Source organism: Medicago sativa, chromosome 8 (genome assembly GCF_051527215.1).
Source record: "Medicago sativa cultivar Bolivia chromosome 8, Bolivia_mono, whole genome shotgun sequence".
Lineage (NCBI taxonomy): Eukaryota > Viridiplantae > Streptophyta > Magnoliopsida > Fabales > Fabaceae > Medicago > Medicago sativa.
Window position 1 is genome coordinate 62,756,974 of NC_140756.1, and position 67,080 is coordinate 62,824,053.

Genomic DNA, 67,080 nt, shown 5'->3' on the forward strand with positions numbered 1-67,080 from the left:
TAACTCAATCAAGTGAGTTTGGCATCTCCCAATAGGTAAGCAAACAATTTTAAACCAGCGGCGAAGCTAACATTATTTTTATGAGGTAGCCATATATAAAGAAAAATAAAATACTTTTTAAAAACTAATGGTAAATTTAATCATAAGAAAAAAAATTCACAATAACTACTACGTATATAAAATGTACTTTATGAAATACACTTACCGCAACAATAACGGATTATAAAGAATTATAATTTACTAATTACTTATTTTTTAGTTGAAAAAGTGTTAATAAAAGGTTTGTTTTTTACAATAATAAAGAATTAATAGAGTGTGTTAAATCTCTTTGGGCCAATGGTGATAAAAAAATTGATAGGAAGTCATATTTTCATTGTCAATCAAAGAATACATTGTGTTCATCCTCCGGTTCCTAAAGGACTGGATTAGATAATCATGAGCTTGAAAAGTAAATAAAACCAAACAAAAAAATTATTTCACCTAAATCAAATTTAGGGTAGCCAAATTTATATTATTAGGGGTAGCAATATACCTACTCGTTCAATATTTTTTTTTCCTTTTGAGGTAGCCATAGCTACCCCTTGTGTATGAGAGGAATCGCCCGTGTTTTAAACACTTTTTTTTTAAAAAGAAGACCAATAGTTCTCCTCAACCCCCCCCCCCCCCCCCCCCCCCCCCCCCCCCCATGAATCGAATCCACTACCCTTTTGGTTGAAGGTAAACATAACAGAAGAACAAATAATATAATAAGTAATACAATTTTTTAATTGATCACGCGTTTCAATTGAACATTTTCTTTCGGTTATAATACTCCTAAATAAACATATTTTTCTCTCATCTAAATAAACAAAACTTCCTTCGCTTTCGTAAAAAGTTTTCTTCTTAAAACTCATTAGCTTCTTGTTCTTCTTTTTCATATTTATTTGAGGGTCCAATGTGATTTCACTTTGATTCATTATAAACAACGAGTATTTTTCTTTGACAAATATAGAAGTTTTTTTTAATAGAAAAATAAATAATTTACAATTTAAAAAAAAATTGTAAATAGAAACATTTGTAGGTCTACATATCATAATTCCTTTTGGAGAATAATTTTGCAAATATTTATTTATTACATCCACATTGTATGTTTTTTCTTTATAGAATGACATGTGGCAGTATTAATATGAAATCGTTAGTAGAATTGTTTCCTAAAATGTTCTTTAATGGATTCCGATATATATTGATGAAAACTTTAACTTCTTAACCCCTTTAGACCCTTAACTCAATCAAGTGAGTTTGATATCTCCCAATAGGTAAGCAAACAAATATTTTTTTTAAAAGAAGATCAATAGTGTTCTCCTCAACTTCCCCCCTTCCTGAATCAAATCCACTACCCTTTTGCCTGAAGGTAAAAATAACAAAAGAACAAATAGTAATAACTAATACAATTTTTTAATTAATCATGTGTTTCAATTGAACATTTTCTTTCGGTTATCATACTCCTAAATAAACATATTTTTCTCTCATCTAAATAAAAAAAATAATTCCGTCACTTTCACAAAAAGTTTTCTTCTTAAAACTCGTTAGCTTCTTATTCTTCTTTTTCATAAATAGTTATTTGTGGGTCCAATGTAATTTCACTTTGATTCTTTATAAGCAACGAGTATTTATCTTTTGCAAATATACAAGTTTTTTTTAATAGAAAAATAAATAAATTACAATTTTTAAAAATTGTAAATAGGAACATTTGTAGGTCTCCATATCATAATTCCTTTTAGAGAATAATTTTGAAAATATTAATTTATTACATCCACATTGTATTTTTTTTTATTTTTTTTTTATAAATTGGGATGTGGCAGTATTAATATGAAATCGTTAGTAGAATGAAATTTGTATATGTTTCCTAAAATGTTCTTAAAAATGGATTCTGCTATCTAATATATATATATATATATATATATATATATATATATATGTATATATATATATATATATATATAAATGAAAACTTTAACTTCTAACTCCTTTAGTCCCTTAACTCAATCAAGTGAGTTTGATATCTCCCAATAGGTAAGGAAACAATTGTAAACATTTTTTCAAAAAGAAGACCAATAGTGTTCTCCTCAACCTCCCCCTTTCATGAATCGAATCCACTACCCTTTTGGTTGAAGGTAAACATAACATAAGAACAAATAATAATAAGTAATATAATTTTTTAATTGATCACGCGTTTCAATTGCACATTTTCTTTCGATTATATAACTCCTAAGTAAACATATTTATCTCTCATCTAAATAAAATAAAAAACTTCCTTCACTTTCATAAAAAGTTTCCTTCTTGAAACTCATTAGCTTCTTATTCTTCTTTTTTTATAAATAGTTATTTGAGGGTCCAATGTGATTTCACTTTGATTCATCATAAGCAATGAGTAGTTTTCTTTTACTAGAAAAATAATTAAATTACAATTTTAAAAAAAATTGTAAATAGGAACATTTGCAAATACTCTCAATTACTACCAGTGTCATATTCGTATAAAATAAAATAAATGTTTTTTTTCAATTATATGTATTTTCTATTAGTATTTTTTGTTGTTGGTGTGAACCGGATATTTTACGCATAACTATAGAGTTTAATCTCTGGAACCGATTGAGACCACAAGATGATAAACTATTCCTCATAAAATTTAACATTGTTGTATGTTTATAGCTGGATTTGAACCAGACCTCTCCCGATTAAGTCCTTTCAACGTCTTTTAGCTCATCAACCGACCGAGGAACTAACATTCATTGACATAAATAAAGTAAAATTGATAAAAGAAAAATGTTATTTTATAATTTATGAAAGAATAAGAGGCTTATTTAATGGCAATGGTAGCTTGACATATTTCACACCGTAATTGCAGTTGCAGTTTCAAACATAAACCCAATGACCAATCTTGATAAAATTAGACTTGCAGCTGAAGCAGGTAACATTTTAGACCTCTATACTGTAATTGAAGATGACCCATCTATTTTGACGCATATAGATTCAAAACAATTTGCTGAAACTCCTTTGCATATCGCCGCATTTAACGGGCATCTCCCGTTTGCCATCGAGGTTATGAATTTGAAACCTTCATTTGCTTTCAAGCTAAATAAGCAAGGATTCAGCCCTATCCACCTTGCCATGCAAAAGAAAGAAAAGACAATGGTGTTGTGTTTTGTTGACATGAACAAGGACCTTGTCAAAGTTAAAGGGAAGGAAGGCTCGACTCCTCTTCATTATGCAAGCCAAATTGGAGAGATTGACCTTTTAGCTTATTTTCTCATGGCATGTCCTGAATCTATTGAATACTTGACGGTGAGGTGCGAGACTGCACTCCATATTGCTATTAATAATGCGCAGTTCGACGCCCTAAAAGTACTAGTTGGCTGGCTGGAAAAAGATTACAGGACAGGTGCTATAGAGCTGGAAAATAAAATACTGAACCAGAAGGATGTAGCAGGCAACACTATTTTGCACATTTCAGCTTCAAGAAGTGATCAACATGAGGTAATGATCTCTAACAATTCTTCTGAAGCAGATTGGTGATTACTAGTACATTCTTCTGAATATTTTAGTAGCTAACATGAATGATCTCTAACAATTGTATTGTTCATTGATTATTAATCGGTATGCCAGGTAGTTAGACTGTTGGTAAATACTAAAATAAATTTGAAGACAAAGAACTTTGAGGACAAAACAGCATTAGACATAGCAACTAGGGAGAGCAAGAAAATATTATGCAGTGCTGGAGCAAAATCTGGCACCGAAGTCACCGATGCTCGCACACCTGCATATAAACTAAGTTCAAAGACCACTATTATTGATAAACTGTCAATTTATATGCTTCGCATATCACGAAATATAAAAGATGAGCAACGTAACACTATGTTGATAGTTGCAGCCCTTGTTGCGACTGCCACCTATCAATCAGTACTAAGTCCCCCTGGTGGAGTTTATCAGGTTAATGCTAGTGACAAAAATTTGAACATCACTTCCTCGAATTCTACTATTTCGACCCTAGGAAATGCTGGAAAATCGGTCATGTCAGAAGTTGATTTCTTTCGGGTTTCATATTGGAATATAGTTTCCTTTTTGATGTCAATTGCAGTAATATTTATTTTAACTCCAACTGGAAAAGAGGGCAGTCCAATGTACATCCTAGTGACTTGGTTTGCCATTAGTTATCTATATTCTATGCTGGTGATATCCCCTACACATTTCAATGCCGTGTTTGTTGAGATGATTTTTAATTTAATTACGTTTTCCAGTATCATTGTCTTGATTATTGCGGGGTACTTTAGTGTCCAGAAGTGGATAAAAGCTAAGAAACTAAGAAGATCAGTGTTAAGGCATCGGAATATAGCAGAAACAACAACCATGGTTGTGGTAAAGGACCTAGAAAATATGGATTCACAGATTTAAACAACATGGAATGTTGCAAATTTCAATGTTCTTTTTCAGTATTGGCATCATTGTATTAAGGCTAGGTGGTGGATGGTGGAGGGTTTTCCTTCTTTGTTGTTGTGACCGGAGTCTTTTATAGCTCGATGGGGTTGGGTTCTGTTGGTTGTTCTCAACCTCTGCGGGTGTTTTCTGTGTATTTGATGTCTGGAATGTTCCTGCCTTTTCTGTTGCACTGCTTGTGCTGGGGTCTAGTTGTAATAAAGTTAAGCTCTTTAATTGTATTAACTGTTTTTTGAGAGGATGTGTATTAACTGAATTGGACACTACAACATAATTGAGATTTAGTAACAATTGAAAATTGTAACTAAATCAAGAAAAATGTTACTAATTAAATTTAATAGCATTTGAGCAATTGTTAGGTAAAGGCCGTGTTACTAAAAAGCTTCAGTAACATTTTGTTGCGTTGTTACCCGTGTTACTAAAAAGCTTCAGTAACATTTTATTGCATTATTAGTAACAGTCAAAAATCTCTATATTAGTTACAAATAAATAAATGTTGCAAGGTGAGTGTTACTAAAACATGGAAATGTAGTAGTGTGGAAGTGGATTAATACATTGTCCAATTTAATAAATAAGTAAGTAATTATTCTTTGGAAGAAAATTGATTTCTCAACTTGATCTGTGATGGACTTTTGCAAAGACTAATTCCAACTCCAGAGAGAAAACTACATGAGAAACATTGTTTCTGTATTGATGAGTCAAATAAATGTTTATGTATTGATAAATGTATTTATGATTTATAATTTAAAGGTATTATGGTGCAGTTTTAACACATCAAAAGTAAATATAGAGTTATATTCTATATATAAGAACTCATGCGATATCAATGTATTTCAGTAACTAATATCGTTTTAGGTAGACATTGAGGTTTGTTTGGTTTGCACATAAAGTGATCAAAACATTAAATGGAAAATACACTAACAAAGAGGTATTGTTGCTGGAATTGGATTTCATTAGCTATACCTCTAATATATCATCTTGTCGTCCATCATATGTTTCCATGTCTTGCAAATGATGAGAGACATATTTGAGCTATTAAATTCCAATGTCTCTCTCAGTTAATCGATACAATAACATTAAGCTCCAAGACTGGGTTGTGATTGTAAATCTAACTATATGTTTAGCAACAAACATCTACAAATGAAATTATTCAAGATTCCTAAACTAAAAAGTCTATTTCTAACACTTTCTAAATCAAAAGTTCAATTTTGAAGTTTCACATATGAAAAACTTTAAGAACATATACAACTTCATTGATATAACGAACAAAGATCATAATAACTAGGAAGATCAAGAGTTTACATCAATTTCATAACTTATTTTTTAAAGAAAAGCATAACAACAATTTTATAACCAAATCATGCTTTCTCCTTTGGATTTGGAATCAAACTCAATAAGCACCCTTTCCTTTTGCTTCGAACTCGTGCATATTGACTTAATTATAACCTACTGCGTCTAACAAGCATTTCAAATTCAGCATATAATTGGCTTTGTCCTCTCCCCTTAAGACTTCACACACGTCATGATCACAATGATTTTGATATTTGTGTCCCTGGTTGAGAAGCAGATGCTAAGCGAAGAGACCAACTTTAAGAGACCTTGATCCGCAAAATATTAGAGTAAGTTAATAGCACGATTTATTCGTATGTAATTAAAATATCATTTATGTTGTGTAAATATATATGCAATTCCAAAATTGGTAAGATCTTACTGTCCATGTTACAATCGCACGATTTACGATCATGTGAACCTTCCCCGATCTTGCTTAGGATCTAGACTCTTACTACCTTGACTTGTACCATATCATGAGAGAAGAATTTGAGAGAGAAATTCTGTAACCACGAATAAAAGTGTGTGACAATTCCCTTGAATCATTTACTCAGATGTATTTATATAAGTGTGTAGTTTCCCTATAAGCTAAGCTAAGCTATACACATAAAGCACTATTACTTACATAGCAAGAAACTGCTTTTCTAACTACCCGTTCATTTGACCAATACCAGTCTTTGATTTTATGCTCACCTCGTGCACCTTGCCATCATTCCCTCAACCACATCAAAATATTTGAGAATACAATTTATCAATTTATATTCAATGAATGTGTATAGCTACGATTTGTACATGTTTGTTTACTCTTCAAATAAGTGTGTAGTTTCCCTATAAGCTAAGCTAAGCTATACACATAAAGCACTATTACTTACATAGCAAGAAACTGCTTTTCTAACTACCCGTTCATTTGACCAATACCAGTCTTTGATTTTATGCTCACCTTGTGCACCTTGCCATCATTCCCTCAACCACATCAAAATATTTGAGAATACAATTTATCAATTTATATTCAATGAATGTGTATAGCTACGATTTGTACATGTTTGTTTACTCTTCAATGGAACAAAACCTCAAGACAGAAAAACGAGACCTCCTCTCATAACTCAGTTTTAATTCTCAGTGACGGTATTCGTCAGCAATACAAATAAAATTCAATTCGTCTTTCATAATTTCGTTCTTTTAAGAATTGCACTAACAAACATCAGAATCACAATTAAAATTCGACGAAATTTCTACAATATAAATAGTGCTTCTTAATCATTTCAACAAACAAACCATGGCCAGTATCAACAATGATGAAATATATTTACATATAGTATTGAAAGATAATATATATGGACAAGCGAACCAAACAAACACACAACCAAAGTAGTAATCATAACACTGATAATAGCATACACACAAATAAATTATATAATCACCACACAAACTTTAGTAATCTTGATAATCCTGATCATCCGGACTATCTAATATAATTCTACTGCGACAATTCTCTCCCTGATACTCAACATGATAAAATTGCACGATAAACTTTGGTATCCAAATAATTTAGTTTGTTTGGATACAACAATATAAAAAAGATTTTTTGTTACAAAATCATCTCAATTTTTTTGACACATTCTCTCTCTCTCTCTCTCTCTCTCTCTCATTTGAAGCTAATTTTAGATTTTTTTCAGATTCTGATTTGTTTTAAAAAAAACGGTAACAAACAGATGCAATCGTTGAAAGTGATTATTTTTTTAAAGAGTTATAACAAATGATGTAATATCCCGCTTATTAGTGATACGAGGTTTTACCTGATAACGTTAAAATGCGCGCGTTAAGGCTAAGGGTATTATTGGAATTTCACGCCAAGGGAGTATATAAGGACCATAAGTCAAAAATTCTTCTTAATTTTCCCTTCTTTCTCTCACTAGGGTTTGGCATAAGTTTTTGCTCTTTCTTCTCTCTAGAAATCGGTCCACTCTCTTCCTCTCCACACTCAATCTTTACTTAATCCTTCTTCTAGTTAGAATCAAGCAAGTTGTGAGTAATACTAAGGGTGTTTGGCAAGGAAGTTTTGAAGCAAGCCTCTCCAACAAAGTTCTTCTCACCTAGAGTTTTCTTTCTAGGGTTTTGCTGTCAAAGTCTAGAGATTTTGAGCTTATCTTTAGCTTAATCAAGGTGAGTTCTTAGTTAGATTCCACCTATGGGATTATGTGTTTACTCTTGCAAGGAAATCATAATTTTTTTAGGGTTTATTCATAGAGTTTGTTACCCCTTTCATACCACGCTTGCTATACTATGAAATACTTGTCATGTGATTGTTTTTCAGGTTTTCTATGATCAATAGAGTCATAATATGCTTGGAGATAATTGGTTTTGAGGTTTTTGGGCTAAAAATACCAATTTTACAAGTTCTGGACTGTCACGACTCGCCGGGGCGAGCAAGTACGCGCTGTGGCTAGCAAACAGCACAGCAAGCATGTTTTGCTCGCCACCAACTCGCCATGGCGAGCAGTTACTCGCCTCCCACACACCACCAACTCGCCTAGGCGTGTAGACAGTGAGGAAACTCATTGTTTTGCTCGCTTTAGGCAGTTCTGGCGTTTTGCAGGGCGGTTTTCTCCGTGATGTCTTTTTATGAAAGTAAACCCCTTAAACCAAGGCCCCATTGGATAAATATTGAAATGATTTTCTTGAAAGTGAAGCAAGTATTTAACTAATTTAGTAATGCATGGTATGCGAGAGAAATTGTAGGTTTATAATCGGGTAGCGAACTATACTTTAAGAAAGGGATTGAAACTAGAGCCTCAATATAGTTTATCGAGAATTAGAACGTTAAGCATGAATATATATATATATATATATATATATATGTTAAGATGTGAGACGATTAGTTTAATCTTTTCACTAAGAAAGTATAAGCAAGATGTAGGTGTCGTGCCACTTGTGATTCACACTAGGTTGAATCTCAGGGGGTTTCCGTTAGGTGAAACGGGATAAGCTTCGCATGAGGGGCCCGTAAGACACAGAGGGAGTACCGATGTTACCTTAGATAGGTTTCCATCGGTTAGATAGGGATTGTGCTCGGGTTTACTCCACCCCGGGGCTCTCCGTAAAAATTAAACTCAGATAATGTATTGTTCAACGCTAACCTCTAACTTAATGAATACGATTATGCATGTTATGATGTTAGACTTGAGTAAGTTATGAAGATTACCGACAACGTTCTTAGGTTTTTCCTATTCGTCCGGTTTAGAAACGTGTCATGTAAAAGTTTAATATTAGGCCTTGATGCACTAGCGTATCTCGGTTTAGCGATCTTAGTTCCCCTCGATCGCCTTGACACGTAAGATGTAAGCTAAACCTTTGTTTTATACGAAGTAACTATGACGGTTCTAGCATGCACTACCGTCAAGGCAAGCATAACCACACACGTATAATCAACTGTCAGGTTGTATTGTAGACATGTGGTAACTGTAGGTTTCCCCCGAGGTTACCTATAGCTTAGGATTAGGTAGAGCTCACTGAGACATTATGTCTCATCCCTCTTCTTATTTGTTCAGGTTCACAGGTCTCTCATGGCAAAGGTAAAGAGAAAGCTTTGGATTGATCGTGCTTCCGTGGATCCAACGTTGAGTCTTTCTAGTTGATGCATATGTTATATTATGAGATGTGTTGTAATGAACTTTGTACTTAAGTTTCGTTCGACTATCCTTGAGAAATAATGTAACATGAGACTCATGTTGGCTTTGTATCTAAACTCTCGACTGATGTCGTTTCTGTATTGTATAATTAATGTATCCAATATCAGTTTTAACGCACTTATTGAAAATTTTAGACACTTTCAATTTGGGCGTTACAAATGACCTCAGAGATGAATTTTGATCTAAAAAGATAAGTTTTAGTTGTAGTTGTGATCATAAAAGAATTATCCCTGAAAAATTTTGCAAATCAAATATTTAACCCTAAAAATTAGGAAAAAAAATATCAACATATCTAGTGTTGTACTCTGAATTATGAAAAGTTGGTTTAATCCATATTTGATTTTTCTACAATTTATGATAAAGCGTGGAAGAAAAAATCCCAAACAAAAATAATAACTGAACTCTATTTTAGGGAAATAATAACTTAACTTGAATATAAACACATTGAACCAAGAAAATAGAAATCAACTAAACTTCAAATTTTGAGTTTCTACAATACTAACCTCGAACCTAAAAGAGAGAAATAAAAAGCAACTTTAAACTAGAAACTAAGCCATGTTTTTTAGGCTTTTTCCTATTCTCATGGTAACTATTGCTTGTACATTTCAGTTTTCATAGTTACACCTAAAACATCTTACAAAATAAACTCAATTCATGGATTCCGTCGCAGTATTTGCAAACACCAACACCATCATGATCAAATTCAACAGTAAACCATGTTGAGTGTTTCTTCACCACCTTCTCTGCCTTAGGGTTGTGGCATGTATTGGAAGAACACAAAGACAATCCTTGATTTTGAGCCGCCATAACATTTTTCACCCACATGCTTTGAATAAAAGATTTCAACCTCTTTCTACACCCCAAAATACTAATGCACGTGGAATTTTTCAACTCACCAAAGAGATCAAACCCAAGTTTTCTTCCTTCTTCATCATCATTGCAATTAGCCATCAAAAGCATAACATAAACATATTTGGCTTCATGATGACCCTGTAATGCAGCCTTCTTCAAATTCTCAAAACCCAAATTCAACATTAAAGTACTAAAATATTGCACCATTCCTTCACGATAAATAATCTCCAAGTTACCACTTTCTCTGCAACGACTCAAGAACGTGGCTTCTTTTTCATCAGTAAACCATGGAAGTATGGAATCAAAGTAAACTTATCAGTAACTGCATGTTGATAAATGTAACCGTCTTCTGAAGCATTGTGAAACTTTTTGCAGCTTAGTTTAATTTTGCAAAGATCAGCCATGGAACGTGAAGCAACCTTCCCCACGATATTAACCAATAAATCATTTGGAAGAGCTTTTACGATGCTTATGGGTGTTTAGTTTCCGCGGCTTTTAGGTTTATTGATTTCTTTCTTGACTCTTAAGGAAGCCATGAATCAACCCTAGCTAGGAAACATGTTGAGACAACGAATGGAAGAGAGAGAACAAGAAAGAGTTAAGTGTGATTGAAACAAATTAACATTGGTTTCATATCTATATATAGCGAAATTATGAACCTAAGGAAGTTTGGGGTATAAAACAAATTAACAACCTATCCTTGATACGAGTGAAAAATAAAGTTGGAGATTCCTTAAAAAGTAACTCATGTGTTATTTCGATTTCAAGGGAAAGTGGAGCCCAATTGAGCAATTTTGCAAAATGCTCCTCTGGATTCTTGGTCCATTCATTCTTTGCATTCAGTATCTTTTGATTTCACTCAGCTGGACATCTACAGTAAATGAGTATCTTAGGAGTATTTTTTGACCATAGATATATTTAGATTTGATCTCAATAAGGATTGTACTAGGTCACCTTGGATGAATTAAGAACTCATTGTGCGTTCATCTCTCTATGCCTATTATTTACTGTGTCTTATTATTTATTTTTTGGTTACAAAAGAAAAAAGGGAAAAAGCTAAGGTCTCACAAACTGAGTACCATTAGCATCAGCGATTAAAAGGGGACCTAAATCTGTAGGGGAGTTTCTAAAAACTGTCAAGTCGATATTGTTTCTAGCACCCGTTATCGCAAATCAGTCCGCACAAGAATTACCTTCACGGTAAATGTGAGATATATACACCTGCCAATTTACCGTGTCTTATTATTACCACTTACTATAGGCACTAGTAATTTCTTTCATTAAGACATCAAGTCCGTTTTAATGTATTAACCTTGATTCTTTAATACTTTCAATCAACGAATAAATAATTTTTCTTATCATTGTTGTATTATTTGTGCACCAAAATTTGTCATCATCGAATACTATTATTGTTATCTTGGGTTTTTCCCCTAGTGTGTCATTGAGACTATATAAAACAAACAGTAAGAGTTTTGGTAGAAAAATATAATGAGCTCTTATAACCATCAAAAGTTTTATGTGATATCACAACTAATTTCAAGTGATCCATTGAGTGAATTAAGGAGACAAATATGATACATTGATATAGACATTCAATAACTATTCTAATATAATCCCTCCAAAAAAAAAATTATTCTAATATAAGGAAAGATATATTGCAAATTTTTGTACGTTACAGTATAAAATAATCAAACTATTTATTTATTTCATGCTAAAAGTAAGACTAAAATTCCTAAACGGGTTAGGCCGGTATGACTCCGACAACATGACCATTCAGGTTTGAATCCAAACTGAGGATTGCCTCTTGTAGAAATAATATATATGAAACCAAAAAAATATAAAGACTAAAATTCTCAAGTTGATTTATACGTTAATATTTAATTATACGATACTTTTAAATTTAATATTTTAAAAGACATATAATAATTAGAAAGAATTTCTTACAAGTAAACATTACACAAAATTTCCTATTTAATAAAGTGATCAAATGATTTTCTATCGGTTACATTGGAAGGAGGAGAATCATGACTAAAACTATCATGTTTGTTTATATAATGATCCTATTTATTTTCCCATTTTATGTTGTATCAGAATTTGTTTGTAAGTCTTTTATCATATTTTTCAATAACAAAATTATTTTCCATTTTATTTTAAAATCCGTATACACAATATTTCATTTCATTTAATTAACATTCTTTTTTTCTTAACTTACATCACAGCTTTTCATATTTGTAAATTTGACATAAACTGTCCATGGCAAAGTTGTTCTCCTGGAAATATTCCGGCATGCATTTTTGGAGTGTGCTACTGCGTTCAGAGTTAAGTTATCCATCATAACATTTTTATTCTTATGATTTTTTCTCATGCTTGATGTATATTTCTTCTATCTTTCAATTCTTATTGCATTAGAAATGGATTAATTAATTGTATTATGCAAGTGTTATTACCTTCAATGGCTAGTGATTATATACAAATATTAAAGGATAAGTAAGATCTAGGTGGTTAATACATCATCTAAGAAGCTTAAAATTGAGGTTTAAACCATAGAAACTTTATTGAATAAGCGATAAAGATATAGAACCAGTGTGGTGTTGCAATTCACATGCGATATAAATCGTGTCTTTTTAATCGGTCTTTCATTGAGTTAGTTTAACACCGCATATATGTGAAATAGTGCATGTTGATCATTTCATTGTCGTTTGGTATAGCATGTGATTTTATACATCTATTATTGTTTGTACATCTATATACGTTAATTTTGTGCATGACTAGGTTCATCTACTTAGACCTCATACCATGATGTAAGTTGCCTCTGAAAAAATTAGAAATTCAAATAGACACAATTACAATCCTAAATTGCAAGATGAACAAATCAACATTTTTAGTTATAGAGATCATAGGATTATGATTACCTTAATATGTAATGACGATTGTTCCTCCTTCAATATCTATCAATTTGATTTGGTGTGTTTGTATGGAGAGAGATACCAGTCTCTATTATACTCTGCAAAATTTGGCGTGCAGTCACAATGTATGCAACAACATTGTAAACTTGCTAGAAATAGGGTGTTTTTCTTATGTGAAACATATGAGCTCACATATTTGTCATACATTATTCTAATAAAATAATTTTTTTCAATAATAATTCCAACAAACAAAATATGATGAAATCATATAATATGATGAAATCATATAAATGATATTAAAAATATATTTCAATATTTTAACATCTAAGTAGTACAAAATAAAAACTAATTGTGCTAGTCTACATTATAAAACTGACAACCTCTCACTTGGACAAGATAAGTTAAATAAATTTATACCTCAAATTACTTACATAATATGTAATCACACCAAAAAAATCATTATTGAACAAGAATTTCCGACAATTAATTAAAATATGAGTGTCATAGTGATATAGAAATCATTTCGATAGGGGTTTTGATATCATTTACACCATAGACTTATATCTTAGTGACCCAACAATAATATGAGATGTGAAATATGAAACAACATAAGAAAAATTTAACTATGAAATTCAAGAATTAAAATGGACCTAACACCCTTAAGATGTTTACCAACATTTAAGAATACACACACAAAAATAATTTGGCTTGATTGTCATGATCGGTTTGCACCTCCTTGATCTGATCTTTGATTGGAGCAATTTCTTTAGAGTTAGAATCACCTGAGGAAGCCATTTCAAATGAGTGTTGAAAACAAAGTTGAGATTTTAATTATAAGTGTTGTGCTACCATATACTACTTGCAACTCTATTTATACTAGTTATAAATATCATCTCTCTCACACACTTCTAACCTCTTTTTTCATAAACAACAACAGTCTCAATAGTTTGTTAGTCTCAAACAAATTGTACACTTGGTCAAATTGTTTTTGTGTACTACCAAAATCTCAACAATTTGTTCAGACGACTCAACAAAATGGTATCTTGGTCATTCAAACTAAGACTCAACCACTATACCATGTTCAATCACAAACAAAATCAGTTTTGAAATTGATTTTTTCATGCTTTGATGTATATTTCTTCTATCTTTCAATTCTTATTGCATTAGAAATGGATTAATTAATTGTATTATGCAAGTGTTATTACCTTCAAATTCTCAAAACCCAGCTTCACCATTAAAGTACTAAAATATTGCACCATTCCTTCACGATAAATAATCTCCAAGTTACCACTTTCTCTGCAACAACTCAAGAACGCGGCTTCTTTTTCATCACTAAACCATGGAAGTGGAATCAAAGCAAACTTATCCATAGTTGCATGTTGAGCATTAAGAAACTCTTTGCAGCTTAGTTTGGTTTTGCAAAGATCAACCATGGAACGTGAAACAACCTTCCCCACGATATTAACCAATAAATTATTTGGAAGAGCTTTTACGATGCTTATGGGTGTTTAGTTTCTGCGGCTTTTAGGTTTATTGATTTCTTTCTTGACTCTTAAGGAAGCCATGAATCAACCCTAGCTAGGAAACGTGTTGAGATAACGAAGGGAAGAGAGAGAACAAGAAAGAGTTAAGAAATATTATTCGGTTTGATGATGACCCTCTAATGCAGCCTTCTTCAAATTCTCAAAACCCAGCTTCACCATTAAAGTACTAAAATATTGCACCATTCCTTCACGATAAATAATCTCCAAGTTACCACTTTCTCTGCAACAACTCAAGAATGCGGCTTCTTTTTCATCACTAAACCATGGAAGTGGAATCAAAGCAAACTTATCCATAGCTGCATGTTGAGCATTAAGAAACTCTTTGCAGCTTAGTTTGGTTTTGCAAAGATCAGCCATGGAACGTGAAGCAACCTTCCCCACGATATTAACCAAAAAAATCATTTGGAAGAGCTTTTATGATGTTTATGGGTGTTTGGTTTCCGCGGCTTTTAGGTTTATTGATTTCTTTCTTGACTCTTAAGGAAGCCATGAATCAACCCTAGCTAGGAAACGTGTTGAGATAATGAAGGGAAGAGAGATAACAAGAAAGAGTTAAGTGACAAATTAATTAATTGTATTATGCAAGTGTTATTATTTTCAAATTCTCAAAACTCATAAGCATCGTAAGTAAGATCTAGGTGGTTAATACATCATCTAAGAAGCTTAAAATTGAGGTTTAAACCATAGAAACATTATTGAATAAGTGCAAAAGATATATAACCCAGTGTGGTGTTGCAATTCACATGCGATATAAATCGTGTCTTTTTAATCGGTCTTTTATTGAGTTAGTTTAACACCGCATATATGTGAAATAGTGCATGTTGATCATTTCATTGTCGTTTGGTATATCATGTGATTTTATACATCTATTATTGTTTGTGCATCTATATACGTTAATTTTGTGCATGACTAGGTTCATCTACTTAGACCTTATACCATGATATAAGATGCCTCTTAAAAAATTATAAATTCAAATAGACAAAATTACAATCCTAAATTGCAAGATGAACAAATCAACATTTTTAGTTTTAGAGATCATAGGATTGTGATTACCTTAATATGTAATGACGAATGTTCCTCCTTCAATATCTATCAATTTGATTTGGTGTGTTTGTATGGAGAGAGATACCAGTCTCTGTTCTTTTCTGCAAAATTTGGTGTGAAGTCACAATGTATGCAACAACATTGTAAACTGGCTAGAAATAGAGTGTTTTTCTTATGTGAAACATATGTGCTCACATATTTGTCATACATTATTCTAATAAAATAATTTTTTTCAATAATAATTCCAACAAACAAAATATGATGAAATCATATAAATGATATTAAAAATATATTTCAATATTTTAACATATATAGTACAAAATAAAAACTAATTGTGCTAGTCCACATTATAAAACCGACAACCTCTCACTTGGACAAGATAAGTTAAATAAATTTATACCTCAAATTACTTACATAATATGTAATCACACCAAAAAAGTCATTATTGAACAAGAATTTCCGACAATTAATGAGTGTCATAGTGATATACAAATCATTTCGATAGGGGTTTTGATATCATTTACACCATAGACTTATATCATAGTGACCCAACAATAATATGAGATGTGAAATATGAAACATAAGAAAAATTTAACCATGAAATTCAAGAATTAAAATTGACCTAACACCCTTAAGATGTTTACCAACATTTAAGAATACACACACAAAAATAATTTGGCTTGATTGTCATGATCGGTTTGCACCTCCTTGATCTAATCTTCGATTGCAGCAATTTCTTTGGAGTTAGAATCACCTGAGGAAGCCATTTCAAATGAGTGTTGAAAACAAAGTTGGGATTTTAATTATAAGTGTTGTGCTGCCATATACTACTTGTAACTCTATTTATACTAGATCTAAATTTCATCTCTCTCACACACTTCTAACCTCTTTTTTCATAAACAACAACAGTCTCAATAGTTTGTTAGTCTCAAACGAATTGTACACTTGGTCAAATTGCTTTTGTGGACAACCAAAATCTCAACAATTTGTTCAAACGACTCAACAAAATAGTACCTTGGTCATTCAAACTATGACCCAACCACTATACCATGTGCAATCACAAACAAAATCGGTTTTGAAATTGATTTTTACATGCTTTGATGTATGTTCTTCTATCTTTCAACTCTTATTGCATTAGAAATGGATTAATTGTATTATGCAAGTGTTATTACCTTCAATGGCTAGTGATTATATACATATATTAAAGGATAAGTAAGATCTAGGTGGTTAATACATCATCTAAGAAGCTTAAAATTGAGGTTTAAACCATAGAAACTTTATTGAATAAGTGCTAAAGATATATAACCCAATGTGGTGTTGCAATTCACATGCGATATAAATTGTGTCTTTTTAATCGGTCTTTTATTGAGTTAGTTTAACACCGCATATATGTGAAATAGTGCATGTTGATCATTTCATTGACGTTTGGTATATCATGTGATTTTATACATCTATTATTGTTTGTACATCTATATATGTTAATATTGTGTATGACTAGGTTCATCTACTTAGACCTTATACCATGATGTAAGATGCCTCTTAAAAAATTAGAAATTCAAATAGACACAATTACAATCCTAAATTGCAAGATGAACAAATCAACATTTTTATATTTAGAGATCATAGGCTTATGATTACCTTAATATGTAATGACGATTGTTCCTCCTTTAATATCTATCAATTTGATTTGGTGTGTTTGTATGGAGAGAGATACAAGTCTCTATTCTACTCTGCAAAATTTGGTGTGAAGTCACAATGTATGCAACAACATTGTAAACTTGCTAGAAATAGGGTGTTTTTCTTATGTGAAACATATGAGCTCACATATTTGTCATACATTATTCTAATAAAATAATTTTTTTCAATAATAATTCCAACAAACAAAATATGATGAAATCATATAAATGATATTAAAAATATATTTCAATATTTTAACATCTAAGTAGTACAAAATAAAAACTAATTGTGCTAGTCTACTGATGTAAGATTTTTCCTACATGTCGTATAACTATGTACACGTGAGTATATATAGGATCGTTTCCACAGGGAGTTACGTTAATCATAAGCATTTTCACAATCGTTCAAGTTAAGGGTTTGGATATAATTTGTTTGTTTGTAACACTATATCCATATATGACACTAAAGTAAAAACGAGAGGGGATCGAACTATTTCGCTTGCGGTATAAGATAACGAGCAAGCATAACAGCAGCAATCTCTCGATCGATTAACAGACTCTAGCTTTATAACCATTATTATTACAATCATTTCTACAATATCCTTCGTGTCCAAAGCGACATCGTTATTTCCAAGTTAGCGTTTAAACATTCGTGTCCAAATTCCTTAAACGATAACAAAGTCGATCGGATAACTTAATCGACCGTGTCCAGCCTGATTAAGTATCCGAAAGCATTAAAATCTTGATTAAAAGTAATTATCAAAGGTTTACAAACTTGTCAAGAGTGATATAACATAAGATAGATTGTTATTCTAGTTCTAGATTCAAGAGTTTGTGTCCAAATCATCTTGAATCTCTTTGAAAGCATTAAAAGCAAGAATAACAACAATATTGAATCATTAAGCTAGAACCTTATATATTAAAAGATCAAAAGATTACATAATAGCTTGGTTGTTACCTCAATACTACATAGAAGGTGATAGTTACATATAGACATGTAAACTAATGCAAGGAATGAAGGAAAGATGAAGATTCCATGCCAAGATCCTTGATGTCTCAATGAATCTAGGGTTGAATCTACTCCTTAATCACTTGCTTTGTGTTTCTCTCTTTGAAATAGCTCTAACCTCTCTCTAGAAATGTATAAAATGTTTCAATAGAATAGTGAATACCTAAAAGAGAGGTAAAAATGCTATTTAAATGGCCTGTGTTTTTGCACCTGCGCTAATAGCGCAACTCACGCTAATAGCGTGGTAAGGCGGCCTATAATCTGGCCAATAGGAGTGTGCCACGTTGGCCTTGCCCTGCTGCTACGCTCCAGCCACGCCATTAGCATAGCTCTCTGGAGTATTTACGCTGATAGCGTAGATTACGCCAATAGCGTAGTTCTTCATGGTCTGCTACGCTCCAGGTACGCATATGGCGTAGCTCTCTGGACAATGTACGCTAATAGCTCAGTATACGCTAATAGCGTAGTCTTCAAGAGTGCTCCAGATCCTACGCCCCAGGTACGCTAATGGCGTATCTCTCTGACCTTGGCCATTTCTTCATCACGCTAATAGCGTAGGACACGCTAATAGCGTGGGACCTTGAACTTTGACGTTTCTTGCTCCTTGCTTGTATTTTCCTGCACAAAAAGGGTATAATAAGGCTCAAAAGCATAAATGACATATTTACACAATAATTGGAGTTTTCCATAAAGAATCTTGCAAAACAAGTCACTAAAATGCCTAAACTCCCATATGAAATATATCACTTTTAAACACTTATCAAACTCTCCCCAACTTGGCTTTTTGTTTGTCCTCAAACAAATCAATTAAAAAGGAAACTAACAAGGCTTTGGACAAGGTTTTCAACATGGTGTCAAACAATTCAAAACAAAAATAAACAATGGTGATTCAAATATGATCGCGTGGACAAGCATGAAGTCCTCCGCTACTCTAGGTTCAAACTAAGAATGCGAAAAATGTCCTAAGCACAAACTATACATCATAAACTTCAAAACATAAACATATCTATCTATGAACCACACCTAACACACTTCTTTGAAAGTAAATGCAATATAATGATAACAATGAATGAGGTAATGAACACACATCCAACAATCATGCTAACATCCTATTTAAGTTAGGTGTCCATCCAAATATCGTCTCGAAAAGCATAAAAGCATGGATCAAAAGGTCTTGCACGGGTTATAACTTGGCCGGGCTACAAAAGAAATGTCATATGTGGGGCAATTGATCAGAAAGCCTATCAAAGAGGAACATTTTTTTTTTTTGTATCACAACTTGAAATCCATATACTTCCCTACCAAGAATTAAAACCTTTGGTGATTAACAATCAAACTTATAACCTTGACAACTTATTCTATTTTTGATTTTTCTCTTTCTTTTTCTTTTCTTTTCTTTTCTTTTTCAAATGTACAATTTTTTCTTTGATTCAATGTTGTCAGGTTATTTTACAACTTCACCAGAACTTAACATATAATGCCTCCTTTTTCTCCCCAACTTGAATACAACAAAACTCTAATTGAATGTTCCCCTATCCTAAGGCAAGGGACAAAGTACAAAAAGGTTAAGGGTTCAACAAAGTAACATTATCAAAGTCCTATAAGATTCAACCATGAACTGGATTTTTGAAAAATTTCAGGCAAATTCAACAAGCATTGTGCTTATGAATATTGACAGTTCATGTTTGAGGACTTGATTCATTTGGCTCAGATTGGGGTATCAGATACTCGCTCTTCTCACAGGTAGGCTTTATGTGGTCAAGTAAGTTACTCTCAATTGAAAAAGTGCCTTGATCCTTTCCATGCTTTCAAACAATTCAAAATGATTATCAGATTTAACATAACTAAAACAAGTTAGACGGTGATTATCGGTCTCCAGCATATATACAACAGATTGAAGCTACCTCACATTTAGGTTAAGTACTAAGTGGTTCAAAGATATTTATGTTTATCAAAAGACTTAAATGATATATATTTTGTGCAAAGTACAAGTTTCAAATTCTTATTAAAAACCTAGAATAACAGGAAACCAATACCTTGGCCTTACGCTTTCTCACAAGTAATATCATTATCACTCACCTGCTTTTGCTCAAACATGGCTCCATGGAGCACTTTATAATTTATTGTTCATGAGCAATTTTCTTTTGAGAGACACAAGCAAGATGTAAACAAAAATTTCATCCAAAGCATAATTTAAAAACCAAAAAGCTAAGTTATTAAACCAAATATAAAGTAACAAAGTAGCAAATCAAGCACTAAAAACCACAGTGCTTGAAGAGTACAAAATACAACCAAAAAAACACTGTTCCAACATGAAATAAAAACATAGAGTTAGAAAGCAAAAAAGAAAAAAAAAACATCACTAAAAACCCAAACTATCACTGATCATCCTCTCCAGCATCATCCATATCAAAATCCTGGTACACATCATCATCACCCACAACTCCAGCATCATCAGGTGTCGCCTCATCATCAACAGCATCAGCCACCCCCACATAAGGACTTGGCCTGCCCTCAGGCCAATGAACATAGCTCTGGTACTGGTCAGGTGTCATCACCGGGTAATCAGCATTTCCCGGATACATGTGAACATTGTAGAGGTCCTGGTGTATGCCCATGTTGCTCCTCCAAATTGCCTCATTCTGATCCATTAAGAAGCTATTCTGGTCCCTCACGTACTGGTTATGCATCTGCTGCTCCAGCATAAAGGTCTGCAAACCTGAAAAGTCAAAAGAACCAGCACCCTCAGATGGGCCACCTTCATCATCCGAGAAATGGTATTGGGCTGCCCTCTGCTCTGATTTCTCCCAGGTGCGAATAGAAGTGTCAGTAATGGCCCCTTCAATATCTTCATCAAAGGGTCCAGTAATGGCCACTCCATTGGCCTTAAGCAATCCCATAATCAAACCCGGGTAGAACAATGCCACCTTCTTAGCACCTGTGGCAACTTTCAAAGCCACAGCCTTCATCTCATTGGCTATGATGCGAGCAATATCAACAGGCACTTCTTTTATAATGCACCAGATGAGTGGTAGAACGGCTTTTGGGGCATCGGATGTATGGGCTCTAGGAAGGGCATTGTGGACAAGAAATTGGAAAACTAAGCGGGCAGTAGCGGTCATCTCTTTGGTAAGTGCATGCCTAATCTCTCCCTTGTCATTCTTTACAAAGTGCCTATCCTTGTTCATGATATCACGCTCAATTTGCTGAAATTTCCAATTTCCTTGAGCGTTTCTCTTAGCATAGGTACACAAGGTGGGCATTGTGGGGTCAGGTGATGGCTCAAGGTTTAAGGCATTTTCAAGGAAATCATTGATTGCATCCCTATCAAATGGGATTTGCTTTCCTCGGACATAAGAAGTCCAAGAGAAAGTCTCAGCAAGGGTAGTGGGTGAGGCATCAGGGACAGCATTACAATAGAACTCCCTGATTAGGTCGGTGTTAATCTCAGTTGCGGGCACAAGGAGGTTGGTCCATTTGCGACCAGTAAAAATATGGAGCATATCAGCATGCTCACCACTAGGGTGAATGTCAAAGGTTTTCTCGTGCCAGATTTTGTACTGTGCCATCTTCTTAAACCTGGCAGAGTGGGCAGGGGTGGGGAAACGGTTTGGGATTGCAGGTGCAGCAGAGGTAGAGACACCTTTGCCTCTAGGACGTTTAGTCCCGGTAGTTTTTTCAACATTTTTCGGTGCCATCTGCATCAAAACCAGGAAACACCAACATATTGCATAGAAAATATTAGCACAAAGTAGAATTGGTTATTTAAAAACATCAAAAATTTTGAAAATCTGGGCAAGTATGAAGATCTACGCTATTAGCGCCTGCCACGCTAATAGCGAAATTTTCTGGAAAAATTTCGCTATTAGCGTAGATTTCGCTATTAGCGTAGTTCTTCGTACCTGCAATTTTCAAATTTTCAAAATCTTTGTTCCTGCAATTTCACAACACCAACCAGCAAATTTCAACCCTAGGTTTCATCCTATGTCTCTAAAACACAATAGAATCATGAAAAGGAATCAGAATCACAACATTGGTACACAAATCATTCAAAACCCTTATTTTTCAAATTTACAAAATGGGTCAAAATCAAAAGATGAATGTTTGTTGCATGTGGGTTATGATTATTGTTCCTTTTCCAACTATTATCAATGAAGAACAATCTCTATTCACAAATTAAAACTCTAACCCTAACCTAACCATCTCTAATCATGTAAAAAACATGGATTTTTTTCAAATTTAAGAACAAAGATAGGAAGAGAAGATCAAACCTTGTTAATGCAGAGAGAAGCAACACAAATGCAAGAAGAAATGATGCAAAAATGGATGCTTGAAACCAAATGAAAAGTGGGTTTGATTTCTAGGGTTAGTGAGTGGGAGAGAAGTTTATGTGTGTGGTTATGAGAAAATGAACAAATGAAACCGTAAAGAAGGAAAAATGAGGGGTTGTGGGAAGTTAAGGGGAGTTAATCCCCTGGGCCCACAAAATTTTTTTCTCCCACGCCAAAATCACGCTAATAGCGTGGCTCTCTGGAGCTCTCACGCTAATAGCGAAAAATACGCTAATAGCGTGAAGCTTCAGGATCAGTTTTTTTCAAAGTTTTTCATTTCTGCTTGTAAATGTATATGTACTACTACTATATGCAATAAACATAAAAATACTTACAAAACTGGGTGTGCCTCCCAGCAAGAGCTTGTTTTACGTCCTTAGCTTGACGCATTTTGAAGAAATCATGGCTCGATTAGTGAAATCGTCGTCAAACACCGATCAATTTCACCACCGAAGTAGGGCTTAAGCCTTTGCCCATTAACAGTCCAGTTGGCTTTGGTGACTGGGTCCTCAAGTTCAACAGCTCCGTACGGTTTGACCTCTTTAACCATGAAAGGTCCGGACCACTTAGACTTCAATTTGCCCGGAAACAACCTCAGTCTTGAATTGAAAAGTAATACCATTTGTCCCGGCATGAATTGTCTCAGAATGATCTTCTTGTCATGATACTTCTTGGTCCTTTCTTTGTAGAGCTTTGAAGATTCATAAGCTTGATTTCGCAATTCTTCAAGCTCATGCATTTGAACTTTTCTTCTTTCACCGGCCTTCTCTTGATCAAAGTTTTGGAACTTCAACGCCCAAAAGGCTTTATGTTCGAGCTCGACCGGTAAATGACAAGATTTGCCATAGACCATTTGGAAAGGAGTGAGGCCTATAGGAGACTTATATGCAGTCCTATATGCCCACAAAGCTTCATCAAGTTTAGCCGACCAATCCTTCCGAGATGTAGAGACCGTCTTCTCAAGTATGCGTTTGACCTCCCGGTTAGAAACTTCGGCTTGTCCATTCGTTTGTGGATGATACGGTGATGCTACTTTGTGCTTGACTCCATAATGATCTAGGGCCTTGGCAAGTTGTGCGTTGCAAAAGTGTGATCCTCCATCACTAATAAGAACTCTTGGTGTACCAAACCGGGTGAAAATATTCTTCTTTAGGAACTTCACTACCGTCTTGCTATCGGCTTTAGGCGATGCTACGGCTTCCACCCACTTTGACACATAATCAACAGCGACCAAGATGTACTCATTTGAAAATGATGAAGGAAAAGGGCCAACAAAATCTATACCCCAACAATCAAACACTTCCACTTCAAGGATGAGTTGTAAAGGCATCTCATTTCTTTTTGACATTGATCCGGTTCTTTGGCATTCATCGCAATGCTTGCAATGTGTATTGGCATCTTTGAAAAGAGTTGGCCAATAGAACCCGGATTGAAGTACCTTTGTGGCGGTTCTCTCCCCGTTGAAGTGACCTCCATAGGGGGAATTGTGACATTGCCATAGGATCTTCTTTGCCTCTTCATCATCCACACACCTACGCAAGAGATTGTCCGCTCCAATTTTGAACAAGTAAGGCTCATCCCACACATAGTGGTTAGCATCATGGAGGAACTTCTTGCGTTGTTGCCATTCAAAATCTTCCGGAATGAACCCGGTTGCTTTGTAGTTTACCAAGTCGGCAAACCACGGTCTCACATTGATAGCTAGCAACCGTTCATCTGGAAATTCTTCACGAACCTCCGGTTCATTCTTGGTTACCTCATTGTTTGTCAACCTTGAAAGGTGATCAGCTACAAGATTCTCCGTGCCTTTCTTATCCTTGATCTCTAAGTCAAACTCTTGAAGCAACAACATCCACCGGATGAGTCTAGGCTTTGAGTCGGACTTAGTGAGGAGATACTTGATAGCTGCATGGTCAGTAAAGACAACAATTTTGGAACCAACAAGGTAAGAACGAAATTTCTCCATTGCATAAACTATTGCAAGTAACTCTTTTTCAGTTGTGGCATAATTGATTTGTGCCTCATTTAAAACCTTACTTGCATAGTGAATAGCATGAAAAATTTTGTCCTTACGTTGACCCAAGACCGCACCAACAGCATAATCACTTGCATCACACATTAATTCAAAATTTAAATCCCAATTAGGAGCAATGATTATTGGTGCGGTGGTCAACTTTTCTTTTAAAGATTCAAATGCATCAAGACATTCATTATCAAAAACAAAAGACTTATCTTTGTTGAGCAAGTTGCTCATAGGCTTTGCAATCTTTGAGAAGTCTTTGATGAACCTCCGGTAGAACCCGGCATGACCAAGAAAACTCCGCACACCTTTGACATTTACCGGTGGAGGAAGCTTTCCTATGACATCGACCTTTGTTTGGTCTACCTCGATACCCTTTGAAGAAATCTTATGACCAAGGACAATACCCTCGGTAACCATGAAGTGACATTTCTCCCAATTGAGCACCAAACTAGTTTCAATACACCGCTTCAGCACGGTATCCAAGCTCTTCAAACACGTATCAAATGATGAACCAAAAACTGAGAAATCATCCATGAACACCTCCATGCATTTACCAATTAAGTTGGAGAAGATTGCTTGTACACACCGTTGGAAAGTTGCGGGTGCATTACACAAGCCGAATGGCATTCTTCGATAAGCAAAAATTCCAAAGGGACAAGTGAAGGCCGTCTTCTCATGATCATCTGGGTTCATGGCGATTTGATTGTAACCGGAGTAACCATCTAGGAAGCAATAAAAGGATTGACCGGAGAGTCTTTCAAGCATTTGATCCATGAAGGGCAAGGGGAAGTGATCCTTCCTTGTTGCTTGATTGAGTCTTCTATAATCTAAACACATCCTCCATCCGGTGACGGTTCTAGTTGGGATCAACTCATCTTTATCATTAGTGATCACCGTCATTCCTCCTTTCTTAGGAACTACTTGAACCGGGCTTACCCAAGCACTATCCGAGATAGGATAGATCATGCCGGCTTCAAGCAACTTCACTACTTCCTTTCGCACCACCTCTTTCATGTTTGGATTCAAGCGGCGTTGCGGTTGTGCTACCGGTTTGAAGTTTTCTTCCATCATAATCTTGTGCATACAATAAGATGGACTTATCCCTTTCAAGTCGGATAACTTCCACCCTATTGCTTCCTTGTTGGCCTTGAGAACCTCTACCAACTTGGTTTCATCATTGATGGACAAGGAGCTACTAATGATCACCGGTTTTGTACCATCTTTCTCAAGAAAAACATACTTCAAATTAGATGGTAAAACATTTAATTCTACCTTGGTGTCATCAACTTTGGCTTCTTCCTTGGATTCTTCTTTCAAATCTTCAAGTATGGCTTGATTAGGAAGAACCTCCTTCAAGGAATCTAGCTCCTTCAAACACTCTTCAATGGCACTTGCTTCGTCTTCATCAATAGCATTGAGTGCGTCCACCAAAGCACTCTCAAGGGGTGTTCTATTGTGCACTTGCTTCCGAGTAGTCAAGATGACTTCTTCGGTTGCATCCATTTTGAAACATGCACCCTTGTCTTTCGAGTACTTCAAAGCTTCTCGGATGTTGAAGGTAACCTCTTCATCATTTACCTTGACCTTCATGATATTATCATCAAGATCAATCATCATCCGAGCCGTTTGCATGAAATTCCTTCCCATTAAGATAGGCACATCCTCATCTTCTTCGACATCCATAACCACAAAATCAGCCGGAAAAATAAATTTGTCCACTTTTACAAGAACATCTTCGGCCATACCTAGTGGTTTTGCAAAGGATTTGTCGGCCAATTGCAACATCATCCTAGTCCGCTTTATACAAAGGTCACCAACTCTTTTGGCAACGGACAAAGGCATGAGATTGATGCTTGATCCAAGATCAAGTAGTGCTTTACCTACATGTGTTGTGCCAATTGCTACCGGTAGAGTGACTCTTCCCGGATCTTGCTCTTTCTTAGGCAACGTTCTTTGAATAATAGCACTACAATTGGCATCGATTTGGATCGTCTCTTCATCGTTGATTCTTCTTTTCTTGGAAAGGATATCTTTCATGAACTTCGCATAGACCGGCATTTGCTCCAAGGCTTCTGAGAATGGTATATCAATTTGCAACTTCTTGTTCAAGAAACCTTGCGTATTGCCGCTCTTTGTCTTTCTTCGATGGAGCATGTGGGTATGGTAAGCGTTGAGCCACCACTTGCTTCTCAACTTCTTGTTTCTTCCCTTTATCTTTCCCCACATCTTTCATCTTCCTCTCCATCTCCTCTTGTTCTACTAGATCTCTTTTTTGATTTTTTTCTTTTTCAACTAATTCTTCTTTATTCTTTATATACACTTCCTCCTCTATCTCTACACTATCTGTAACACCCCGTTTTCCCAACATAAAAATTTCATTTAAAATCAGAGTATTTTGATCACAACGGAATGTCACATACTTCATTTAAATCATAAAATGGATAATAATAATTATCCTTCAATTCAACATCATGAAAAATCTTAAACTATTGCAGCGGAAAATAGTTCAACATTTAAAAGTCTTGGCACGCAGGCCTTATTGAAAAATCTCATAAATTAGTTCATAAAAGAGACACGTAAGGAATAGAAGTAAAAGCAAGCCCCCATCCTGTTACGTATCAGAGCACCTAGACACCAACTGAGAGTCCACTCATGAACGCCTCTAATCTTTATTACCTGCACATTACCCACGGTCGAGGCAACATATACGCAGAAGGGGTGAGATTTCATAATCAATACATTAAGCATATAATCCAATAAAATGCATTTTAACAACTTAAACATTAATAACATGTCAACAATTAACAATCAGTATATTTTTCATTTCATAACAAATACAATCATCAAATATCATTACTAATTTTCATCACAAATCATAATCAACTTAACACTCAACTTGACGACACAACTCATCTTTGACCATGCAACTCTATCAACTCAACAACAACTTGACAACACAACTCATCTAGACCATGCAACTCTATCAACTCAACAACAACTTGACAACTTAAACATCATGAAACTTCTTGATATGCAAATGCATGTGGTACCAATCAACAACAAATGAGCATAATAGGCTCTTCAACGTGTGAGCACAAAGGCTGCCGGGCCTAAAGCCCCCAACTTTAATGAGCACAAAGGCTGCCGGGCCTAAAGCCCCCAACTTTAATGAGCACAAAGGCTGCCGGGCCTAAAGCCCCCAACTTTAATGAGCACAAAGGCTGCCGGGCCTAAAGCCCCCAACTTTAATGAGCATGCAATGAACTCAAACTTCCAACGACTTAGACGACGACGTGAACAACTCATACGACTCATAATCATGGACAACTTCTTAAAATTCCAACAACATAGACCGACTCATGCAACTTCAAGACACTAACAGTCAACAGCAGCAACCAGCAACATTTACATCGTAAAACAGTGTTTAAATAACATAACAACATTAAAGGGAATGAATCATAACCACTTATCATCATAAAGCATCTTAAATAATTCTTATACAACACCACTACTAATCTCAGTCACCTAAACAGACTTCTGGGACTTCTGAAAGCATCCTAAACAACCCTCTTTCTTACTTCTAAGATCAACTCATGACTACACGTGCGAAAGGATCGCATCAGAACAATTTTGGGCAACTAACGGCCTAACTCGCAGTTGCGAGTAACTGTGCTCGCAATGGCGAGCAAAGCGTGCATTCTGGGTTCCTAAGTCTTTGCTCGCAGTGGCGAGTTATTCTGCTCGCAGTTGCGAGCTTACAGGTCACTCGCAGTTGCGAGTTGCATTGCTCGCAGTTGCGAGTTCTGGGTCCTAGCTCGCAGATGCGAGTGTTCTTGCTCGCAGATGCGAGCGATGAATGTCAGTACGGCCAGAAACCTAAAAATCACAACTTTTCACCTATATTCATGATTCCTTCATCCAAATAGCATCTAATTATCATCTTAAGTCATATCTAAGGTCTGTACACTAATTTTGCATCAATCTAACATCTGTTCTTGATTCATTCATCAAAATTGATCCTAAACCTAATTCTCAATTCTCACCAAAACTTAACCTAATCATGCTAAATTCATCCTATAGAATTATACCCTTAATAATATTGAAAATTAGTCTCACCCTTACCTGATAATAGCAGAATCGCAGCCCTCCTTGGTTCTTCTCTCTTTCTGACTTTTCTCCCTTTTTCTCCAAAAACGTACGTACTACTTTTCCTAACTTATGTCTGTCTATTTATCTCTCCTTTTTACTCTTCTCACTACTAATTGCTCATCTCACCACGCAGCCCAATCTTTAATATTTTTATTTTATTTCTCATATCTTATTTTATTTAATAATAAAATAAGTCATAACAACATAGCAACTTCACCACAACAAAATACTCCACATTATGCAGTTATAAATCATATAACCCACTCAACTTCATGAATCATAAAATTCACACATATCAATCATGAAAATCACGTAAATCATATATATAAATATATTTTTAAATAATCGAATAATTAAGACGGGCGTTACACTATCCTCCTCGAACTTCTTTTTGTCCTCCTCATTGACAACTTCATCATCCTTCTCTTCAACAACAATATCATCACCTACCCCTTTACCTACTACTCTCCCACTCCTTGTAGCTATAGCTTTTGACTGATATGCCTTGTGGTGCTCCTTAGGATTTGGTTGAGTGTTAGCGGTGAAAGCTCCCAATTGCGGAGGACCTTGAGCCATTTGTTGTGCTAACTGACCAACTTACGTTTCAAGGCCTTTGATGGACGCGTCGGTGTTTTTCTGGTTAGCCATGGACACTTGCATGAATTGTTTCAAGACCTCCTCGGTGCTTTGGGAATTATTCGGTTGTTGGGGGTTATTTGGTGGTGGATTTTGGTATTGATTATTGAATGGTTGTTGGAATTGAGGGTAAGGTTGTTGGTAGAAGTTTGATGGTGGATATTGATAGTTATTGTTGTACGGTGTTCTCCAAGGTCTTTGTTGGTTTTGGTTGGCCGGATACCTTCCTTGGAAGTTGGAAGTACCCGGATTTTGTTGTGAGGTTCCGGCTTGTTGTGGTTGGTTAGGCCTTTGTTGGTTTCCCACATAGTTGACCTCTTCCCCTTCAAAAGAACCGGGTTCGGGACAATAGCCGGTGGGATGATCCCCCGTACAAAGTCCACAAGTATTGACTTGAGCGGTTCCTCCTTCTTGCTTGAGAGATTCAAGAATTTGTTTTGGCATAGCTCTCATCTCCTTTTGCATAGCTTCTATTTGTTGAGTGAGGAGCTTATTTTGAGCTAAGACCGCATCATTTGCTTCTAGTTCAAGAATACCGACTTTCCTTTGATTAGGATTCCGGTTGTGAGAGGATTTTCTTGTGTTGAGAGCCATTTGGTTAATGATTTTGACAGCATCAGCTGGATTTTTCATAGCAATAGAACCTCCAGCACTTGCATCTAGCATCGTCTTGGACATATCTTGAAGCCCTTGACGAAAAAGATATAGTTGCATTTGGCTATCAAAACCATGCTTTGGACAATTCCTTAGCAATGATTTATAACGCTCCCAAGCTTCACAAAGAGTCTCACTTTGGCCTTGAGCAAAAGTTGTAATTGAAGTTTTAGCCTCAAGATGCCTATCCTCCGGAAAGAACCTTTCTTGAAATGCTTTCTCTAGCTCACCCCAATTTTCCATCAAAGAAGTTGGTTGATCAAGATACCACTCCTTAGCCTTCCCGATCAAAGAATGAGGAAACAATTGCACAAACACACCCTCTTCCTCATCTTCCTTCATACCAAGTGTACCGGCGGTAACATATAAGTTGGTAAGATGTCTATATGGATCCTCATGATCCATACCGGTAAACTGGTTATGAGTTATCAAGTTTATCAACCCCGACTTCAGCTCAATTGATTTGGCATTACGATTGCCAAGATTAGCTAGCCTCCTCGGACTAACCCACATAGGTAGAGCATTCTCATCTTCATTAGCCATGTCTACTTCTGGTTCACTCCTCGGAGATGAATGTGCAGAAGAATGTGAAGAATCACCTAGTGATATAGTATGCACCGAACCTGACGGAGAAGGAATAAAAAGTAAAGATTCCGGCTGAGCCAGCCTGGCTAATCTCCTAGCTTCCTTTGCTTGCTTTCTAAGTAACCTAGCAGTTTTCTCAATCTCTGGATCAAATTGTAGGTCTTCGTTAGCAACGGTACCTCGCATAAACAAAGTTCACCAAGACTATACCAAGTGGTTAGCATAAAAAAAAATAATGAATGATATATGTGTATATGTATATGCATGAAAGAATTTTGTGCAAAATTGACTTAACATGACAAAATTGTTTCAATACTTATGACAAAAATTTCCGTTACTCCCCGGCAACGGCGCCATTTTGATGTAAGATTTTTCCTACATGTCATATAACTATGTACACGTGAGTATATATAGGATCGTTTCCACAGGGAGTTACGTTAATCATAAGCATTTTCACAATCGTTCAAGTTAAGGGTTTGGATATAATTTGTTTGTTTGTAACACTATATCCATATATGACACTAAAGTAAAAACGAGAGGGGATCGAACTATTTCGCTTGCGGTATAAGATAACGAGCAAGCATAACAGCAGCAATCTCTAGATCGATTAACAGACTCTAGCTTTATAACCAATATTATTACAATCATTTCTACAATATCCTTCGTGTCCAAAGCGACATCGTTATTTCCAAGTTAGCGTTTAAACATTCGTGTCCAAATTCCTTAAACGATAACAAAGTCGATCGGATAACTTAATCGACCGTGTCCAGCCTGATTAAGTATCCGAAAGCATTAAAATCTTGATTAAAAGTAATTATCAAAGGTTTACAAACTTGTCAAGAGTGATATAACATAAGATAGATTGTTATTCTAGTTCTAGATTCAAGAGTTTGTGTCCAAATCATCTTGAATCTCTTTGAAAGCATTAAAAGCAAGAATAACAACAATATTGAATCATTAAGCTAGAACCTTATATATTAAAAGATCAAAAGATTACATAATAGCTTGGTTGTTACCTCAATACTACATAGAAGGTGATAGTTACATATAGACATGTAAACTAATGCAAGGAATGAAGGAAAGATGAAGATTCCATGCCAAGATCCTTGATGTCTCAATGAATCTAGGGTTGAATCTACTCCTTAATCACTTGCTTTGTGTTTCTCTCTTTGAAATAGCTCTAACCTCTCTCTAGAAATGTATAAAATGTTTCAATAGAATAGTGAATACCTAAAAGAGAGGTAAAAATGCTATTTAAATGGCCTGTGTTTTTGCACCTGCGCTAATAGCGCAACTCACGCTAATAGCGTGGTAAGGCGGCCTATAATCTGGCCAATAGGAGTGTGCCACGTTGGCCTTGCCCTGCTGCTACGCTCCAGCCACGCCATTAGCGTAGCTCTCTGGAGTATTTACGCTAATAGCGTAGATTACGCCAATAGCGTAGTTCTTCATGGTCTGCTACGCTCCAGGTACGCATATGGCGTAGCTCTCTGGACAATGTACGCTAATAGCTCAGTATACGCTAATAGCGTAGTCTTCAAGAGTGCTCCAGATCCTACGCCCCAGGTACGCTAATGGCGTATCTCTCTGACCTTGGCCATTTCTTCATCACGCTAATAGCGTAGGACACGCTAATAGCGTGGGACCTTGAACTTTGACGTTTCTTGCTCCTTGCTTGTATTTTCCTGCACAAAAAGGGTAGAATAAGGCTCAAAAGCATAAATGACATATTTACACAATAATTGGAGTTTTCCATAAAGAATCTTGCAAAACAAGTCACTAAAATGCCTAAACTCCCATATGAAATATATCACTTTTAAACACTTATCATCTACATTAAAAAACCGACAATCTCTCACTTGGACAAGATAAGTTAAATAAATTTATACCCCAAATTAATTACAGAATATGTAATCACACCAAAGAAGTCATTATTGAACAATAATTTCCGACAATTAATTAAAATATGTGTCATAGTGATGTAGAAATCATTTCGATAGGGGTTTTGATATCATTTATACCATAGATTTATATCTTAGTGAACCAACAATAATATGAGATGTGAAATATGAAACAACATAAGAAAAATTTAACCATGAAATTCAACGATTAAAATGGACCTAACATCCTTAAGATGTTTACCAAGATTTAAGAATACACATACAAAAATAGTGTGAGCTCAAAATTTCTAATGGTAGTGCACCAAATATTATATAATAATCATAATGTCATGTTAAAACGACATTGATAGAAATAGTAGTTGTGATTTATTTGAAAACCTCAAAATATATAACAAACATAATGTTACTACAAATAAGAATATATAATTTCCCACTAACTCAAGGTATCAAAGATCTTAGAAAACCTATGAGTTATATGATCTTCTACCACATAAGAAAGAATAAATAATCAACTATATTCTTTATCACAGAATGATCATGTCAACTATTTCACTCATTATTTGTATGTTATATTCTTGTACTCATGTACGAATTCAGGTTATTTTCTTCAAATTAATTGATGGAGCTTCACATTTGAGATCAAAGTATGGCCTATACACAACTTTATTTTTTATTTTTTTAGTATCTTTTGTTTAATTGTATCTTTTATTGGGATATTTGTATAATAGTAATAGAGTGATATTGGAGTGGTCATGATCTTTTACTCTTATTTGTTTAATTCTTGAGTTTGCAAACTTTTGAGTTATGCCATTATGTTTTAGAAATGTGAAAACACAATGTGTATAAAATTTTGAACAGTGACATTATGTTTTGGAAATGTGAAAAGTCAATGTGTATCAAATTTTAATTTTAATGTTTTTAAAACCCAGTGTTTTTATTCAACTGAAAAAACTTTTAACATATTATTTAATTAATACACATACTTTTGTTAAAGATGAGACATGATATTGTATGGTTAAAGATACCATGAAAGAATTTATTAGAGAACCATTCATATAAAAGATATTTTAATTCTTTATAATAGTACATGATAAACGAACTTCATAGTCACACATTTTACATTTTATGCACTTTTAAGCCACATGACCTTTATAGAAATTATCTTGTATGCATGTTAGTGAAAACAAAACACACCAAAATGATATGTATGAAGTAAAAATAAGAGTCACATGTTTGAATTGTGATCTTTCGAGATTTTGGTTACTTCTGAAACTTGAGAGATGTTTAGATCTAATGATCTAAAGCATGTATCAAAATGAATTGGTACGTGATAAGATTGGATGATTGTGGTTTTTTTTTTTAACTATAAAATAAAGAAGATAAAAGATAGAGAAGATGACACAATGAAGTTATCCTATATGCATGGGCTAGTCCAGTCTCACAACTTGTGAGATTATCCGATAATTTTGCATGAGATACCCTCTTAGATACTGTAAACTTTATCTTATTTTATGATCTATCTTACCTTACAAGTTTGGAAAGCCTCTTCGAATTTTAGCCTCCACATAATCTACATTTAGACCATAAAAAGGATTAGTGAAGCTTCTTCTAACCAGTTACACAATTGTTTGTGATCAATTTGATCTGACAATGACCTTTCTCTCAAAGTTCGATCAGATCACACTGTGAATATGTACTTTTCAATTACACTGAAAGATGTACCAAAGATATAGTGGAAGATTGACTGTATTTGTGATTGTTATCTAAAGTTTGAGAAAGAATCTCAAGTTTGAAGAAGATTTTGATCTTTTTCATGCAATCTTGATTTTTTTTTTTGCTTTCGATCTTTTTGGGATCTGATTCTGATGTAGAATGAGAAATCTTGGGTATGAGAGAGATTTTTTCTCTTTATTTGAATGATGATTCCCTTTATAAAGCTTCAATCGTTTGGAGCAAGCAATATTAATGTTATTTATGCGACTTCCAATTACAAAATTTATGTGTTTTTATGTTATTTAAGCGCCTGATTTTGAATTATGAAAGGGATGGAAAGACGAGTTAATGGCAGTTAAGATCAATATTAATTTGATCAATCATCCAAATACAAGCAATTAAAATGTTTAGCATATGAATGAAATATTTTCCATTAATTTTATCCTTTATGACCTTAAATTCATGGTAATGAAGAGAGAAAATAATGCAAACAATTTTGAGTTCTAAATGAAAGGGATATATGAGTTAATGGCAGTTAAGATCAATAATAATTTCATCAATCATCCAATTATGAACTGTTAGAATGTTTAGCATATAAAAGAAATGTTTCTATTAAATGTATAATTTATTCCCTTTAAATTTCTGGTCATCAAAAGCGAAATTCATTTGAACGATTTTGAATCCTGAATGGGAGGGAAAGATGAGTTAATGGTAGTTATGATCAATATTAATTTCATCCAAATATTAGTGGTTACAATGTTGAGCATATGATGATAGAAATCCATTAAGTGCATCCTTTATGGTCTTAAATTTGTGGCACTCAAGTGGGAAATTCACTTGAATGATTTTAAATTTGGGTCGTGTTAACTTGTGTCCATAGGGCACATGTTAAGAAATTCAAAAGTAGAAATTAATTATTTCTTAAATTTTGTGCATTCAATTAATTAAAAGTAAAAAATTAAATACAAATGCATTAATTACAACAAAAAATTTCTACTCTTGTCAAAGAAAGAAACAAAAAAATTCTATTTTTGACTCATTAACTGGTGCCTTAAAGGCACAAGTTAACGTTTCCATTTAAATTTTGAATGGTATTATGGTAGGGAAAGTCGATTTAATGATAGTTAAGATCGATATTAATTTGGTCAATCATCCAATTATGAGTAATTAGAGTGAATGACATATGTAAGAAATGTTTCCATAAAAGGCCCCTAAGTGACAATGTGGAAGTGAATGTGCGAGCTTAAATGAAATACAGTGAGAAAGAATTTTAAATTCGAAATTAAATGTATATGGGCGCTCTAGGATGTTTTAAGAGGAAATTTGTTCATTATACAAATAGATCATCAACCATAACATTGTGGATTTATGACATTGACATGATAATTTCAATTGAGATTTCAGATAAAGATATAAATCTTAAGTTGTTCAATATCTTTACTTTAGTCATGATTTCTTTACTTTAGTCATGATTTATTGTCCATGTGGTACACAAAATCAAAAATCTCCTTGCATGCTGTAACACCCCGTTTTCCCAACATAAAATTTCTTAATAAAATCAGAGTTTTTCATCTTAAAACGGAATGTCACATTTCTTGAAAATCGTAAATGGAATAATAATTTATCCTTCAAAATATAACAACATAATCTTTAAAACTTCGCAGCGGAATAGTTTGACAACTTAAATAATCTTTGGCACAAGGGCCTCAATATAAAATCTCATAAAACTTAGTTCAACATCAATTCTTGAAAGATTCATAAAGTAATATGTAAGGAACAGAAAGTAAAGACATAATCCCATCCCGTTACGTATCAGAGCGGTGCTTTTCCCCAAAATAACCGACGACACAAGACAAGTCCTCACGAAAGTCATGTGCTTGACTCCAAGACTCATAACCTATATAACTACGGTTTCGCAACCGCAGGGCCAAACCAGCAAACACAAACAACGATGGGGTGAGTTCCGAGAACATGTAATAGTATAAAAAAAAATGAGAAGAACACGTAAGCAATTAAGTCAAAGTCGTTTCACATCACAAACATAATATTCAGAACCTTGAAGAATATATTATATCATCTCAATCTATATTAGTAGGAAATATCATTACAACTTAAGAACAAAAAAAAAACTTCACAAACACAATGTCACAATTCAATTCCAACTAGTCACAACACATGTAGTCTCCAATAACCATCTTCATAAGAACATCAACAAATAATCACCTTCATCGTCTCACACAATTACATTAACAGACATCACAAGGTAATTCGTTAAAACATCACAACTTAACAACTTGACTCGACAACACGACTCAACTTGACAATGCACTCTTAACAACTTAACAACTTAAATCATCGTGAAACTTCTTGATATGCAAATGCATGTGGTACCATTCAACAACATATATGAGCGTAATTAGGCTCTTCAACAAGTGAGCATAAAGCTGCCGGGCTTAAAGCCCCCAACGTAGTTTGAGCACAAAGGCTGCCGGGCCTAAAGCCCCCAACTTTAATGAGCACAAAGGCTGCCGGGCCTAAAGCCCCCAACTTTAATGAGCACAAAGGCTGCCGGGCCTAAAGCCCCCAACTTTAATGAGTATGCAATGGACTCAATCTTCCTACAACTTAGACAACAACGTGATCATCTTATACAACTCATAATCATGGATAACTTCTTAAATTCTTGCAACTTAGACCGACTCATGCAACTTCAAACTTTTAAATGATCAACAACATTAAACAGCACATATTAATTCATAGCATATCAACATCATAATATTACAGTATCAAATGATAATCAATCAACATTTAAGAATATCAAAAAGACATTTAGCAAAATACATATCATTCACACATGACCATTTAGAAGCACATCATTGAATATCACATCTTTAAATCACACATAATTATATTCCAATAGTTATCATATACATGTGGCATACCAATAATTACATTCAAATACATAACATCACATCTATATCAATCATTAAATAAGTCATCAATCTAAATAGTTGCAGCAAATCAAGCATAAGCACCCACAAATTTATCCATGACTTCAAATACCACATATTCACATAATTTAAATCAAGCAACACCTTAATAATGTTTCTAATTCTTCTTTTAACCTCCCACATCTAAATTTGCACATTAATTAATTATTCTCTCAAAGGGCTACAACCGTCGCGGTGAGCCCCGAATGAACTTTGGGAAATACGGCTTTCCCGTTCATCCCAATTAATTTACACTCATGATCTCGAACTCTTCTCTCTCACCCCATACCTTGGTTGAAGATTCCCCAAATGAACTTATGCAGCTTATTTCATGTGTCTCGCCTTCATCGATCGTAGTATTTAGTAATCCTTTTCTAAAGAAGTAGCTGACTTCTTCCTGCTCTTATCGCACGATGGCTTTTCTATAGTGCAGTACAGCGGTGCTCTCTTTGTTCACCCTAGTTCGTAGGTTTTTCTTGCTACTAGGTCATGAGTTGGATACATATATACATCTCATGATGCCTATGCAATTGGGCTTTTGACCTAATGGGTTAGTGGTTTGAATATATCAATTATAATTACTAATTATCATGCTATTTTTATTATTTCAACTTCCGTTTCCAATATATATACATTAGGTGTATTTCTTTTCTCTTGACATTATTATTATTTCTAATAAAATAAATATACCTAATATCAACAATCCAAAAAAATATCTATAGTAGCCACTTTAGAAAACTATCAATCACCGTCAAATATAACTACTATAATATTCAATCTCTATTCTACTATGATATAATGTTACGAAATTTGGGGTGTTACACATGCAGAGTGATAAATGCATCAAATATTTTCCAAAGAAATATGGTGATCATACTATAATTGATCAAGATGAATATCCAATATACATAAGGAGTGATAATTGAGTATCTATTAAAAATTGTGAATGTTTTGAAGATAACATGTATGTTGTTCCATATAATAGGACATTGTTGTTAAAGTGCAATGTACTTGCAAAAAGTACGGTAAGGGATTCTAGGGTTAAGAACTGTATGCTAGGGTTTAGAATGATTATTGGATGCCCTGAGAATGACCTCAAGAGTGGTATTTATAGCCTGCTATGGGCTTGGGCTTTGGTTGCTTGGTTCCCAAGCAACAGGGGTATTTGTGTATTTCTAGGCGGTTTCTAGAGGATTCTAGAAGAATAAGAGGGCGGTGCTTCTAGGCGAGTACGCCAGGACCTCTGGAGCCCTTCTGGAGGCTTTAGGGCCATTCTTGAGGACTAAAGAGCCCTTCTGAAGGACTTCTAAGCCTCTAGGAATATTATGACGGTCCATGCAATGTTCATATTAATGTAGAATCCTGCAACCAATCACGGTCCATCACATATCTTTTTAAATAAGTGAGAAAAGGACATGATCGTGTAACAAAACATTTCTATAATTTGTGGAAATGTAGTCCACCATCGCTCCCTGATACCATTTGAATTTCTTCTCGACTTAATCCAAGTATTCTAGCACGATTAGTTAGGAACGTGCACTTGATTGTCAACCTTGTGATCTACTCTTGTGTTAAATAAAACACACACCATGTTGAATGTTGGAGAAGAGGTGGGAGGCCATTTTTTGTCGGCAACGATAAATGCCATGCAAGGGATGAAGGTTGTGGAAGAAAAAAGAGAGATTTTTTTTTGAATGAAAAAAAGGATAAATAACAGAAGATTCCAATGGTTAAATATAATTAAAAATAAATACCAATGGGAGAGAAAAACATGCATAGAAATCGCAAGTGTGTGAGTGTGCCACATCAGCCGCGATGCTTTCGTGATATGGATATTCGCTATATTTAGCATTATTGTAAAAATTTACTATAACTGTTGATATTTATCTATGTGTGAAGTTTCTTGGATAATATTATTTTTATATACCCTTCAGAGAACCTTCCGTTGAGAGGCTACACTATCGTCTACAAGACGATAAATCTATTTTATATGAAGAGCATGAAAGTATTGAAACATGTTATCACCAAGGCAAATAGTAACACTACTATGTTTTTAGCTTGGATGGATGCAAACAAGAAGTTTTCAAATGCAAGAAATTTAACGCACAATCAGTTTTCATTGAAGTTTGTTTGGCTTTCTGAGCACACAAGTGGTTCTATAAATAGAACCCTTGTGCTGAAACAAATTTGTTGTTGAAACGCTTAACCTAATTCACAAATTGATAAACCTAGTTGTCGCTCTCTAAACCATAGTCTCTCTGAATCTCCGTTGGAATTGGCTAGCACCAGTCATCGGAGAAGTTCTGTTCGTGTGGACCAAGTAGAGGCATCACTACGTTGCTTTGCTCGTGATCAGAAACGTTTCTGCTACAAAGTTCTGCGCTTCAAGAGGTAAACACATAATCCTTAACGTGTTTAAGTATGTGTTGTGATTGATTTGTGATTAATGATTTAATCAAGATCCGTTTCAATGGAATTTGTTCCACTAAGAGATTCAAAAATTGAAAAACTTCTCTTAAAATCCCTTCACTTACTATTAGGGTACGCTCGCTTTCGGTTTGTTTCGCTAGTAACTAACTAATTACATTGTTGGATTTGAGTGATTGAAATAAATTGGTTGTAGAGTGATTATGTTGATGTGTTTTGGTTGTAGAGACTGATTGTACTTGACATATGTATTGTTGTGTTTTTTTCACGGTGAGGTAAAACGTTATTGATGTTGTTACACTTGTTTCCAAAAGATTTGAAATTGAAACCCTAACCAAAATGAATGAGAGAAAGAGAGAAGACGAGCCATAGAATAGGAAGTTCTAATTGAGAAGATGAGTTCGGGGGCATTTTGGTCATTTCATATTTGGCTGAAGCCCTAGGGGCATTTTTGTCAGTTCACACCATCTTTTGCTGACTCACCGTCTCATTTAACTAGTCAGCATTGCCAAGTCAGCTAATTAGTGACGTGGCTGTAATTAACTCGGTTGAGGGACCAAATTTTAAGTAATTAGTAATTGTAGCAGGTGTTTGAAAAGATTAGTAAGTTTAGGGATCAAACTTCAAATGATCCTTATTTGCAGGAACTAAAGATATAAATAAGCCTTAAACTATTCTAATTACAATTTCATCTTTTATATAATATTATATTAATTTTTAATTAAAAATCCACTAATATTATATGAACAATATAAGTAAAGTTTACATTTGATTGTAGTATATTTCAAATAGTTTAAATTTATGACCAAATACGATAAATAAACATACAATTAAACTCCCCTAAAAAAACATAAGTTAAACAAAATAGAAAACCGTAAAGAAGAGTGGTTAGTGTACATCTTGACCCTAATACAAATATTGTAACAAAATAATTAATTACTTTTTCCAATTATAAATTTAATTAGGTTTTTTCTAGATTAGCCTCTCTTGTTTAGAGGGTATTTACCCCTTTATGATATCAACCAATCAAAATGTAATATACATTGACAACATTAAATGTCAAATAAATGAGTAAATTTTTTCTATAAAAAAAATCAATTTTAGGTAACTTTTAATACTTTTAATTTTTATTTAATTATAGACAAGATTACATTATAGGTCCTTTATCTTATTTATTTGTAACACTTTGGTCTTTTATCTTTATTTTTTTCCGTTTAGGTATTTTATCTCTCATAAAAGCACACATGCATCCTTTTTCTCATTTTTTTTATTAAAAAAATACATAATTTTATTTTTAAAATATATTTTTATTAAAAATGAAAAAAAAATCCAGAAATATGATGAAGATGTTCATTATCTCCAACTTCTTTCTTTGAATCTTCATCATCTTCATTGAATCAGAAAAAATTCTACACAAATATATCTCCAAATATCATGAATTAATGTTATGTTCACCTCAAATCTTCTTTTAAACACAAAAATCAAAACCCTATAGAAAAGAGATTTAGTTTCATCAAAAAAAAATTAGTTATATAAATTGTCACATCGTATATTATTATTATTTTCTAACTCAATATTCAAACCCGGCATAAAAATAACCCCAAAATTGAGAGCAGCTTTGCACATCAATTTTGTTGTTTCCAGAACAATCTTAACCTTTGTAAAGTCTAACCCTTCCGTCAGTGACTAAACCTCCACCATCCGCCTTGCAACATTTGTGAAATTAAGGTTTTGATTTTTGTGTTTAAAAGAAGATTTGAGGTGAATATAACATTAATTCACGATATTTGAAGATATATTTTAGTAGAATTTTTTTATTTAAAGAAGATGATGAAGATTCAAAGGAAGAAGATGAATATTTCTAGATTTTTTTTTTCATTTTTAATAAAAATATATTTTTAAAAATAAAATTATGTATTTTTTAAAAAAAATGAGAAAAAAGATGTATATGTGCTTTTAAGAGAGATAAAAGACCTAAATGGGAAAAAATAAAGATAAATGACCAAATTGTTACAAAAAAAATAAGATAAAGGACCCCTAATGTAATCCTGCCTTAATTATATTTAGTTGTTCAATCTTAATTAATTTACACTACAAGACTGGCTTAGAACAATTAAAATTTCACATCAAATTTCTTTCATCTGAATGTCCTTAAATTTATCGGTTACATTCATAAAATTTATTCTTCCCATTTTGATTGTTCAATTTTGTCGTTCTAAACTGCCGCATTTTTTCAATTTTCGTGAGAATCGTCGTCGTTCGTTTGATTCCAAATATCGTGAGAATTACCGTTATTTCCAGAACCACGTCAGGTATGGTGAGTTGATTTTTCTTTTTGATTTGATTTTTCTTGGTTGTGAGGTAGTTAATTATAACAATTGAGTAAGTCATCCGTTATACTTTAAGGATTGCTAGCAGGTGTTGCCGCTGTGATGTTTTGGGAGTTTGCTAGCATTTTTTTCGGTTGCTGCTGAAATGGTTATGTCATGAAGCTTTTGTTCTTTTGTTTGGACTTAAAGGCTTTGGCTGATAGTGAGGCAGGTCTATGCGTGTTAGCAGATTTTATTAGGTTGGCTGCTTAAATAAAAAAAAAAGTCACAATACCTGACGCGTTTCTAGAAACAACGACAATTCTCACTATAATTTGAAACTACAACAGTTTGGAATGACAAAATTGAACAATCAAAATGGGAAGAAAACGAAAAAGAAACAAGAATTGATCAATAGGGAAGAATAAAGAAGAAATTTGAATGAAGGAGATGTTTTTGTTCTCACGTTCGGGGTTGTGGAATGGAAGAAATTTTATGAATGTAAGTGATGAATTTAAGGACATCTAGATGAAAGAAATTTGATGTAAAAATTTTATTTGTTATAAGTCTTGTAGTGTAAATTAATTAAGATTGAACACCTTAATATAATTAAATAAAAGAGTAAATTACACTCTTCTCCCCTCAAAGATTCTTGAATTACACTCCCCTCCCCTCTTATGTTAAAATATACACTCCCCTCCCCCTTATTCCAAACATATTAGAAAACATTTCATTCCCCTCCCTTAAGAGAAGCTTGAATTACATTCATCTCTCTTTTTATGTTAAAATCTACACTTTACTTCCTCAATATTTTTTTTAATAATCTAGCAAAAAAACAATCTAACACACTTAAAAAAAAAAGTACTGCAGGTCTATTTTAACATAATTAAAATTTGTACATATTTTTCGCTATTTTTTATTCACAATTACATTAACATATAATTTTAAACCCTATTATAAAATATGAAACAACCAATAAATAAAATTACAATAATTACTAAATACAGTAAAATATGGTTATTTAAAAATTAGTTTTATACTATAAATTATAAACGTAATAGAAAAAGTCAGTTACCCTATTATAAAAATCAGTTAAAAGTATTAAAAGTTACCTTATGATTAAGATTAACTTTTTTATTTTTAGAAAAAATTGATTCATTTATTTGACATTTAATGTTGTCTATGCATATTACATTTTGATTGGTTGATATCATGAGGGTAATTACCCCCTAAACAAGAGAGGGTAACGTAGTTCTCACCATATTACTTTCATCACTCTCAATTCAATATATTTCACTTTCCATCTTTTGTTTTTGTGGTAGCCGGGGTTTGAACCTTAAACCTTATAGTATTATGAATTGTCCCTACCATAAACACATTTCACTTTCCATCTATGATAGTAGTGACTGCACTAATACTTCATAAGAATACTTAAAATCATTTTTTCTCTTTTCACTTATATATTTTTTTAATATGTTTGAAATGAGCAAATGACTCAACTGGGATGGAATATAAAGTTTTCCTTCGTCACTAGCTTTAATTTCAGTCAAAAGTCAAAAGCTAACCTTGATTAATTTTTTAGTCAAAAAAAAAAAAACTTCAATTAATTTGTGTCAAAATGTTTACTTAATTTATTTTTTTAAAACTTTACAAGGCATCTTTGGAGAAGACCTATAAATAGACCTCGTTTCAATTCGAATCTAAGCAACTCAACTCAATCTTCTCTTTTTGATAATTTTTATTTCTACTTCTTATTTGTAGTAAGCATTTTCTTTTCTCTTGTAATTATTTCTTGTTTTATTTTTCTTCTCGTGTTCGTAATTCTTGATCCTATTTTCAGAAACCTTGCTATTCGTGGTTTTGCTGAACAACAAAATCTTCAATAATTATTTACTTTTTCTTCATCGAATTTTACCAATGCAGGTTCGTGTGCCCTTTCTTCATCATTAAGTTGAATGTTTTTCGCTATGTATGTGTTTTCGATTTAATGTATCCATATGTAATTCGTAGTAAGTTGTTAAAATATAGACACGAGTCAGAAACAATTTTAAAAATTCATAATCTCATGAACTTATTTGAGAACGTCCATAAAAATTCAGAGACTAATACATTGGTTTATTCAATCACTTATGGACACCTGATATAACATTGACACATAAATTAGTAATACGTTGAGAAAATGAAAGTACTCGTACGTAAATGTATGTAGACATCGATAATAATTTGATTATATGTGATCACAAATGTCACTATGTTGGTGTCTGACACCAACACATATCCAACACACGGACATGCTTTTAGTTTGAAGTGTTAATACTTAGTACTTACTACATTGTTTATCTTTTGACTCTCCTTTTTTATCGTTTTTTTTTTTATTAATCATGAAAATATGGTATGAAATTGGTTATAAATTATTGGATTTAAATTAATATACAACTTAATTTTCATATTTGGAACACTAAGATCATATCACCCTTGTTTAACAAGTAATCATTGGATAAACTAATCAACCATTTCAAGTTTTTCATCGTGCTTCTATATATCATTTATTTGAATTTATAATCAAGGTGGTGGAAAAGGTTTTGATTTTCGCTGTATCAACCGTTTGTGGCTCTGTTAAGTTGTGTATCCTCTGTTGTCGAGCAGGTTTGAATTATCTAATGGAAACCAAAGGAGGCAAGAAGTCCAGTAGTAGTAAATCATTATTCTACGAAACTCCCCTCGGCTACACTATTGAATACGTTCGTCCAAACGGTGGAATCAAGAAGTTCAGATCAGCTGCTTACTCCAACGTAAGTTCTAACTCCGATGATTAAATGATTCCGTTCTGGATATGTCTGACACCAATCCTATTTGATTAATGACTTGTGCTAATACATGTATTTTGTAATTTTGTGCAGTGTGCTAGGAAGCCATCCTGATCTACTTTTGCTCGAAACGTGTTTTCTTAGTTGCGTTTAATTTCGTTAGAATTTTAATCATTCAGTACTCTTCTTCAAACGACGTCTTTCCAGTCTCTATTTTTGCAATTGTGCTGTCGTTGTTCACTCCTTTCGGGTTTTGGTGGTGTGCATATTCTTTTTCTGAAACGATATGGCCATGACAGTTTCTGCAATTGGTTTTGAAGGCTTTGAAAAGAGGCTAGAGATATCATTTTTCGAACCGGGTGTATTTTTGGACCCTGAAGGAAAGGATCTTAGATCTCTAACAAAATCCCAGTTAGATGAGATTCTAGCACCTGCAGAATGCACCATTGTTTCCTCACTGTCAAATGAAAAGGTTGATTCTTATGTTCTCTCTGAGTCCAGCCTTTTTGTTTATCCATACAAGATCATAATCAAAACCTGTGGTACTACCAAATTGCTGCTTTCGATCCCACCAATATTGAAGTCATCCGAGGCGCTTGGACTCACTGTTCGATCTGTAAGATACACTCGTGGAAGTTTCACTTTTCCAAATGCACAGTACTTTCCTCATCGCAGCTTCTCCGAGGAAGTAGCAGTCCTTGATAGCTACTTTGCAAAGCTTGGAACAGGAAGCGTGGCTTATGTTTTGGGGAGTTCAGTCAGCACACAAAAATGGCATGTTTACTCAGCTGCTGCGGAGTCTGTGAGCTTATTCGACTCAGTTTACACTCTGGAGATGTGCATGACAGGTTTAGACAGAGAGAAAGCATCGGTTTTCTACAAAGAACAGTCTAGTTCAGCAGCCCTGATGACAGCAAATTCCGGTATCAGAAATATTCTTCCGGACTCTTGGATAAGTGATTTTGATTTTGAACCGTGTGGATATTCAATGAATTCTATAGAAGGAGCTGCTGTTTCTACAATTCATGTTACTCCAGAAGACGGTTTCAGTTACGCAAGCTTTGAAACATGTGAGTATAATTTGATGCTAATGAATCTGAATCAACTGGTTGAGAAAGTGTTGACATGCTTCCAACCTAATGAATTTCTGATAGCCGTGCATGTGGAAGTTGCGAGCAATTCATTCGAGCAGAACTGTTTGCTGAATGTTAAGGGATACTGCCGCGAAGAGACGTGTTACCAGGAACTTGGTAGAGGTGCTTGTGTTTTTCCTTCCAGAAGTTCATAAAGACTTCTGATTGTGTTCCTTTTACTTAAGGTGGTTGTCTTTTATGGTTTTTGTGTTTTTAAGTAAAATAAAGTTCGCCTTTCTGGCCTTGTCTTATGGTACTTGTTTGTCATTTAGTCATTGGATGCGTTGAGTTACCCATCGTTGGATGTTTCGACATTTTAAATCGTCGTTGTTATTTTCATTAAACTGTTGAATTGAATAAGCATAATGTTTAAGTACAATCTTTTGGACTTCTTGATTTTTCACTATATATCGAACCTTGTATGCATATTTGCTCGTTCTAGTTTGTCCCTTGTTATTATCATGTACAAATTAAAAAGAATAATGTAATCGGATGTACTACAATGTGTGACCTTCATAGTTGCATTGTTAAATTAAAAGAGTACTATACAAGAAAGATGTGACTCTAAACACTCTACAACTTATTATTGCTGCTCATGTCATTGAATTTTTCTTTTAAGCGATTGGAGACTATACAAACACTTTTGTTTCAACCAGGTTGAAATTCTCGTGGATAAATTCAAGAAATTTGTCAAAGAAATATTCAATCAAGTGGTGTTTTGAATACATGTTTATGACTTTTGCTCTTTGAACAATACATCAAGTTAATTAAGGAGGTTTGATTATTTTGTGCAAGATAAAGTCTTAAGAAAGCAACTTCTAAAGTGTTGGCGAAAGAGAAATAAATCTTCCACCAAACAAGTAAAGTCCAACCTCACAAGTTATTATCTCATCTAACCAACCATTTATTGACACGTTATACCTTACTATGCTTGAAATCTTCACTTTAAATATTCTGTAATATATATGTCGTAACCCTTATTAGAAGCTATAGTTTGCGTTTAGGCCACAACCAAATTATTTAATGAAGGCAATGATATCTTAGCTTTCCCTCATCATATTATTGTTCTTGCTTCTACCTTGCTAAGAACAAAAAAGAAGGGAAATTAAAGGAACCTATTCTTTAAACAAGGCATGCCTTCTTTTAATAATTACTTTCAACACCCCCACCTTCTCCTTCTCTTTCACAACCATGGAAGAAGATTGGAACATGCTTGCTGCTGATTGTGTTGTCATATCATGCTGCTGCCAATGCTTGGTGCTGCAAATTCTTGTACTTTTGCTTCGAAAGATGGTGAAGAAAACAAGAGAATATGGTAAGAAAATATTTTGCCAAAGGAAGGGGAATTATAGAGGGGTGCAAAGAGAAATGGGATCTTATAAAGATGTGATTTTGAGAATTCAAGAAGATAATGCACTAAAAGATGATGATGTGCACAATTGTGGATGTTGTATGGTTGAAGTTGAGAAAGTGATGGAGGAACTTTGTGAGAAAGGAGAGTTTGGATTTGGAAGCTTTTGGGGTAGGAAAGAGCCATGGAGTTTTCCTAAAGTTGTCAATGATCATTTTGATGATAGTTTTGTAAGATATCAAATAATTGATTTGGGACCAACATAGTGTGACGGTTGATAGATAACTGAATCTCTTAGCATATGGTAATTAATTCGATCTTTAGTTGATGTGTATAGAAGAGTTGTTGTTGAAAAAACTCAACCGTTTAATGAATTTTCGTACCTCAGAGGATTAATCTCTAGCTTTTAGTTGGAGAATACCTTAGGAAAAAAAAAATGATTTGGTTGGTTCCTTAAGCTATGCTTAAAATTGCCACATATATACCGAAAAAGATCATTCTAGTTGCAAAGGATGCAACTCATACTTCACAAATGTCTGGGATCAAATCTTACTAATACCAATGTGAAAATTTCGTTGATGTTCTTTTAAGTCTTGAAGCATTTCTTGACCTTGGTAGTCCTTACTGATATTGTTGAATGATTCTTTTGGGCTATTAATATTTTAGGACTCACTATATATACCTCGATGCGTAAATAATTGTGACTTTTATGAAATGCTTATATAGATTTTTCTTTTTAAGGAAATATGTTATAGATTAGATATTACAAATCTCTGTTTCAAAATATTTTGCATTGTTATAGCTTGTCAAATAAGCTCTTAATGTAGTAATGACCTGTCTTTAGCACTTAATTTGCCGTTTATACTCGTTAGAAAATACAGGTTTATACCAAACAAATTAAATTATTATTTGTGTGTTCAGCACGGCATTAATTGTAAGACATGAAATGATTATTTTGTTTTTTTCTTTACAATTTTTTCTATAAGCTACAAATAGGCTTAAATAAATATTAAAAACAAATAAATAAGAAAAAGGAAAAATGGGAAAAAAGGAAATAAGACAAAAAAAAAAACAACATAATTACATTAAACAGTGTTATCAGAAGCTCAAGAACAAAGTATGAAATACACAAATAGCTAGTTTGTCTAACAATCAAATATTATTTATATAAAAGAAATGGTCAGATATGATTAACATGCTTTTGTCAAAAAAAAAATATGATTAACATGCTATAAGTATAAATAACTTAAGAGAATGATTTTCGCATTAATTTTACTACCGATGCAATACTAATTGTTATTTGTTACTTTAATTGTTAGAAACATTTTCTTTTCAATATTCTCTAACACTTTACTCTTCACATAATTAAAGAGTAAGTGTTGGGGATAATGTTTCTAACATTTTTCATTTGAAAAATTGATATCCGTTCATCATATAGAAAAAAAGTAAATATTAATCTACATATTCTAAGTTTCTAAAGACTATTTAAAAGTATATTTTGTCAACAAAAAAAAAAAATATTTGAAAGTATTATTTAGGATTGAAAAGTGAGAAGATAGATTAAAAAAAAAAATTTGAAATATTTAAAGACGAAAGTATATTTAAGCCTTAAAAATGATGGACTAATCTGATAAACTCACATACGACCAGACTTAGGTAGTTGTTTAAAGCTTGTATTTAAACATGATTTTTTGTGATTGTTCTATAGGCTCTTCAGATTGCTCAATCTCTAAAATTAGTGATTGGGTCGTAGCTCCTAATAGATTTTGTACGATCGGAAGATACAATCCGATAAATCCAGAAGGCTTTTGAGCAATGTGAGGGGTTTATAAAGTATTTACCTGATTTTTTAGTCAAGTCTAGTAAAGTATGACTGACCCAAAACATTTGGGTAGCCCGTTTAAAAGCAATATAAAATGAAAATTTCTTTTCTCACCCTCCATACTTCTCGCGTGCGCTCCATTTTGCCCATTTTACCCAGTTTGGATTTTATAATTCAAACTGTATTTGACGTTTTTCAGATTATAAAATTCAAAATATACATTTCACCCTTTCAAACCATGACCTCTGGCAATTCACGCATGGTTTTAAAAAATAATAGGTTTCAAATTATATAATTTGGAGCGTGTTTTCCCGCATTTGGATTATATAATTCAAAATACGCCATATATATATATATATATATATATATATATATATATATATATATATGAAACATATATTACTTATACTATATATAAAGAAAATATGTCATTTTAGGCTGATTTTTTCTCCTTCCAATTATACCCTCAAGTAAATTTGACTATAAAAATATTATTTTATTGATGTCATTTAAAAAAAATAGAATTTATATTATATTTTTTTTAAAGATAATTTATCTGTGTAGTGTGTGGGTCAACATATATTGACCAATAATTTTCAAACCCAATTCTCATTAGTATGACCTAAACTAAACTTACGGCGGAACAACCATATTAATTTTAGCAAATGGACATAATTTACCCCTAGTCCAAAATTTTACCTAAACATAGCTCTTTCCACGCAAAGATGTTCCCAACAAAATTGGTGAAAAACAAATTACTCATCCAATCCATGACCATGATTCATCCTTGACTTGCGTTATCATAATAATATTCATTTATCACCAAAATTCGGTTTTATTACTATGCATTTATGATTAAACCAACCAAGACGCGTTTTCTCTCAAACCCTTTGAACCATTCCAAATTACCAATCAAAATATATCATTGTCACACCTAGCACATAACAATACACCCAATTCAAACCCTACATTATCTCCATCATCACCAAGCAAAACAAACCACCATTCAAAAACATCAAAACCAAAACATTAACATAAACAAAACAAAAAAAAATTAGATCTATCAATCATTTTTCTCTCCTCCTCAAGGCCTAGGCCTTCACCAACCTATCACCATGTCAATGCTCCAAACCGATGATCAAATCAAACAATTAAACGACATATTCAAGCGTTTTGACATGGATTCCGACGGCAGCCTAACCCACCTCGAGCTCGCGGCACTCCTCCGGTCCCTCGGCATCAAACCAACCGGCGATGAACTTTATGCCCTACTCAACAACATGGACAACAATCACAACGGATACATCGAATTCGACGAGCTTGTTAATGCTATTATGCCCGACATGAATGAGGATGTTCTCATCAATCAAGAACAGCTTTTGGAGGTTTTTCGCTCGTTTGATCGCGATGGTAACGGTTACATCACCGCGGCTGAGCTTGCCGGATCCATGGCAAAGATGGGCCATCCTCTAACCTACCATGAGCTTGCTAATATGATGGCTGAAGCTGATAGCAATGGTGATGGTGTTATTAGTTTCAATGAGTTTGCTACCATTTTGGCTAAATCAGCTGCTGATTTTCTTGGTGTTAAGGTGCAATAGATATATTATTAATCAACCTTCTTGATGAAAGTTAAATCATGGAGTTTTATTTCTGAAACCTTTTATTGTTTTTTTTTTCTTTTTAATTGTTATTAGGTTGTTGGTGTTAAGGAGGAAGAAAAAGATTAAAAAAAATTGTTGAACCATAAAAGAGAATTGAAAAACATAATTAAATATGTTTGACATGAAAGTTTTTTTTTTTTGAGGGAATGTTTGACATGAAAGTTGACTACTAATTGTTGTAAATGTAATTTGTATATATCTAATCAGTTTTTGTGAATGCACTTGTTATTGATCTAAATTTGTTAATTAGAATTTAGAAATGAATGTGACGGTTTCTTTGTTATTTATTTACTAGCGTTTATTCTATCAAAAAAAATAAAAATACTAGCGTTTATTGTTTATTTTTCAACTTGCTAGAACTTTGAAGACTTTTCATCCATACGAGTAGATGAAATATATCATTGACTTTGAAGACTTTTCACGCATACAAGTAGATGAAATATATATAATTGATAATTGACTAATAAAGAGAGAATAAAACAACGTCAACGAGTAGGTGTTACACAATGAGGAAATGAATTATTTTTTTGGGGAAAGGAAACATATTAAACAAACAAATTGATTCTTTAAATTGTAAAATTTTAATCAAATCCGTTTTGTTAGTATTAATGTGATAAATGCATTTCATAACACATTTGAAACAAATAGATACCACTATGTAGATTTGATTGGTCTAGTTGGTAATAAGTTTCAAAGAGTGAGCACAACCCTTATTACCACCATTAATCGTTTGAGGACAATTTGTAATTAACTTTGTAAGTACTTTTAAATTGGTAACACACAAAGATAAGTTGGTCAAAATGATATAGAAACCATCCACGCGAGAAAATGCTTGACCTAACTTTCACTTTTAGTCTCTTACTACAACGTTGTAATAATTTAACAAACTTCTTTTCTTAGCTCAACTCCCTACTCAACATAATGTTTCAAAAAGTTTGTGAATGTAGTAGGGTTTGAATAGGGTGTTTTGTCAATGGTCTTGGAATGATGTAACTTATATGTAATGGATGAATTTTGTGAATGTAAATATTATTGAAGAAAGGAGCAAAAAGTAAAACTACAGTCCTTAAACACAACACACAAGTAATACAAAAAAAAAAAATCAGTAAATCTAGAGTTGATTAAAAAAATCTTGATATATATATGATGCCTTGTTTTTCTTACCCTAAACATCAACCATACTTGTATAAGGAGAATCTATTATGCCTCATCAATAGCATTCTTATAGCACTTCCAATGTTCATTTTCCTCATTGATATATGCTTGGCCGCATTGGTGAGTTCGAACATATCCTTGCACATCCACATCTTTCGCCAATCCATCCAAAAAAATCCTTAACTCGCCATCAACACCTGTTTTGAATTGAATAACATTAAGAAGTAGTTACAATCTGTGATATACCGGGTTAACAAATTTTTGAAATAACATGCAAGGATAAGTAGCATACCTATTATATGCACGAGGGAAGACTGCAGTGTACGTATGGCTAAAATGATTACAAACATTCAGAAACTAAGTTAGCCTAGGACATAAGTAAATACAAAGAAACATCTCCTCCCTAAAAATATCCAACATATTATGACACATCCATAACAACAAAATGAGTACTTACGGGATTAAGCAATGCTTTATAAGAAAGAATCATCCACAAGCAAAGTATTTTTAGCATTAAAACCAAATCTCTCCAATCAATGATCATTCCAAACATTCTTTAAATCCTTAAACACCATTGTTCTATTTGAATTTTCAGGTGTACGTAGGAACATGACTTTTAGTACATTTAAAACCATCCTGCAAGAAGTCATAAATACATTCAATCATATATAGTGAATAAAATCAAAGATTGTAACATCCAAGAATGATGGTTAAGCATATTATCAAATTTATATATGAAATAAAAAACTGAGAGAAGTACTTGAAGCAAACAAAATCACATAGAAAACTGAAGATTAGGTCATAAATAGAAACATCTTGGTTGAAACTAGGTACCTTTAAATCAATGTCATGTCTGAACTTCCTAGAAGGGGAAATCCCAACTCCCAAACCCCGAACACTGCCCCATGCTCAGGTGACAGGTCCCAATACTTTTCCAATTGCACCGTATGGATGAGCATAAATTGTTGAAAGTGATTTAAAATTTTATCCTATAAATGAAAAGAAATTCAAACCATCAAGCTAATTAAACAAAGTTTTAAAGAAAATATAAATAGGCAAGCTCCTTTGTTTCTCCAAACCATCTTCTAGTAGTGGATTTTAAGCTTTTAACGTTTTGCAGTATTCTTTTCACTTACTTCCTATATTTCTCAAAGGAAACAAAAGAATCATTGCATGTTAACCTTTCTAGAATACATAGAACAAATTTAAAAAATAATCTATAATGTGACACCTTCATTCTATCACTTAAGTAGTGATCAACAAATTTTGGCCACTGAACCTTATCCACATCATCAGGAGTTTTTTCAAGTATCGCCTCCTTTGTCTTGTTTGATTTAAGGTATTTTTCTCGCAAATGGTACTTCCAGCGCTTCCAACTTAGCGCTAAGTTCTTCAAAACCCAATACTCGACAGCGTCATAATCTAAACTGAACTTGACCTTCAAAAATATCATTGAATCTATCTTTTATTGACCTTGGCATTAGACACCATTCGTTGACGTCTATGGGAAGATAATCTTTCCTCCTAGCAACCTCGCCAAGAAATCTAGTCACCAACAACGATTCATTTGGTCCTGCTACTCTGTCGTTATCAATCGTCACCTTAACCTTGAATTTTTTATCTATTTCCCAAACTTGTTTTGCTCTCATTTTTTGTATTTTTGTTTCTCCCGTTGTGGTGTCTACAATGCACACATAAAGCCATGTTACCATAGACAAATCTATCAATTGAATTTGAATACAAATACAAAAATAATATAAGAATTTTATGGACTGCATCTTTCGTACCTATAATCTCAACAAGGTTATTGTCATTTGTCCGCATTTTGTAGTTTCTGTGCAACAAAATATAAGCAATGGTGTCAAGGTATATGCTTCTTATCCAACAAATATAACATATCAACAAATGTGACTGGTTAACACTGAACCCAATTTTAAAACATGTTAAATATACCAATTTTCAGTCCAACTTTGTGACCTAATCTTTTTTAACCTGAATGATAACATGGTTCTCCAAATAAACTATATTGATTACGCAGGGAACATCAAAACGTACTATGGCTATCTATCAATATTCAACAACAATAACAACCAAACATTATCCCACTAAGTGATGTTGGCTACGTGGATCAAATTACGTCATGATGTTCTGTCATAAACCATATTTCGATTTAACTCGTTTATCTATAGATCTTCCTAAATAGTTTTGTCTTGTAGTGTTTCTAGTTCTAACTTTGCCTATATAGTAGTCCGACTATCCTCCAACTGATCTACTCTTCTTACCACATGATCAAATATCAATATTCAAAGATTTGGAAAATGATTTTGCGAATAGGAAAATCTGAAGAATAAAAATTCTTAAAATAGAAACAACGACGAATAACAAATACAAGTAGTGAGTAGTATCAGACACATGCTTCTAACACCTCAGCTTTATATGACAGTACATCATAAATGGTGGGGTTAGGATCATATGGGCTCCTAATTTATTTTCTAATATCAAATTTCAGACACTGCATATCATGGTATACTTCTTTAACTCACATTTTTATTTCATACAATACTCCACAAAAACTATGAGACATTGTATTTGATTTCTCCTTTTGATACCAGACATAATTTCCTTTTAAAAAATCTTGGGAAGTGATACTACTAAAAGTAACTAATATGTGTCTAAAAAAAAATAGATACTGTAATTGGGAGAAGAAAAAACCCAAAACAACACTGCTCTATTCTTTACAAAAGAAAACAACTCTTTCCCATCCTATAAATAACTCTTGCCTCAATATATACAATAACAGCTTCTAAGTTCTAACTGTGACATAAAAGATATATATGAAATAGGATATACAGCCCTTAAAAAAAAGGATATACAGTTTTATTTTTCCTCCTAAGTCCTAACATCAAAGCCAAATGTTGGTTTCATGCACCATACTATCAAGCAATTCCATGACTATGTGCAAAGACAATTAAACCATTTCATATATAAAATTATACATTTTTGTCCAACAATTGGTTTTCGTTGGCAGCTAAGCGGGTTGTTGAACCTCCAGTCATTGGCTGCAATGATTTTTGCTGCACCAAATCACAGTATTCAAGATCCTTGGTATTCCCTTATAACTTATCAACTGTACCATTTTGTGATACAAGAGAAAGAACCCCATTTGAATTGCTTTGTATGCGAAGTATGATATGAGGGTTGAGATCTCCACAAAGAATGTCACTGTCCAATAGGAAGGCGATGAGCAAGAGCTTCAAAGAAGACTTTGTAAGCATTTTCGAAACACTTTTGAGGCATGCTCCATATATTAAGAGAAAAATGTACTAAAATGGAACCCTAGATGAAAAAATGTTGGATCAAGGTGAAGTAACTGATACCTATGTCAGTTGCAAGTTTACAACCCAAACTACACAAGTGTAAATGGTTTTTCTGACTATATCTTTTCCAGAGGTTATTCCGCCATGATAAAGGCTTGGAGCTCTATCACTTTTGTGCAGAAGAAAATTAATAAGGCGCTAAAGAATCCGTTAAGCATCCAACTTAGTGCTTGACGCCAGCTAAAAGGACATCTTGTACTCCTTGACGTAACTTAAGAGGGAGTGCCTGATAAGAGCTCCCTCTGTGTGCAGTAAGCTGTGCAACACCTTCACATATCTAAAAGAGGACACTCTGCCTTAATGTCTGAAAGATGAATCAGTGAAAAAATATCAGGATACAAATTTCAAACTCTATATAATATCATTACAAGTAAACTGAAATACCATGAAATCAAATTACCTCCAATTGAGGTAAAGACAAGTTTTAAAGGTTAAAAAACAGATGTGGAAAGAAATAGAAAAATGAAAAAATTGAATATATCAAGCAACATCAAACAAATCAGTACACCTGTTTGCACTATCATCCTTGTATCTCTAGAGATAGAAGAGTAATGCCAAGCTAATGCAGTAAACCGAATTTTACAATGTGTTACATGCACCAATTTGAAGTCCTTAAACTTTGTGACCAAAGTTTTTATTTGGATTTAAAGGAGGTTCTCCTATATCACCTCCTGGCAGATGTGAAACACATTATTGACATCAATTCAAGCAGTTGCAGAATGATTTTGTGACTCAAGAAAGTGTTTGGGATTTGAGGTAATCCGGGATCAACTTGTGTGTAGGGACAAAAAACATGAATCAATATATATTACCATAAAACAGCATCATGCGAAAATCATCAGATTGAAACAATTAGTTAATGAAACAATGGAAAGAATAAAAAAATTCAACTCATTTCCTTTATTCTATTTCCTAAGAAAAAAAAAACTTATTTCACCAGTGAAGTTTAAGCCAGCCATACAACGACAAAATCTGAAACAAAATTCGTAAAATAAAAACAGCCGGACCACAAGCAAGGTACATGAATTACTTTCATGTAGTGAGTAGCATATGAAGAATTCATGTAGAAGTTTTCTGCACAATGAATCTTAATCTTATCTTAATCTTAATCTTAATAATATACAAAGGAGGAACAATTTTTAGGCCTCCAATCCTATGTGTCACACTCTCAAGCATCCAATGCCAAATCATCAAATTTTCAAAGTACATTTTATCATCTTTTATAGTAATTGTGATCAGAAAACATCACTTTCATCAATTTTTCTCAATTTATAAATCATAAAAATCACTTTTAACCAAATAATTTTGAATTGCTAAATTTCCCTCCAAGAAAGATGATTTTCGGACCTTTTTTCATAAAAAAAAAAAAAAAAAAAAAAAAAAAAAAAAAAAAAAAAACTAAATTGAAGTAAGGCCCAACACTCTAACCCAACCTTTTTCAACCTTTTGATCAGAAATAATAAATGCAATAAATAAAAAGGGAAGACTTTCCCTGTCACACGCTCAAAAGGGCAAAAAGAAGTCTCTTTCTCACTGTATGCTCAAAACACACTTCCTCTTCTATGACACCCTTCTTCAAATTTCTGTAACACATTGAATGCCTCTCCCCTTTTCAATTTGAATTTTGAATCTCTCAAATTTGCCTCCTTACTTTCTTTATCTTCCTTCTCTCTATTTTGAATCTCTCTCTCTCCCTTTTCTACTTTCAGAATCACACAACTCTACAATTCCAGGTTTCACTCTCTCCCGTTCAATCTCTTATCAATATTTTTTATATTCGAATCGCTGGGTTTTTTATTCGTAATTTTAGTTATTGTTACAATTTTGTGATCATAATTTCAATCAATGGTTTTTTCTTCTTCCATCTTCACATTTAGTTTTAATGTTGTGTTCTTTCATTTTTTGTACAGGCTATTTCCGTTTCAGAACTGTTGGAAACAAAACCAGCGCGATGGAGTCTCTTGAACAACAACTCTGCATGTTATTTTGTATGACTTTCTATGATTTTCGTTTTTGAATACTAAATCCATTTTCAAATCATCACCTTCAATCTCTCACTCTCTCTTTCCCTTTGGGTTTGTTGTTGTTGTAGTTCGGAAATAACGACATCCAATCAAGGTACTGCATACACTCCTTAATTTTTCTCTGATTTTTTATTTGTGATTTTACATTTTAGATTATTTAGTTTTTATTTTTCTCAATTTTGATTTTGGATTATGAGCATTTGAGTTTTGTTTTGATTTTTCATTATCCATTGTTGAGTTTTTAGTACAGTTATTACCTTCTCAAACAAAATATTCATAGGCGACACTATTTTAGATTATTATGTTTGAAACAATATTACCTTCTCAACATGCTTTCAAATGTCAGGTCCTGAAGGATTTGGTAATTTTTTAGATTGATCTTTTGTTGAGTGTGTAATTTGATAATTTTTCAGATTAGTCCTTCAATTAAAATATTGTGCAAGAGGTGGATGAATCATGAAGGTCCAACAGGTGGATGAATTGCAATTTGCAACAGGTTGTTTACCATGTCTCTATTTTCATTTTTTGATTTCAGAATTAACCTTTGGATTAATAAAACAATTTCTGTTCAGTTCCTTACATGTGGGATTCTCTGTGACAACTTTCAAGTTTGAACAATTTAGTATAAGTGGGTGTAATTTTGTAATGTAAGACTATGCGTATCAACATCTTCTAAAAAATTGAATTTTTGGTTGAAATTACTTACCTAATTTTATAATTTGGTTCTGTTTGGTGTGAAGGCTGAACTTAAGGAGAACATGGCAAATAATGTATGAGTTGAAGTAGCCTAGCATTGTATGTGAAGTTGAGAATGCAAAGAAGTATGGTCCGACGTACAAGCTTATCATGGTGACTTAACTCTGTCTTTTCTAATGTATTTTTTTTATTACTTTTCTTCTTGAAAATTTATTTTTAATTAGGTCAAGGTGATCTTTATATATAATAATACTCCAACACTCTTTAAACAATATGATTGATTATTGAAACTGTATTTCTTTTATGGAACTGTATTTGGGTCAAGAATAGTTGTGCACTTGAGAGTATTGGATATTCATGAAATTAACATTATAGAATGTTGCCTAATAAAAATGGAAAAAGTTTTGATTTGTAGCAAGTTTTTTTTTATCCTTTCTCTTGATCAACAACATTAAAGAATAATATAGATAAATCTTAACTCTTTGAAGTTATAGATAGTCATCAAGGATTTTAATTATTGGCTTCTGCAATCATTCAATAGGCAAGTTTCTTATTTTTATACCTTAGTCTTTTTATAATGTCATATAGGATTTGAGCTTCAATTATTGGTTATTATTGGTCTTGATTATATAGTGTCATTAAGGACAGATAATGAAAATGAGATCAGATGAACATATAATGAAAATGGGATAAGATGGATTTGTCTATCAATACAACATGAGAACGGGATACAAGCTTAACCCAATTAGAATTGCATTAAACAACAATTAGATCAGAAAATTACATGCCAATTTTTATGTCTGGAAAATTACATGCCAATTTTTAATGGTATTATTTGAATCTGACAGGGATGATTCTAATTCACGGGAGTTTGAATCTTAGAATTCATCAAAGAGGTGACCCGAGAAAAAATGTTGGAGCAAGTGGCTCGGACGAATCACCCTCATCACCATCACAGAATGGTGGAGCATCATACCAGCTCTGTTTTGTTATCTTATACTGAAAGTTGGAACAAGAGTTTTGTTTATTCTTTTTAGCTTATTTCTTCATCAGTGATTACATATTACTGAAAGTAGGAACAAGTTGTAATATTATAGTACTATTATGAAAGTGTCTCAGATTGCTGAACTATTGTGATGATGTTATGTGAACTAATGAGACTAATGCTATTAGTTTAGTTTCTACTACAAGTTTTAGTATTTCAAGCTAAGTATTTGATGTTTTAAGTATAAACTCACAGTTGGATTGAATTAAACTAAGTTATGATTACCTAGATTGAATTTTGTAAATGAAGTTGCTGTGAACTTTCTTTTACCAGAAACATTATTTGCCTTGGAACAAAGTCCTTATCTATTTAAACAAATGCTAATGGTGGCTGACTTTGATAAATATCAAGCAGAAAGGTATAATATTCTTCTTATATTTGAGTCTATTTGTACCATATCATGTCTCCTGTGCCATTGAGTTGCATGGTTGAATAGCCTTTATGAGTAACATTGCTAATACTCTTTGTTGGCTCCGATTTTTTTATGTTGTGTTCTTCTTGACATTATGACTGTAACCATGATGTTAACTCTGAATTTTATTTGGAATCACTAGCAAAGAAAGAGGAATCCATATTCTATGAGATTTCAACAACCACAACCAATATACAAAATTGCATTCCCACACACTTTATGTTTATCACTTGGTTAGATTAACCTTGATGAAAAATTGCAGTTGATAATCTTATAAATGTGAAACACTATTTGTGTCTACTAATCTTTTTAATAGTTTCCATTAAGAGTTTAGTATGTTGATATGCCCCTTTTGTTGCAGAGTAGCCAATGTTCGCCTGTTATATGCTCCTTTTGGTGTTTTGCCCATGTCACTTTTAACAAAGTGATATGCTTACTATTCATATCCTTAAAATTAACTGGTAGAGTTAAATTTAGAGGTATAAACATTGATTTTTGCAAATCTTTCTTCAGTTAGTTGTATGTTTTTTATCTTTTCAAACATTCATTTATATATAGAGTTCCCTACTGAGGAAGTCAAAGTCTTAAGTTAAAGGAATAGTTATTTTGAGTTTCTAATTGACTTTCGATAGTTTACGTATATGAGGCTGCTCCTCTAAAAACAAATCTGATGCAAAAATTAGTAGGAACTTTTTAAACTTTTAGTGATTTTCTCTTGAAACAAAATAGATACGATTCTACTTCATTTTTATCTATTTTCCCCCTTCTTGTATTGGTTTGATTTCAATTTTTTCTTTTTGTTGAAATTTTAATGTGATTTGAGTAGTATATACCTGGCGCGTGGGGTTGGACTAACCACAACAAACCAAAGTACAATAAGAAACATATTCCTTTGTTCAAACCTGAATATAATCAAGTAAGGATCTGATCTGATTAGTCTTTGTTAGCAGTCATACACTTCATTGCAAAGCTATTTTTGGAAAAGGAATTTTTTTTCTTCATTTGACTGTTCCTACAAGTTTTGGTTGGACAGATAATGGTTTGGTTTCTTTTAATATCACATTTTGCTTTACAAAATTATCTAATGGTTGTGGCCTTAATAATCATAATGAGGTTTACAATTATCTAATGGTTGTGGCCTTAATAATCATAATGAGGTTTACAATAAACATGATTATAATTAACATGATTATAATTTTAATTAGCACTTCATCTGTATACTTAATTATTATTTTTATCATCCTAAACAATATGATAATTGGAAATATGTCATCTATGCAAGCTTGCTATTGGACTTTGATCTTATTATATTAGTAAACCTCAAAATACATATAAATTCTATATTTTGTTAAGGAAGATTTTGTAGGAATTCCTCATACATGGGGCTATAGGTATTTGATTTAAGCCAAATGTTAACATTTAAATCAATAAATCGGTGACTTTGACTAATAGTTCTCATTCATTTCTTTTATATGCACCTCGGCTATCAATGTTGTTTATCTAGAGGTGTTTGATAATTTATAGAAAATAGCTTACCAGGTATGAATATATGTATATTTAAGCTTCAATTACAATATTAATTATCCAAGCTACATTAATAAAATGCAAAAAACTTTGTTTAAACATTTGATTTGTCTAAGAATTGCATTATATGCTTTTTATTTGGTATTATGTTATCTCTTTTTGCCCGTGCGTTGCACGGTGTAAAAACTAGTATCTTTATCAGACACATGCTATTTTACTAACAAAAACTATAGGTAATAGGGAATTAATACATATACCCACGATTCCAAAATAGAATTGTATTCAATTTCAATAATGAACGCAAAAAACATCACATAATTAATTTTATTATATATGAGAAGAGTAAGAAAGAACTCAAAATACAATATAACTATTTCAGTGAGATTGCAGAGAGGCAGAACAAAAGAAACGAACACAATGCCTCACTAAAGGCTTAGTAGCTGGCGGAAGACCAAGAGGTTTAATAAAGGTGTTGCACAAAGAAAAGAAAGGAAATTTCTAATGAAAAACTCTTTACTACAAAACCCCATAGTAACATGGTAACAATGTAGATGCCTATACATTAAATAAAGAGAAATGATATTTTGACAAACCATTTTTGACAACTTTTGGACAACTTTCTCTGTCATACTCACATGATGTTGTTATCAACTCTCTTCCTTTTTCTCTCTCCATTGTTCTTGCCGAAATCATTTCCAAAGCTAATCTATAGTCTAACAAAGGCAACTCCCAGTGTGGGTGTAGGAATATATTGTGGATGCTTGGATACTGCTTTAAGAAGAAGGGTGAAGCTGATGATGGTGCTAATGTCATGTTGAGTAAAATGCTAAATGCAAGTGAAAACTATCCGTATGGATTGTTGAATGGGATTGAAAATCCATTGTACTGCTATTTTCTCTTTTGGCTGGTTAAGTTGTCTGTTGCGAGAGATCCAGTATTTGCCAAATATCTTCCGGTGGCTTCGAAGTGTGCCGACATTATTGTGCGGGTATGGTTCCTAATGGTGTTGAAAACCAATATTATTAACCATTGGAATTCATATAGAATAATATTGTCTGCAATACAAAGTTACATAAAAAAGAAGCTAAGTAATCAAAATGCCTGCAATACAAAGTTACAAAGTTACTAATTTGCAAAGTTCAACAGAAAATAAGCTTTGATACTGAACAGAGAAACTCATCGAACAAATCAGAATAAAAAACTATTTTAAATCAAATCGGATGCAGATTTTTCATTTCATCTTTGGTCAAAAACTTGTTAAAATCAACAAAATAAAGTGCTATCTAAAATTGAACTAAAATTCACAATCGTATCAGATTTTCAAATGCTTCTAGCAGAAAAAGCAATCAAACGAACAAAAATGAAGAAGCTTATTCAAATCGAAACAGAATTACATGCATGCTCAACAGGAAGAATGCATCACAAACAAAATCAAAACTTTCACATGGCAGTCCCAACAGTGTTGGCTCAAGGCCAGTGGGATAAAAATCTTTTTCATTTAAAAGCAGGGAATTTATGGGAATAAAAAGGATCAATTGGAAATGAATGCAGGATCAGTTCAAGAAAATTAAACAATCCTCAGTTTTACAAGTCATAACTTCAGGGATGGAGAAATTTGGATCTAACACAGTCGCATTTTCATGCATTTGTCGCAGTAGAGGATTGCAGGCCATTCAATCAAAATTGGAAGGCCCACATTTTAACTTTGTGATTTGACTTAAAATACACATTGAAATATGAGGCATCGGGTTTTGATCAGACGACCTACGACTGCAGAAAATGCATGAAAGCATGACTGCAAAGAATTGCAAACGATGGAAAACCTATAGCTATAAGCTACTGTCAATGGAAATTTGTCAACATATATTCTGTCTTAGGTATAACCATTTACAATCATAGAAAAAGAAACTGTTAGTAAGAAAGTCAGGGCATGTTTCTACATTCAAAGTTTGGTGTTGTTTCTAGCTTGGGTTTTAAGCTCAGTAATAAAAAAGTTATTCGATAAAAGACATTTTGTATAATGACAAAGGTTTTCAGAATCAAGATTTTGCTTCAAATCAAGAGGATAGCAAGATCGTGAAACCTAAAATCGCAACCAAAATCAAAGGATTCTACTAAATTAATTTTATAGAATCAAAAGGGAATAGCAAGATCGCAAAATCGAAAATCGCAACTAAAATCGAAGGATTCTTCTACTCAAATAATATTAATTAGTGCGTGATATATAACAACAAAATCTTTGTACTCAAATCAGGAACTCTCCCTTAAAAGCTAGTTGTCCAAAGGGAAAACCAAGCCCTGTAAACTTAGGCACCTACAAAACCCAAATTCCTATTTACACTATATGACACAATGATGTTTTATTGGTGCTGCTAGACCATATCGAAAATCATAGGGAACTCCAAACAGATTTTCACCATCTATGTAACAACAAGACAAGAAAGGGGAAAGGGGAAAAATCCATTTTTTAATTTCCAAAATTCATTTTTTGTTTTTTATCATTTACACACATGACAAAAATCAAATGAAGACACATCATCAAAATCAAACAATTAGGGGGGAAGTGCAATTAAGCCTATGTAGCGTACCTTTAGGGGAGCCAAAAATAACACCATGCTTTTGCAGGACTCTGGCAGTTTCCATAATTATACTTTGTTCTCCCTTGCAGATAGCCAAAGCTGTGTTGGGAAGCTTATACCGAATAGTCAATTCGGCATAAGACTTCCCCATATCTGACAAGCAGCAACATGGATGGTCTTGGGTCAATAATACCAATTCATTTTTCTTCATGTTGTCTTCAATTTCTGCTATTATTACGCCAATCATCTCTGAGTCACTGCTTTCGATATAGAGTTTTCTTAAAAAAGATTTGTATGGAACGCATGTGTAATTAGTAACTCCCTGCAGTACAAAGTTACATAAGAAAGAAGCTAAGTCATCAAAATGCCTGCAATACAAAGTTACGAAGTTACTAATTTGCAAAGTTCAACAGAAAATAAGCTTTGATACCACCGAACAGTCGAACAAATCAGAATAGAAAAACTATTCTAAATCAAATCGGATGCAGATTTTTCATTTCATCTTTGGTCAAAAACTTGTTAAAATCAACAAAATAAAGTGCTATCTAAAATTGAACTAAAATTCACAATCGTATCAGATTTTCAAATGCTTCTGTCAGAAAAAGCAATCAAACGAACAAAAATGAAGAAGCTTATTCAAATCGCACATGAAATTTCGTAAAGAGTAACAGAATATGCATAGATTCAACTCAATTCAACTGATTCAGTCAATTAAACAGAATATACATATAAATTAACTTAGTATAACTAAAAACAGTTCAAAATTCAGATCTAACAGAAAAATAAACAAGGTAAAAAAAAATCAAAAAAGGGGCCAACCTTCTCGTGCAGAGGGCACCAAGCTGGTGGCTACACTTTAATAATATTAAGATTAATCAAGGAAATTACAGTCGCAACGGCGCAGGAGGTCCGGGATCTGATCTGAAAATGGTAGAGAAGCAGAATGGAAGGAGACGCAGAAGGAAAAGTTAGGGTGCTTAGTTTCATCTCTTTGAAAATGCGTAACAGAACAATCGGAAAAGTGGAAGAGAACAATCGACAAAGATCTGTCTACATTGGTTAGAATTGAGTTGTTATTTGAGAGAGGATAAGGAGTTGCAACAGTGGGTGAAGAATGAGCGAACGAGAGAGAGGTTGCAGAAAATACTAGGGTTTTTGGGTGATGCTGAGGGTAGATGAAGAAATGCCAACACGGTGGATCTATATACTATACTATTTATTAAATTTGATGCCATATGATTTTCCATTTTTGCCCCAATGAGGGGCAATTTTGTAATTTTCAAATTCATGGTTTTGGGTGAGTGCCACCTCACCATGCCGTGTGAATTTCCATTTTTGCCCCTCACCATTTTTTTTAATTATTTTCTAATTTTTAATAACTTTTAACTATTTTCCAACTTCTCTACATTTTTAAGAAGAAGTTAGGCCAAACACAATATTAATTACGTACTTACTAAAAAAAAGTACTTTTTTTAATGCATAAAATTGAATGAATTGAGTTTTGGCCAAAAGTTGTTGAATGTTACTTTAAAAAACTACTTCTCGACAATTTATTTTACAAACACCTCTTTTCAACCCACGTTGGGAACCTTTTCTTTTATTTTTTAATATTATATTTCAATATGTTTTTTCTTCCATTTAACTTTATTTTATTTTATTTTTTTGAACCGTTCCATTTAATTTTTTAAGGAGGTTCCATTTAATTTCAATATCGTTTAATTATCACAACCTCCCAAATATTTTTATTCACGCTGTCATTTAATGATACCAAATATTTTTATTTCCTTTCTTCAACCTCGCGAATATATACAACACATTAACGTTAGAGTAATATTTTATGTTCGTCCGTCTGTTTTTTGGTTACGCTAATGCATATAATTTTTTTAGTGTTGCTTGGTTGAGTGCTACCTCACCAATTTTTTTAACTATTTTTCAATTTTTATATTTTTAAAAACTTTTAACTAATTTCCAATTTTTTTATTTTTAACTATTTTCCAATTTTTTTCTCCCAAATTCAGTTGTTTCTAGACTACTGTTGTGGGAGATTAAGATACCGTTTGACCTGATTTTTTTTTTCAACTTCTCTACATTTTTAAGGAGAAGTTAGACCTAATACAATATCAATTAAGTATTTACTAGAAAAGGTGCTTTTTTTTAATGCATAAAATAGAATGAAATGAGTTTTGGCCAAAAGTTGATGAATGATACTTCAAAAAACTACTTCTCGACAATTTATTTTACAAACAATCTCTCTTCAATTCACGTTGAGAACCTTTTCTATTATTTTTTAATATTATATTTCAAATTGTTTTTTTCTTCCATTTAATTTTTTTTGACCGTTCCATTTAATTTTTTTTAAGGAGGTTCCATTTAATTTTATTACCTTTTTTTCAAAGGATTTTTATTATCTTTTTATCACGCTGTCATTTAATGATACCAAATATTTTTATTTTCTTTCTTCAACGTCGCAAATATACACACACACATTAGCGTTTAGAGCAATACTTTATGTGTGTCTGTTTTTTTGTTACGGTAATGCGTATAATTTTTTTTGGCGTTGCATAATGCGTATGATTATTTTTATAAAATTATGATTTTAATTAAAAGTAAAATTTTAGAAGTCTTTTCTTCAAAAAAGGTATAGATTCCTAAAAAAATTATACTTATATATATATATATATATATATATATATATATATATATATATATTGCACCCTTATATCGTAACAAACTATGCATATCTTTTTCTTATTTTAAAAAAACTAAACATATCTGTTTGCATGACACCAACAATGTAACAAATATAATATCATATAATATAAATTCTTATAAACTAAACATATCTGTTTGCATGACACCAACAATGTAACAAATATAATACCATATAATATAAATTCTTATCTTTTTGAAAGACACCAAAAATATGGTATTCTTATAACGAAATTTGTTAGAGTATAATTGAAATAGAAAAAACCAACTATTTTGATATTATTTATGTTATTATTTTAGGCTCCATAAATTGTTTCTCCTTTTCGAATATTTAACAAGTCATTTCTATATATGATGATACAAATTTGTATTCATGTTACACAAAATAAACATTATTGAGTAAATATAGTATTTGAAAAAAAAATATCTTTTATTTTTTAACATTTTTAGCCTTCAGAAAATATTTTAAACATTCTTTTTATTTATTATGTTAATTCATAATAAATTCAAAGTTTTGTCCTCATGAGCTTAGCTCAGTTGATAGG

General features: G+C 33.1%; 3 protein-coding genes, 4 long non-coding RNA genes and 2 pseudogenes across 10 annotated transcripts; 6 read left to right on the forward strand and 3 right to left on the reverse strand.

Annotated features, from left to right (window-relative positions):
• The first annotated feature begins 2,604 nt into the window (after positions 1 to 2,604).
• Positions 2,605 to 4,706, forward strand: LOC146900333 (ankyrin repeat-containing protein BDA1-like). Its single transcript, XM_085735605.1, has 2 exons — positions 2,605 to 3,513; positions 3,643 to 4,706. Exons 1-2 carry the CDS (start codon positions 2,908 to 2,910, stop codon positions 4,426 to 4,428), a joined length of 1,392 nt encoding a protein of 463 aa, XP_085591731.1. The 5' UTR covers positions 2,605 to 2,907; the 3' UTR covers positions 4,429 to 4,706.
• Positions 4,707 to 10,006: 5,300 nt separating this feature from the next.
• Positions 10,007 to 10,956, reverse strand: LOC146900334 (F-box protein At2g35280-like; annotated as a pseudogene).
• Positions 10,957 to 12,275: 1,319 nt separating this feature from the next.
• On the forward strand, positions 12,276 to 33,675 carry LOC146900335 (uncharacterized). Of its 3 annotated transcripts, none has more exons than XR_015021786.1 (3): positions 12,291 to 12,440; positions 12,560 to 12,658; positions 33,396 to 33,675. It is a non-coding gene; the product is annotated as an uncharacterized LOC146900335 (long non-coding RNA). The 3 variants fall into 3 exon arrangements; XR_015021787.1 differs by lacking the exon at positions 33,396 to 33,675 and adding an exon at positions 14,184 to 17,953; XR_015021785.1 differs by lacking the exon at positions 33,396 to 33,675 and having other exon boundaries at positions 12,276 to 12,440; positions 12,560 to 12,849.
• Positions 33,676 to 45,167: 11,492 nt separating this feature from the next.
• Positions 45,168 to 46,568, forward strand: LOC146900336 (S-adenosylmethionine decarboxylase proenzyme pseudogene; annotated as a pseudogene).
• Positions 46,569 to 46,888: 320 nt separating this feature from the next.
• On the forward strand, positions 46,889 to 48,166 carry LOC146900337 (uncharacterized). The gene has a single exon (XM_085737509.1). It carries the CDS (start codon positions 47,369 to 47,371, stop codon positions 47,792 to 47,794), a length of 426 nt encoding a protein of 141 aa, XP_085593635.1. The 5' UTR covers positions 46,889 to 47,368; the 3' UTR covers positions 47,795 to 48,166.
• Positions 48,167 to 50,285: 2,119 nt separating this feature from the next.
• LOC146900338 (putative calcium-binding protein CML16) lies at positions 50,286 to 51,252 on the forward strand. Its single transcript, XM_085739496.1, has one exon. The coding sequence runs from the start codon at positions 50,466 to 50,468 to the stop codon at positions 50,949 to 50,951; it is 486 nt and encodes a 161-aa protein (XP_085595622.1). The 5' UTR covers positions 50,286 to 50,465; the 3' UTR covers positions 50,952 to 51,252.
• Positions 51,253 to 54,864: 3,612 nt separating this feature from the next.
• LOC146900339 (uncharacterized) lies at positions 54,865 to 56,633 on the reverse strand. Its single transcript, XR_015024256.1, has 2 exons — positions 56,055 to 56,633; positions 54,865 to 55,850 (listed from the first exon to the last, which is right to left on the reverse strand). It is a non-coding gene; the product is annotated as an uncharacterized LOC146900339 (long non-coding RNA).
• Positions 56,634 to 57,089: 456 nt separating this feature from the next.
• On the forward strand, positions 57,090 to 59,450 carry LOC146900340 (uncharacterized). 2 transcript variants are annotated; one of them, XR_015024255.1, is made up of 7 exons: positions 57,090 to 57,279; positions 57,457 to 57,534; positions 57,639 to 57,664; positions 57,984 to 58,066; positions 58,143 to 58,217; positions 58,311 to 58,419; positions 59,115 to 59,450. It is a non-coding gene; the product is annotated as an uncharacterized LOC146900340 (long non-coding RNA). The 2 variants fall into 2 exon arrangements; XR_015024254.1 differs by lacking the exon at positions 58,143 to 58,217 and having other exon boundaries at positions 57,139 to 57,279.
• A 2,107-nt stretch (positions 59,451 to 61,557) lies between these two features.
• LOC146900341 (uncharacterized) lies at positions 61,558 to 65,018 on the reverse strand. The gene is made up of 3 exons (XR_015024257.1): positions 64,646 to 65,018; positions 63,836 to 64,148; positions 61,558 to 62,302 (listed from the first exon to the last, which is right to left on the reverse strand). It is a non-coding gene; the product is annotated as an uncharacterized LOC146900341 (long non-coding RNA).
• Between the last annotated feature and the right edge of the window lie 2,062 nt (positions 65,019 to 67,080).

Bases quoted from the DNA above. Each gene is read 5' to 3' on its own strand.
- LOC146900338 (XM_085739496.1), top strand. From the start codon at position 50,466: ATGTCAATGCTCCAAACCGATGATCAAATCAAACAATTAAACGACATA.
- LOC146900333 (XM_085735605.1), top strand. From the start codon at position 2,908: ATGACCAATCTTGATAAAATTAGACTTGCAGCTGAAGCAGGTAACATT. The intron at 3,514-3,642 runs GTAATGATCTCT...TCGGTATGCCAG, and splicing joins CAAGAAGTGATCAACATGAG to GTAGTTAGACTGTTGGTAAA.
- LOC146900337 (XM_085737509.1), top strand. From the start codon at position 47,369: ATGGAAGAAGATTGGAACATGCTTGCTGCTGATTGTGTTGTCATATCA.